Source organism: Ursus maritimus, unplaced genomic scaffold (genome assembly GCF_017311325.1).
Source record: "Ursus maritimus isolate PB19 unplaced genomic scaffold, ASM1731132v1 scaffold_17, whole genome shotgun sequence".
NCBI classification, from domain to species: domain Eukaryota; kingdom Metazoa; phylum Chordata; class Mammalia; order Carnivora; family Ursidae; genus Ursus; species Ursus maritimus.
Genome location: NW_024424119.1, coordinates 52686535 through 52755911, shown reverse-complemented (window position 1 = coordinate 52755911; position 69377 = coordinate 52686535). Strand labels below are relative to the sequence as shown.

The 69377-nt window shown below is 54.9% G+C and overlaps 2 protein-coding genes across 2 annotated transcripts; both read left to right on the top strand.

The window, feature by feature from the left end:
* The first annotated feature begins 29191 nt into the window (after positions 1–29191).
* FAM102A (family with sequence similarity 102 member A) lies at positions 29192–63402 on the top strand. Its single transcript, XM_008698720.2, has 11 exons — positions 29192–29743; positions 51043–51163; positions 51411–51440; positions 53415–53531; positions 55827–55873; positions 55998–56140; positions 58153–58257; positions 58342–58534; positions 58970–59091; positions 59198–59267; positions 60588–63402. Exons 1-11 carry the CDS (start codon positions 29598–29600, stop codon positions 60631–60633), a joined length of 1140 nt encoding a protein of 379 aa, XP_008696942.2. The 5' UTR covers positions 29192–29597; the 3' UTR covers positions 60634–63402.
* A 1817-nt stretch (positions 63403–65219) lies between these two features.
* DPM2 (dolichyl-phosphate mannosyltransferase subunit 2, regulatory) lies at positions 65220–68105 on the top strand. Its single transcript, XM_008698723.2, has 4 exons — positions 65220–65324; positions 65619–65708; positions 66480–66582; positions 67418–68105. The coding sequence occupies exons 1-4, from the start codon at positions 65322–65324 to the stop codon at positions 67474–67476; spliced, it is 255 nt and encodes an 84-aa protein (XP_008696945.1). The 5' UTR covers positions 65220–65321; the 3' UTR covers positions 67477–68105.
* Positions 68106–69377: the final 1272 nt, after the last annotated feature.

The window sequence follows — 69377 nt, the reverse complement described above, 5'->3', positions numbered from 1 at the left end:
TGTTTGGAAGCTGTATTTGCCCAGTGAGCTCACTATTTTACGTAATGATGTCTTTGTTTGGGGCAGCTGGGGCAGAGGGCTGCCAGTTATTATGATAGGGAGGGGAGTAAAGCCTGCCAAGTGGTCCACGGGCTTTGCCTCTCCATGTACAGCGCGTCTCACCACGCCTCCTAACAGAGGCCCAGAGAGGTCAAGCCACGCAGCTGCAGTCACACAGCCAGGAGCCCAGCTGACTCCAGAGCCTGCGCTCTCACACCTCGTTTCTTCCCCAGTGTTTACATCTAATAGCACGAGTCTATCTGGGGCACCAGCCCCTTAAAGGGAAACCCACATCCTGTCTCTGGGTCTGCCTCAAAGAGATGAATTTTCGATAATGGGGCATCAGGAGCTAATCTCTCACATACAACTCTGCCTCCTCTTTCCTTCCTCTCTCCCCAGCCCCCCCCCGCCCATGGCCAAGGCCTGCCTGTGGCTTTTGCAGCATTTCCACACCTCGTGTCTCAGAGCCTCACTTTCCTTTTCTGTCAAACGAGAGGAAGAATAAAGCTGACTTTATAGGGTTCTTTGGAGATCGGATGAGCGGATGTGTGTTCCGTGCTTGGCACTACGCCTAGTGGGAGTCTGGGAGGAGAGCCTGGGAGTCGGGGGCATGGATGTGACCCCGATTCTGCCACTGACCAGCTGTGCAGCTGGAGGCAAGTCCCTGCCACTCTGCACCTCAGTTTTCTCGTCTGCATGATGGGGGCGGTGGACACCCTTTTCATCTTCCTAAAGCAGGGGCCGGGGGAGACTGACCTTACTGCGGTTCACGGTCATCTTCACTGCTCAGCTACGTTGATCCTCTTCTTCCATCAGAAAAGCCCATCTAGAAAGCTCATACCAAGACTTCTCTGTTCCCCAGGATGCCAAGAATCTTCACGGGACCCAGCCAAGGGGCCCCTCTGATCCTCAGTTTCTTCATCTGCAAAATGGGCACCCTCACTGCAGTGCAGTGAGAACTCAGCGAGCGATGCACACCGATTGTCCAGGCAAGCTCATCTGGCAGAAGAGCTCCCTTCCACAAGTGTGCACGGGGAGGTGAGCAAGGATGCTCACTGCAGCAGAATTTGCAAGGGAGGAAAGGGGAAATTGCCTCGTTCCCCTGCAGGCACCCACGGTGGCAGCCCCCAGGGGAGCCCAGTGCTCCTCCACACCTGGTATTCATGGTCTGGGAAGCCCCTCGTACACGTACCAGAGTTGGTCTGAGCGACCAGTGGTGGAGTGGCCTGCCGGTGTGAATGTCACACCTGAGATTGGGTTATGAAACGCTGCCACTTCCATCTTGGGCTCTCTCATTACTCACTCTGGGGAAGCAGCTGTCACATCGCGGGGACACACAGACAGCCTGTGGAGAGGCCCAGGGAACCAGAGTCTGCCACTACAGGCAGCGAGGCACTGAAGCCTGTGACGGTCACAGGAGTGAGCCTGGACGCTGATCGTCCTGCCCCTTCAGAAGACAGCAGCCTTAGCCGACAGCTTTCCGCAACCCCGGAGACCCGGAGCCAGAGCGACCCAGCTCAACCACTCCGGGAGCCTGACCCTCAGAATCTCTCACATGATCAACGTTTGCTGTTCGAAGCTGCTAACTTTCGGGGTGATTTGTTACACAGCAATAAATAACGAATCCAGGGCCCCATGAAATACATTTATACACGTGTTCCCCAATGCCGGACCAATGTTAAAAAGAACTAGGCAGATCCCTCTATCCAAACATGGAACGATGGCCAAGGTATGCTGCTAAGTGAAAGGAGGTCTTGCCGAACAATAGATATCAAATGATGCTTTTTGTATAAAAAGATGCTGTTATGGCACAGCAAAAAAAAAAAAAAAAAAAGTCCGGAAGAATAGATCTAAATTATAAATTGTCGTTATTTCTCCTTGAAGAGCAGGGAGCGGGCACAGGGGACCTTCATTCATTTCTGCGATGTTTGAACTTTTTACCTTGTCTCACTTTGGTAAAACCAGTGGAAAAATACAACAATTTTTAAAAGATTTGCCTAAGATGGGGGGCGCCTGGGTAGCGCAGTCGTTAAGCGTCTGCCTTCGGCACAGGGCGTGATCCTGGCGTTCCGGGATCGAGTCCCACATCAGGCTCCTCGGCTGGGAGCCTGCTTCTTCCTCTCCCTCTCCCCTGCTGTGTTCCCTCTCTCACTGGCTGTCTCTCTGTCACATAAATAAATAAAATCTTTAAAAAATAAATAAATAAATAAAATAAAAGATTTGCCTAAGATGGGCCTGATAGAAAAGCACAGTAAATTGGCTTAAGTAACCAATAGGCCTTGAAATCTCAGTGTTCAACAGATTAGGAGTGAATCTCTTCATCTTGTGAAGTTCGGTCAGCAGCTGAGAGGGAAGGGGGGGAAGGGCTGTCCTCCATGGAGCCATCAAGGGTTCTGGCTGATGGCGACTTTGCTCTTGTCCTGTCTTCATATGGGGCTTCCTGGGTTTATCTAGGCCCTGGGCACAGGAAGACCTCTAGCTGGCAGACGGGGGAAGCAAGAGTGTAGAGGATGAAGTGAAAGATTTTTTGGTGGGACAGGTCTGAAACGGTGCTCAGTCACATTTGCTCACATTCCATTTGGCCAAAATTCTGTCACCCTCTGGTCATGTCTCCTACGTGAGGACCTCAGGACCATCAACCTCTTGCCCACCCGCCACCTCCCCCTCCAGGTTGGCTGTCCATTTTCATTGTGTTCTCCTATCTGAGAGCCCTTCCCCCCACCAAGATTTTATTTTTAAGTCATCTCTACACCCAATGTGGGGCTTGAACTCACAACCCTGAGATCAAGAGTCACACCCTTTACTGACTGAGCCAGCCAGGCGCCCCCTACCAGAGAGCCTTAGCTGCAGGAATATTAAGGCAAGGCCCTCCTGCTCCTGCAGATGCTGCTGGCTGCCCAGAGGAAGGAAGTGCTGATGCAGCACATTCTGGAAGAGTTAACTCTGCTGATGGTGGCTCAGCCTGTCCAGTGTGGTCTGTCAGTCAGGAACACAGCCTTCGACCTGCTGCCCTCCCACCTCCCCCTCCCAAGGGCATGGCGCTGTCACCTAGGGTGGAGCTGTTCAAGAATGAACCCAGGGTCACAGAGCCCCAGGAATTGTTCGCAAACTGCTGTGTGCATCAGCATGAATCTGCAAGCCAGCAGTGCCAAGGTCAAGAAGTAGGATGACCGGTGCTCCCCAAGCTTCTCCCTTCACCAAGCACTGTGCTGACGCCCTGCCCTGTAGGAGTGTGTGGGACCCTCTAAGCTACTCTCTGAGAAGTCTCTAGATGGGGAAACTGAGGCTCTGAGAGGTGACATCATGTACCCAAGGTTACATAACTCCTAAGGAGTAAGTCTGGGAAGAGAGTGTAGGCAGGTCTGCCTGACTGCAAAGCCAGTGTTTCTTTTTTCTTTTTTAAGTAGGTTCTACGCCCAATGTGGGGTTCTAACTCATGATCTTAAGATCAGAAGTCCCCTGTTCTATTAACTGAGCCAGCCAGCCACCCCCAAAGCCAGCGTTTCTAATCCTTACTCCATGTGGGCAATCAGAGTCAGTGTCCAGCAGTTGGTGACATTTGATCTGAGGCCCGAATGATTAGGAGCCAGCAGCAATGGGAAGATGCAGGGACAGACATACCAGGCAGAGAACATGGCATGTGCAAATGCCCTGAGACAGGCACGGGCTTGGACAGGGAGGCTGGAGTGATCAGGGGTCTAGAAAACAAGGAAAAGGGAAAACATGGAAAGTGAGCTCAGAGAGTGGGTGAGGGACACCCTGAGGGCTCTTGCAAGCCACAGTAAGGATTTTGGATTCTATTCAAAGAACAGTGAGACACTCTTGGAGGCTGGAAGCAAGGGAGTGATATTTTCCAAACTGTGGGCCTGAGCGTTTTCAAGTTTTGAACTATCTCAATATTCCAGTAAAATTGCCAGCCTCCATACCGGAACCACGTGGAGCCTGGCCTGTGTTAGCATCCCTGCTTGTGTCCGAGCCAAGTGGGGCTATGTCAAGGACCCAGGCCAGTGAGAAAATAACAAAGAGGGGGCAACTGCGTTCGTTATTTATGGCTAGAATCTATATTTTGCTGTAATCTAGATTATTTGCCATAATCTAACATATTAACCCCCCAAACTCAGCACCATCAAGCAACAAACATTTACCATCCCACAGTTTCTGTGCGTCAGGAACCTTCAGCTTAGGGTCTCTCACAGCACTACAACTGAGGTATCAGCAGGGCCTGGGGACCTATCTCAACGCTCAAATGGGGAAGGATTTGCTTCCAAGCTCACTCACCTGATTGTTGGCAACATCCAGTTCCTCCACGGCTTTGGCCACGAGCCTTCTTCAGTCCCTCACCACGTGGGCCACAGGGCAGCTTACAATGTGGCAGGGGGCTACACCAGAGCCAGCAAGTAAGAAATCCAGAGGGCACAAGCAAGATGGAAGACAGGATCTTTTGTACCTAGTGTCAGAAGTGACATCCCATCACTTTTTTCTTAATAAGCTTAAAAAAAATTTTTGGCATAATGTTATGATTTACAGAAAAATTGCAAAGAGAGTACAAAGGGTTTCTATACTTCCCCATCCCACCCAGTTTTCCCGAACATTATCGTCCTCATTTTCCATGGAACATTTGTCAAGAGAAACCGACTCTGCTACGTAATTATGGGCTAGAGTCCAACATTTATTCGTATTTCACTCATCTCTATACTGATGTCTTCTCTCTGTACCAGGATCCGACTGAGGATACCACATGGCATTCCGTCATGTACCCTTGATTTTTTTCTGGTCTCTGACAGTTTCCCAGTCTTTGCTTCCTCTTCGTGACTTTGAGTTTCGAGGCGCACTGGCCAAGGCTCTTGGAGAATGTCCCTCCGTTTGGGTTTGTCTCTGTTTTTCTCACGATTGTGTTAGGGTTATGGATTTAGGGGTAGGATACTATAGAATTGGACAAAGTGTCCTCCTCATTCCATTATATTGGGGGCGCATGATACCCACGTGACATCACCTATGAGATTAATCTTCACTTTTTTTTTTTTTTTTTACTTTCACCTCTTGATTAAGGTAGTGTGTGATATGTTTCTCCACTGTAAGGTGATAATGTTTTCCTTTCTCTCACTTTGTTCTTTAGAAACAAGTCAGGAAGCCCACCCATAATGAAAGGGGTACAGAATGAAAGTCCACGTCTGGGAGGAGTATCGTAAATTATTTGGATTTCTCCGGTAAGGGCGATCTGTCCCTTCTCGCCCATGTACATGCTTGTTTATGTCGACGTGAACTTGTGTGTCTTTATTAGACACTTTGAGTTATATTGCAAAACTGCATTGCGCACTCTGTTGCTCAGATCATTCCGGCTTTGGCCATTGGGAAATCTTTCAGGGTGGCTCCTGTGTCCTGTTCACCTGCCCCTGCTCTTTTGGTTTTCGAGCATTTCCTTGCTTTTTGGCACGACAACGTGCTCCAGGCTCATATGTCCCCGGTCTTAACCTTGGAATCAGCCATCTCTTGAAGGAGCCCTGATGTCTTTTATTGGGGAATAGTATTTAGGAATCAAGACCTGGGTGCTTTTTTTTTTTTTTAAGATTTTACTTGTTTATTTGACACAGAGAGAGAGAGCGAGAGAGAGAGAGAGCACAAGCAGGGGGAGCAGCAGGCAGAGGAGAGGGAGAAGCAGGCTTCCCACTGAGCAGGGAGCCCGATGCAGGACTCGATCCCAGGCCCCTGGGATCATGACCTGAGCCGAAGGCAGACGTTTAACCGACTGAGCCACTCAGGTGTCCCCATGGATGCTGGGTCTTAGGGGCCTGTTGCTGTTAGACTGTCACCTCTTCTAGGCCCTCTCAACCATCCTGTGACTTCCGCTGGGTCTCTTCATCAAAAGCTGATCCCTGGACCCAGGCCACTCTCTGGGGGGTGGGGATGACAGCGAGGCATGAACACCAGGAGGTGGGCATCCCTGGGGGCCACTTCGAGGCTGCTTCCTGTGGTGATGAATGGCAACACGGGCAACTGCAAAGGTCAGGAGCACCCCTCACGTGCACGGGCAGAGGACAGGCTGGGACACCACGCACGTTCACGCAAGGTGAACAGGAATGAGGAAGCCCTTTCCCTGTCCGTAGGAAGTGATCTCCAAGGTCGTCTGTTAAGTGGAAATAGCAGGGAGCAGAGCCACGGATGTGACGTGAGACTTTGGTCTTTTTAAGGAGAGAACACAGAACATATGCTCTCCGGAGACACAAAAGGAGCTCATAACACTGACTTCTAGGGAAGAAGGGTAGGAAGAGTATGTAGATTTCTCATCTATTTATCTGATTATATCTCTCTATCTAATATTTTTAAAAACTCTGGAACAATGTGAAAGGAGTTTGTGTTCCAAAAATTAAAGTAAAAATGAACAAAGGTGCTGTTATGCTGAGTGACGGACAAAAGCTGATGATTTCCCTGTGGTTTGGAAAGAGAAGAGGAGTTGGCGGGCCGAGGCCCCCTGGGGAACACACGGGCTGAACTCAGCACCGTGCAGGGGGCAACCTCATTTCCGCAAAACATCATCGCCTGTCAACGACAACATCACATGCCGTTTGTTGAGCAGTTTGAATGTTGTTGTTGTAGGTTGGTTTGTGCTTAATTTGTAGTTGTGTGGTGTAGTGGCCAAGCGTATGGGACTCGGGAGCCTGACCGCGTGTGTCTGAATCCCAGCTCTGCCGCTTCCCAGCTGGGTGACTGTGGGCGAACAACTCATCTCTCTGAGCCTCAGTTTCCTCTTCTGTAGAATGGGGACAATAATAGTCCCCAGAGGATTCGGTGAGTTCATGCATGTCAGGTGCACAAAGCGGGGGGTCCATAGATGGGAGCTGCTATGGTTATCAAGTTCAAGTTCATACATATTTAGGAAACAGAAGCATTGAAATAATCTATGTCCCCTCTGGCGCCCTGAGAGATTTTCCCCTTTCAGGTGGGTGTTTTTGTGATTGTAGCTGGAGGAACATTGGGCTCTCCCACCTGCCTACGGCCCATGCCCAGCCCAGCACTGTTCACACGCAGACTGGCGCTTTCCGCCTGCTTCCCAGTTCCTCTCCTCGCCCAATCCGACTGAGATGTGAGCTGGTCAGGGCAGGGAGGGTCTGTTCACTCTGGTATCCCTGCTGTCCAGTTTGGTGCCTGGCATGGACAAGCGTTTCTGTAACCATTTCGTGAACAAATGAATGCACAAAGGCCCGAATGAATGGAAACTCTGGCAGTGCTCATGTGACCGTGTTACTGAACTTCCCCTCAGGTGATCAGGGAAGGCTTCCAGGAGGAAGTGGGGGAGGGGGGTTTGCGGTGAGGGGATGTTCTAGGCAGAGGGGACAGCGTGTACAAAGGTTCAGAGACTAGGCAGCGTTCTAGTCCTTCGGGGAACTGAACCGAAAACAGGTTACTCCAGGTGGAAGTCAGAGGGTGAGGGCAGGAAGTGGCAAGGGAGGGGCGGGTGGGCAGGTGAGCAGGTCCCAGATCACTCACTGTCCTGAGGAGGTCGGTCTTTCCCCTGGGGGGAGGGGTGGAGGGGAGACAGGGCCTGGCAGGGAGCTTGGAGGTGCCACGGGAAGCAAAGGAACCCCTGGCTGAGCGGGTCCTCCTGGGCTGACTATGATTGTGTGGGCCTTGGGCCAGTTGCTCCCTCTTTTTGGGTCTCAGCTCTCTTGTCTGTGAAATGGGTCCTGGGTCCTTAGGCGGGTGGACACCAGGTGGGCCCACACTGTGCCCCTCGAGCGTGCTGGTGGAATGGGGGAGTCCCTCTGTCGGTCAGCAGGATAACCTGGCAGAAGGTATTTCATCCTTCAAATGTTCCTAACCTTCAACTCAGCAGTTCCTTTCCTCAGAACTTGTCCTGAGATAATAACTGAGGACTCGTGACAAAGTTGGCTTGGAAGATGTTCATCAGAACAAGACCCACAAAGGAGAACAACGGGAAGCAGCCTGAATGCCCAGCATCAGGCGAATGAGCGCAGCCCTAACGATAGTCGTGCTGAAAATTGCTAATGACTGCAAAGATTTTCACAGCATAGTCACATATATTTTACTGCAAAATTTATGCAGCTCGCGGCACCTGGGCGTCTCACTTGGTTAAGCAACTGCCTTCAGCTCAGGTCATGGTCTCAGGGTCCTGGGATCAAGGCCCACGATGGGCTCCCTGCTCAGTGGGGAGTCTGCTTCTCCTTCTCCCTCTGCCCCTCCCCATGCTCGTGCTCTCTCTCTCTCAAACAAATAAATAAAATCTTTAAGAAAAAATAATACATCTCGCTTCTAAAATATTCAAATCCTAAAGAAAAGTATAAAGTAAAAACCAAAAGGTCCCCCTTTATCTGCCCATTTCTACGCCTGAAAGTTAAACACTGCTAGCAGTTTCTTAAACTGTCTTTCAACTTTATATCAATGCACGTACGAACATATAGACATACACACATACACCTGTGTATTATCCAACATATACGTGAGATGATATTTTAGTAAGGACACACGTAGTTCTTAATAAAAGATTATCAAATTACACGTATAGTGCTAGATGGTTACTGTGATGGCCCCCAATGCATCTTGCCCCCCAGCATCTATGCCCTGGCATAGGCTCCTCTCACACTGACTTTGGACCTGGCCACGTGACTTGTCTTGGGCAAGCGGAGGTGAGCAAGCGTGATGCAAGCTGGGGCTTGGTAAGTACTTGCACTTGAAAGCTTAGCCTCTTGACATGCTCTTGGGATCCAGCTGCCATGCTGTACGGCCGCTCAAGCTCGACCGCAGAACATGTAGCGGCCCCATGGACAGGCCCTGGTGGATGAGAGGCCATCTTGGAAGCTCCAGCCCGGCCAAGCTCCCAGGTGAATGCCACCGTATGAGTGAGTCCTGCCGATGCTTTGTGTAACTGAAGAATGGCCAGTTTCTGGATGGGTATGTTACTCAGCAATAGATAATGGAAACATAGATTGTTTGGCAACTTAAAAAAATTTTAATATGTACATATACCATGAACATCCTCCTATGTCAGTCCATACAGATGAGTGCATCCTTTTAGTGACTATGTAATTTTCCGTGGGTGGTCCCTGAAGCATAATTTCCTTACCCATCTCCTACTGGTGGAGGTTCTTGGCCACGACGAACAGTGCTACCTGCTTGTGTGAAGATCACTGCCAACTGACATTAGAGTGTCTTTAGGATAAGTTCCCAGAAGTGGAATTGTTGGGTCAAAGGGTACACATTTTAAAAGTTTGCACAGATACTGCTAAAGTCACCCTCCAAAACGGTTGTACCAGTTTCTACTCCAACTGGCAGTGGGTAAGTGGGTCAGGTCTCCAACTCTTGTCCACACCTGGTGTGATCCAGCTGGAAAAGCCAGATAAAGAGCAACACTACACAGAGTGAGTGTGTGAAAGTATTACAGAAATGGCAGGGAGGGGGTGGGGTGGGATGGTGGAGGTCCGGACCATGGGGCAGATCTGCTGTGGCTGCAGGGAGCAGAATCTGGGGCCCCAGCCCCCACCCCCTCCCCCCCCCACCTCCCGCCAGTTCCTTCCTCTTCTGCTGAGGCAGCTGTGCTCAGCACATCCTCTTTCAGTGCTGCCCTTGGAGACGCTTCCCCAGCAGACCTGCCTCATGGTAGGCCCAAGTTCCTCCAGCCTTGACCCCTACTTGTAGTGACCCTTTGGTTCAGATGGGCCCTGGCCCCAGCCTCCGCCTCCTGCAAAGACAGGAGCCTTCCAGGTTCACCTTTTGACTTTGGGTAAACCCTTGATCTTCTCTTGATGAGGCTGATAACCATACCAACCTTTGGGCTCTGTTGTTTATTCCTTCAGCAAATGGTCATTTATTTATTTATTCCTTCAGGAAACAGATATTTCCTTACTCATTCGTTCATTCATCCCTTAAAGCAACACTTACTTATTAATTAGTTCTTTCTTTCCTTCCTTCCACAAACATTTACCATTCTGGCCTCTTGGCTCCCATGGTCTGGGGGGAAATGGGTAACTACAGAGGTATGTATTTTTATGTACTTGTATATGGGGCCATGTCGTCTGAAATCAAGTGCAAGTACACGGGAATCTGATTTAGCTGGAAGGCGGGGCAACGAGACCGCCATCTTGAGATGGGAGGAAGGAGGAGCCAGGGGGCTAGAGAGCAGGATATCTGCATTCCTGGCGGGTGGAATGGCTTGTGCAAAGACCGTGAAGTACAAGGAGCATGTCCCATTCGTTTCTGGGACAGAGAGAAACTGAGTGCACGGTGGAGGGGAGACAAGTCTGAGATGAGGCCCCAGGGCTCAGCAGGACCATGCGTGCAAGGTCTTATGGGTCACAGTAGTGACCTTTAACCTAAGAGCACTGCGGAGTCATTGACAGGATGGTAAGAAGATTAAACGAGATTCATTATGTAAAGTTCTTAAGCTATGGTTAGTGCTCAGTGCATGTTGCTTTATTATTATTATTTTAAACTTTTTCTACCCTCTGGGTATCAGGCCAGAGAATTCCCTTTGATCCGAAGAGGCCCTGACTAGTCCGGGCCAGCTGTGTTCCTTGACTGGGAAGGACTCCAGAAATAGCCCCAGTGTTTTTAGGAAATGGAATCCAAATCTAGAAATCATTAGTAACTTGCCCCCAAGGCCACCTGGGGAGGCAATGCTGGGATTTGAACCAGTTCTCTGACTCCAAGCCCAGTGCTCTTTCACCCCATCCCTACTGCTAAAAGCAAGTTCTCATGATCTCCTTGCCCTGCCTGAAACCCTCAATGGCCCCTCACTGCCTCCACAATACCCACGGCCTGACCTTCAAGGCCTCCAGCCCCGGGTTACCTCTCTCTGTCACCACCAATAATCCACACCAAGGCAAGAAACGTTCGATGTTCCCCAGAGGACACAAAGAAGCCTGCTGCTGCCCACCAAGGAATTCAGGAAGTGGGGCCACTTCACTCCAATCCCTTCTCCAGGTATTCTGCTCCCGATGGAGCCCACCTGTCCTCCTGGATTAGTTTTCTAGGGCTGCCATAACAACTTACCACAAATTTAGGAGCTTAAAACAATACGAACCTTTTAATCTTACAGTTCTGGGGGTTAGAAATCTGAACTGGGTCTCACTGGGCTAAAATCAAGGTGTCCCCAGAACTGCATTCCTCTGGAGGCTCTAGGAAAGAAGCTATTTCCATATCTTTTCCAACTTCTAGAAACTTCCTGCATTCCTTGCTTCATGGCCCCTTCCTCCATCTTCAAAGCTAACCACATAACACGGTTCCCATGCTGCCGTCTGTTTTTTCTTCAGTCTCTTTCACATTGGGGGACCCTTGTGATTACATTGAGCCCACCTAGATAATCCCGGATAATCTCCCTATTTGAAGGTCAGCTGATTAGCAATCTTAATTCCACCTGCTGCCTTAATCCCCTTTGCCACGTAACCTAACACATTCACACTAATCCCTGGATGTGGGTGTGGACACCACTGTGGGGGGAGTCATTCTTCTGCCCACCACACTCCTCCTCCCTCCCTCGCCAGGCCCTGCCCTTCCTCACCAGGCAGCTGTCATTCAGGTAGGAACCCAGGAACCCGGAGGAAGTGTGTGCCGCCCACATTTCTGGAGAGGAAACTAAGGCTCCTCACAACACACCTTGTGGAATGTTTTTGAGTTTGTAACGGGCTTTCACATTCTTGGGGGTTAGTATCATTTGTTTTGCTCCACATCTGAGAAAACTGTGGTTAGAAAGGTCAAGTGGGGGGCGCCTGGGTGGCACAGCGGTTAAGCGTCTGCCTTCGGCTCAGGGCGTGATCCCGGTGTTATGGGATCGAGCCCCACATCAGGCTCTTCTGCTATGAGCCTGCTTCTTCCTCTCCCACTCCCCCTGCTTGTGTTCCCTCTCTCGCTGGCTGTCTCTATCTCTGTCAAATAAATAAATAAAATCTTAAAAAAAAAAAAAAAGGTCAAGTGGCTATCCCAGGGTCACAAGTCAGGAGTGAATATTGCTGGGCTCACACCCAAGCCTGACCCCAGCTTTTCCCCTCCTTCCCAGACCCCCCACAAACAGCCGCCCCTCCCCAGACCATCTTAATGATTTTCCAAGGGCACGCCAAGGGAGTCCTGTGGCCAATCTGCCCTTATTTCTGGCTTCTGGCCAGAAGTCATGGGGTCATACTTGAAAGACTTCCTCAAACCCTGCAAGTCATCGCTCTGGAGGCTTCTGCCTGAATTAGAAGCAGGGACCGTTTCCTCTATGCTGCCAATGGGGCAGGCTGTAATGGGTGTAGGTTTCCAGGGGAGCTATTTATCAATGTGTTTCAAAAGCCTTAAAAGCGTGCATTCCTTTTACCCATCAATGCCACCAGATGGAAATAGACAAATATGCAGAAATGCACATACAAGGTTGTATACCGAGGCGTTACGTGGAACAGCAAAATATCAAAGCCAACCAAGATGTCCACCAGTAGGGTCTTGATGAAATAAGAGGGATCCAATGTGGTAGAACTACACAGTTACTAAGAATAATGTAGATCTCCATTTAGCCATATACAAAGACAGCCTCAAATAAGCACATGAAAGAAGTTCCATTCCATAGTCACCAGAGATGCACAGAATAAAGCCATCATTAGATGTCAGGTGTGTAGTACACACTAATAGGTGTGTAGTACACCTATTAGAATACCTGAAATTAAAGAGTGACCATATTAAATATTGCCAAAGACGTAGAGTCACTGGAAATCACATACAGTGCTTGTGGGGCGGTATAATGATTTTAGACAACAGTATGGTAGCTTCTTACAAAGTTGAACTTTTTTTTTTTTTAAGATTTTATTTATTTATGTGACAGAGAGACAGCCAGCGAGAGAGGGAACACAGCAGGGGGAGTGAGAGAGGAAGAAGCAGGCTCCCAGAGGAGGAGCCCGATGTGGGGCTCGATCCCGGAACGCCAGGATCACGCCCTGAGCCGAACGCAGATGCTTTAACGACTGCGCCACCCAGGCGCCCCATGGTAGTTTCTTACAAAGTTGGACTTTTTAATATGGTTACCCAAGAGAAATAATAGCACAAGTCCATACAAAAACTGATATATAAATGTTTACAGCAGCTTTACGTCTAACAGCCCCAAACTGGAAACCACCCAAAGGTCCATCACCAGGTGGATGGATAAACAAACAGGTATATCCACACAATGGAACCTACTTACGACTAAAAGAGAGGAACTATCAATCCGCACAACATGGATGGATCTCAAAATAAAGAAGCCAGACAAAAAAGAAAACATAGTGTATGATTCCATTTATGTAACATTCTAGAAAATACAAACTAATCTGTAGGACAAAAAAGCGGGATCAGTGGTTGCTGGTGTGTGTGTGTGTGTGTGTGTGTGTGTGTGTGTGTGTGTGTTTGGGGGAGGGGGTGGCAGGAGGGATTCTAAAACGACATAAGGGAACTTTTGAGGGTGAAAGATAAGCTCGTCGTCGTGAATGTGCTGATGGGTTCGTGGGTGTACACACACGCTGAAACTCATACACTTTAAATATGTACAATTTATTGCATGTCAGTCATACTCCAATAAAGCTATATTATAGGAAAGATGGCCTCTTAAAAAAAAAAGAAAAAAAGCAGGTTCCAACTGTATATACAGTCTGATTTCCTTTCCGGGGGAAAAAAAGGTCTTTGTGTGTGTGCTTTTTCTGGGTGACGAATCGGACGTGAAGTAGACTTTTTAAACTCTTCTGTGTTTGCTTACAACCACACGTCTGAATTTATATTTATAATAAATAAAACAATTTCCATTTCGCAAAAGGAAAACCAAACAAGGGCCCTAAGCAAGGCCTAGCTCCTCCCCCTGCCTGGTCCTCTCCAGCCTGAGCGGAGACACGAGTTGACCCAGACTCCGGGGCTTCCTGCGAGCTGGTCCCCACGCACGACGGCCCCCAGGGCAGTGACGAGAGCAGCCCTGCAGATGCTTCCCGGAAGGCCGACGGGTCAGCCTGAGCTAGACCAGAAGGGGCCCCAGGGTTTCCTCCGCAGAGGCAGGGCAAGTGTCGCGGGGAAATGCAAGCTGGGGTGGGTGAAGGAGGGGCGCCCACCCGCGCTTGGCTCTAAGAGGGTAAGGCCTTTAGTAGTATATGGTGAGAGAGGAAGCGGCGCTGCCCCGCTTGCTAGGGACCAGAACGGAGACCTGGGAAACCAGCAGGCCACTCCTGAGTTCTTAGGGCCAAGGGCCACCTGTTCGGTTCCCTGTTTCTTTGGACAGACAACTACACCTTTGCAGGTGGTTCACGTGCCAGCGAAGACTAGTTCTGAGTCAATTTGCCAGGATAGACTCTGATTGGCCCATCTTGCATCACGTGAGTGAGCCAGTCAGCCAATGGGGTGGGATCCCGTATAATAAGGGGCTTTCTGAGGGGTTCACAAGGGCTTCTCAGAGGACAGGCAGGCAGGGGCTGGGCTGCTCCTTCAAAGCTGTGCACGTTGTTCTGCGAGCCAGAAAATGTGGCGGCGTGGTTTAGTCCCCAGACAGCATGATGCCTCCCTACAGTGCAGCTGTCCTGAGGGGCCCAAGCACAAGAAAACCAGCCTGATTCAGGCCCCCTCCCATGGAGTGGTTCCCCATCCTCTACCGTAGCAGGGTCCCTGGTGACAGCTGCTCAGACCCCTGCCCCAGGGCAGCAAAGTTCTGCCCCAACAAGATTGTGGCAAAGGCCTCTGAGGAATCTGAACTAGGTTATGCGGAGGAAGGTCAGGCTTCGTCCGGACTAGCAGGGTGGAGAGATACACACAGAGTGAGCAGAGGAGGCAGAATCTCGGTGACTCCCAGGGGCTTCTCATCACTGTCACCAGAGTGACAGTCCTATGGCTCAACACCGACACAACCACCGCTACAAAAGGCACGACAAAAGGCATGCTTGCAACATGCTACGCAGTTTCCGTGCAGGAGGTTTCTGAGTAGGAGACACTAGTGCCTGCCGCAGATAGAACCTTGGAGAACCTTGTCTAACTGCAAGTGTTCAAGGCGAACATTAACACTGATTTGCATTTTCTACAGACCAGGCATCCAATCCAAGCACCTCACTTACATCTGCTCGTGTAATGGGGTAGATGCTATTATCCCCATCTTACAGATGAGCAAACTAAGGCACAGAGAAGTTCAGGAACTTGCCCTAGTTCACAGAGACAGGGTTCAAACCCGGGCAGCCTGGCTCTGACGGCATGCCTGTAACCACTGCCCACTAGGCATGGATATGCACCTATTCCGGGCACTGGGATGCGGACCAAGACACATACCCTACTTTGTGGGCCCTACTGCCTGGGTGGGGAGAGACATAAATAGCAACGACCCACATAATGAGCGGTCACTGTTGTTTTAAGTGCCACAAAGCTTGAACTCTAAGAGTATCTAGAAAGGGGCCGTCCTTGCCTGGAGGGGTCAGCGAGGTCTTCCTGCCGAAGTGACCCTGATGCTGTGGGCTACAGAGTGACAAGGAGTGGGCCCGGCAAAGCAGTGAGGGCAGAGTGTGTGGCAGGAAGAGGTCCAGGTAAGAGGGAACAGAATGTACAGTGTGCCCCACATTAGGTAAGCGCTTTGCTGAAAGGTACCCCAGGCAAAGGTTACAGGGCATGGTAAAGACCCTGCCCTGGCCTCCAGGTGACTGGCCACTCTCTCTGTGACTCTGCAATCCCAGTGGACTGTCTGTAGCTCTCGGAGGTGGCAGTAGGACAAACCCATGAATATTTTCAGGGGAAATGTTTGCTACCAAGTGGCCCGGAAGGACGCTGATCACTTCAGCACTCAGGTTGTGGGAGTCATGATGATTCAGGGAAAAAAGCCACTAGCTGGATTCTGGAGGGAATTCAGCCAGCCCAGCTGCCCATGCGTGGAGATGCTTATCAGAGGCCAGACTAGGCACCGCTCGCCTCGACAGTGGGGCTCTGGCGGTTTGTGCCGAGCGGCCCTGGCCTCTCTCCAACAGCTTATTTCGGACACTGCTGGCTTTCCTAAATGAGTGAAAAAGCAAACTCTGGGGTTTTTGAGAAGTGCTCCAGTTGCAGCCATCTGATGGATATTCTTGACAGGAATGGCCAGTTTCTGGACCCTGATGGCAGCAACGGGGCCGTCACCACAAGAGGCTGGGTCACTCTCGAGGGTTAGTCTTGGCAAGGCAAGACAGCACTTGGAACTCATACAAGCCAGCTGGGCAAAGACGACAGCAAGGACGGTGAGGGGAGAGGAAACAACTCTCTCCGACTCTCTAGGCAAATCTGGCTTCGCCTTCTAGGAGGGAACGTTAAAAATGTTCTTGTCCTTTGGCCCAGAGTTTCTTCTTCTGGGAATTACTCGCTGAGACGCCTCCCACCAGCACACAGGGGCATTTCCAAGGGTGCTCACTGCAGAGTGGCTGGAAATAGTTAAAAACTGCGAACACCCCAGACGTGTCCTGATGGAACTGGATGAATCTAGTGTGGATGTCCTCAGCCCAGACAACCGTAGCCCCTGAATAGAATGTTCCAGCAAGGCACAGCCTCTACGAGTCACTGTTAGGTACAACAAAACAAAACAAAAAAGTGAGAAAACAATGTGTCTTGTATTATTTCATTTTTGCTTTTTTTTTTTTTTAAAGATAGTATTCCTGCAAGCTTGGAAAAAAAAACTGATCTGAAGCATCTATACCACACTGTTGAACAGAAGTTATCTCTAGGGAGGAGCATTATGGAGGACTTCCATTTTTTTAACTTTCGCTTTCTATAGCATAAAATTATGCAATGCTTGAATTTTTACTTTTGCTTTCAGATCTTTCTTTCTAATGTAAGCATTTGCTGCTATAAACTTCCCTCTTAGTCCCATGTGTGCTGCATCCCAGAGATTCTGGCGTGTCGTGTTTTCGTTTTCGCTTGTCCTCAAGATATTTGCTAAGTTCCCTTGCGATTTATTCCCTGACTCACTGGTTGCTTAAGAGTGTGTTGTATAATTTCCACATACTTGTGAATTTTCCAGTTTTTCTTCTGCTGTTGATTTCTAGTCTCTTCCCACTGTAGGGCACACACTATGTTTTAAGTCAGAGGAGCAGGGGTAAAGAGAGAAGGAGAACGTCTCCAGCACGGTGGGTAGGAGCTCAAGCGTGGGATCCACACTGCCTGGATTTGGAGTCAGCTCCCTCACTGACTGACCACCCACGTGACTCTGGGTGTGCTATCATTGCTCTGTGCCTCGGCTTCCTCACCTGTGAAATGGGACATACATCATGGGGTCTTGTGAGGATTAGAGGAGTTCACATGAAGAAAACCTAAGGTCAGTGAGTGGGGCACACACAGTAAGTGCTCAGGGAGGCATCGCCTATAGTGATGGAGGAGGAGGTCAGGACAGCAGCAACTGCCCAGTCTCCACTGGGCCCAGGGTGGTAGCCACGAGCACATATGTTCGCATGTCCTGCCCTCCAGGACCAAATGGGCCCCTGACCCCTGACCCGTGGAAGGGTTGCTGTCAGCCTGTCCTCTTGTTCATTTGTTCCTTCCCTCCTGCGTTCAGCACTGCTCCCCTCCCGGATGTGCTAGGCCCTGGGGCCGGTGGGGGTGGGGACAGACATAAACTCTGTGAAATGGTGACGATGATTATCTAGGTCAGCTCGGGCGGCTGTAACAAAACAGCACAGACTGGGTGGTTTATAAACAACAGAAATTTATTTCTCACAGTTCTGGAGGCTGGAAGTCCAAGGTCAAGGCGCCAGCAGATTTGGTGTCTGGCAAGAGCCTGCTCCCCGGTTCCCAGGCAGCCATCTTTGGGCGGTGTCCTCACATGGCACGACGTGAGAGGGAACTCCTGGGGTCCCTTCATAAGGCACTGTTCCCATTCATGAAAGCTATGCCCTCATGACCTAATCACCTCTGAGAGGCCCCACACCCTAATACCATCATCGTGGGGGTTAGAATTTCAACACATGAATTTTGGGGGGACACATACTGTCTGTAGCAATGATAGAACCACCTGCTGTAGGCTGCTGGCATTTGAGGGGATCTTAGGAACACAGAGCTTAGCCCAGGGTGTGGGCCCCCAGGGTGAGGTCAATAAACAGAGGGTGTTGTTTAGAGAGAGAAGTGATAGTATCAAGACCCGTTTATCTATCTATCTAGATTTTTAAGATTTTATTTATTTATTTATTTGAGAGAGAGAGAGAGTGGGGAGAGGAGTAGAGGGAAAGGAACAAGCAGACTCCGAGCTCAGCTCGGAACCCTAGGCAGGGCTCAATCCCATGATCCTGAGATCACGACCTGAGCCTAAATCAAGAGTGGGACACTTAACCGGCTAAGCCACATAGGTGCCCCTCTATCTATCTGTTTTTTTTTTGTTTTTTAAGATTTTATTTATTTATTTGACAGAGAGAGAGACAGCCAGCGAGAGAGGGAACACAAGCAGGGGGAGTGGGAGAGGAAGAAGCAGGCTCCTAGCGGAGAAGCCTGATGCGGGGCTCGATCCCAGGACTCTGGGATCACACCTTGAGCTGAAGGCAGATGCTTAACGACTGAGCCACCCAGGCACCCCACTATCTATCTGTTTTTAAAGTGAGCTCTGTGCCCTCTGTGGGGCTCAAAGTCATGACCCCAAGATCAAGCGTTGTATGCTCTATGGACCGAGTCAACCAGGTGCCCCCATCAAGGCCCTTTTTAAGGCCAATCCCCTTGCAGGAAAATGGTCAACACCACCCTTCCTTGGGGCTCATCATTGGCGTTGATTGCTAGCTATCCCCCTCCCTCCAAAATCCTCACTGACGTCAGAACTCGTGTCTGGTTGTGCACACTTGTGTCCCAGTGCTTACATCAGTGCCTGGCACAGTGTGGGCCCTCAGTTTTTGTTCTGGTCAAACAAGCACTATTCTAAGCACTTTACAAATATCTACTCACTCTCTGCTCATAACACTTCTGGGAAATGGGTAATATATTCCCCTTTTAGAGATCAGGAAGTTGAGGCACAGAGAGGTTTCATAACTTGTCCAAGGTCACACAGCCAAAAAGTGGCAGAGTTGGACTGTGAACCCTGGGCGATGGTTGCTAAAGGAAGGAAGGAGAGAGTGAGGCGCAGGCTCTGGTGTCTACAGTTCTGAAATGCAGAATCAGAGAGCAGGGCCTTTAGCAAATATTGATCTCCACCCTCATCCCCCATTGTTCCGTAAGTGGGAAGTGGGGACTAAGGTCTGTGAAGGTGGGACCCCCAATTTTAAACAGGAGGTTAAAATTTGGGATAAAATTTGGGATTCCCAGCTTGCAGCCCTGTGATCCCAGGCAGTCAGGAGTTTGGGATGTGTCAGGAAACCTCAAGTGTTAAATTCCCTATGTCACTGGAGAGAGCTTCATAATGAGTTGAGTAGAAAGGACAGGTTACAAAACACGGTGTGATGTTGGTAGCTAACCCTCGAGGAGCACTTCCCAGGTGCCAGGTAATTTGCAAAGTCCTTTGTGTACATTACTCCCTTGTTGAATCCTCAAAAGAATTCCATGAGGTAAGTATGGTCAGTAAACCCATTTTACAGCTGTTAAAACTGAGGCGAAGAGACTCCAAGCGACTGGCTCCAGCTCATTGAGCTAAGAGGAGGAGGAGTCTAGGACTCATACCCTGGTCTGCTCTCTGGTCCCTGCTGTAGCCCTTGTCCCCCGCTGCTCCTCCAATGCCTCACTGTTAAATGGCACTACTGACGACTTTCACATTTAAAAATCATAGCTGTTGGGATGCCTGGGTGGCTCAGTCATTAAGCGCCTGCCTTCGGCTCAGGTCATGACCGCAGGGTCCTGGGATCGAGTCCCGCATTGGGCTACTTGCTCAGCAGGGAGTCTGCTTCTCCCTCTGCCTGCTGCTACCCCTACTTGTGCTCTCTCTCCCCTCCCCCTTTTTTAAAAGATTTATTCATTTGACAGAGAGAGAGAGAGAGAGTGCGGGGGAGCAGCAGGCAGAGGCAGAAGCAGGCTCCCTGCTGAGCAAGGAGCCCAATGAGGGACTCGATCCCAGGACCCCGCGGTCATGACCTGAGCTGAAGGCAGCTGCTTAACCAAGTGAGAGAGGAGCCCATCTCTCTGACAAATGAATAAATAAAATCTTTACAAAAATAAAATAAAATCTTAGCTGTTGCTGACAATAACATCGGGGACTATACGAATTCTGAAAATAAGCAGAGCTCAGCAAGGGCTGAGGGGCTGTATGTGTGCCTGGGAGGACTGGGAGGTGACCTGGAAACACCTCTTCTCGGTAAACATGGCCCTGATCACTGGGTGAAAGGTGTCGGACTCCTGACCAGTTATGTAAGCTGTGTTCACCTGCCGACTCCTGGCCCACTGGGTGGGGTCTAAGAAAGTCCAGAAGTCTAGCTTCAGGGGGTCGAGGGGTAGTTCTCATTTGAGCTCACCTCCCATACAGTCAGGCTGCCTGGACAAGGCCCCAGTCAACCATACCCTCCACCATGCTTAGGCCCAACAGGGCTACAGAGCCACTTCCCAGAAATGGGACTTCTGCCTGCTCTTTGGGATGCCCCCTCAAGCCCCCTCCACAGCTGTAGTTTGCACAGAAGTAATTCAACTAGACTCTTTTTCCTAACTGACTCTATGCCATGCACTTTCCCCTCGCACTTTACGTAACTGTGCAAAGGGGTCATTATCTCCATTTTATGGGTGAGGACACTGAAGGTGAAAGAGGTTAATAACTTGCTCGAAGCGATAGGGCCAGGGAGTGGCAGGGCTGGCATTTGAACCCAGGTCCCTTCAGGCAGAAGGAAGGTTCTGGGAACTGTGTACTCAAGAAATACCTTGAGATCTAGGGGACAGGCAGAGAAAGGAGAGTGAAGGGAGTTAAATTCCTGACTCTCACAGGGAGACAAAGGCATGTCTCCACAGCACGGTGGGTAGGAGCTCAAGCGTCATCACATCACCCTCTCTCTAACACTTTCCATGGTTCCCCATTGCCTTCAGGATAAAGCACCACATCATCATCACCGTCTACCAGACCCTCCTGTAAGGATGGGGCCTGCCTACTTTTCTAGCCTTTCACAGATTCTGGGCTCTTATATCTTCTCGGCTTAGACTTTCCACCGACTCCCCACTCTCTTAGCTGACTTCTGCCCATTCATCAGGCTTGGCCTTACATGCCATTCCCACTTGGGAAGGCCTGCCCAGGTCACATACACTAGGTCAGGCCCTCTGTGTTCCCACCAGTCCCTGAACTCTCCTTGACCCGCAGGCGTACCCCAGCTCTCATCGCTTGGGCCACACACACCTCCCCAGCAACCCCAGTGCCAGAGCAGATGGTGTGATCGACACCTGTGAATGAAACATGGAGGAATGAAATGTTTGGCAGACCTTGGCAGGCTGGAGACCTTGGAGGCAGGGAGAGCAAGGTGGCGAGGCTGTTGGGCGGCCCTGCATGTTGTACTGAGACAGGACTCTAAGAGCAGGGCCAGTGCTCAGAGCTCGGAACACAGGCTAGAGTTTGGACTTTGTCTAGTTAGTCATTTGGAGTTCTGGGCTTAAGGCATGGAGCCAAAGCCATGGTTTAAGAAGGTGAGGCTGTCCTCAAAGCCATAGGGAAAGACGGGTGGGTCTGGGGAAAGTCACCTGCAGGTCTCTGGACACAATGGACACAATAAAAATGGGGTAGACACGGGGTCATGGATCAGCCTGGGAAATCTGGCCTGATTTCGCGCCCTGTTGGGTCAGGTATTGGGCCTCAGCCTTCACGTACTCACTGATCCAATCTCCTCAACAACCCAGGAGGCAGTGACTGCTGTGGGCCCCACTGCACAGATGGGGAAACTGAGGTTCAGAGAGGTGGAGTGACCTGTCCAAGTCACACCAGACTCTCTATCCCTGCCTTAGCTGTAGCTCTGTATTGTAGCTCGCTCAGTGGTCAGGGGGATCTAGACCCTCTATGCACAGTCCAATAGGGTTGTCATTAGCCACCTGTAGCGGTTTGAATTTTAAATTTAGTTATGTTTATTTTTTTTTAATTTTTTTATATTTTATTTATTTATTTTAGGGAGAGAGAGGATGAGCAAGGGGAGGAGCAAAGGGAGAGGGAGAAGCAGGCTTGCTGCTGAGCAGGGAGCCTGATGTGGGACTCGACCCCAGAACTCCAGGATCATGACCTGAGCTGAAGGCAGACACTTAAACGACTGAGCCACCCAGGGGCCCAATTTTATTTTTTATTTATTTATTTTTTTTAAAGATTTTTTTGTTTGTTTATTTATTAGACAGAGACAGAGACAGCCAGCGAGAGAGGGAACACAAGCAGGGGGAGTGGGAGAGGAAGAAGCAGGCTCATAGCGGAGGAGCCTGATGTGGGGCTCGATCCCATCACGCCGGGATCACGCCCTGAGGCGAAGGCAGACGCTCAACCGCTGTGCCACCCAGGCGCCCCAGGGGCCCAATTTTAAATTTAAATTAAATGGAGTTTAAAATTCAGATCCCAGGACCTTGGGATCACGTCCTGAGCTGAAGGCAGCCGCTTAACCGACTGAGCCACCCGGGCGCCCCAGTCAGAGACCATTTAATTCAATGCTCTTATTTAACAGACAGAGAGATCAGGGACTGGTTCAAAGTCACATAGTGGGTCAGTGATAGAGGTGGAACTCCAAACCTGGGCTCCCAACTCCCAGCCTGGGGTCTCTACACTGAAGGAGGTTGACTCGTGTCTCTTAGGGGGGGGTTCATAAAGGGTTTCTGGGAGGCGAAAAAACAACAACACCATAAGCAAAGTTTAAAGACAATTGATTAAGTGGAAGTAATGCTTGCATGTTGAAGTATAACAGAGGTTACTATCCATAATATATAATAAGCTGCTACAAATAAATAATAAAACGAGGGCTACTCCAATTGATAAAAGGACAAGGACAGGCCAGACAATTGACAGAAGAAATCAAAATTGCCAAGAAGATTCTAGTGAAAGATATGTATAGTTGTATAGTCCCCCCCCCTTTTTTTTTCTGTCAAACAGATTGGTAAATATGGAGAAAATGTGGAATGGGTGCTATCTTACACTCTTGGTGGGAATACAATTGGGTCCAACCTTTTTGGAAGGCCCTTTGGCCACATTTTTCAACAGTAAATGTGTAAATTCTCTTTGAATCAGTAATCCCTGGGCCGGAACCCAAGGCTGCCTGACTTCGGGTCTCGTGTTCTGAACCATGACTACTTTCCATGAGTGATGGGCAGGCTTAGGTTGGAAAGGGCAGAATCACTGGTCAATGGGGAGACTTGTGGACTTGGCTGTGGGAGGTTTAAGCAGGATGGATCCCCGTGGGCGAGTTCTTTGGAGCCTTTATCTTCTTGTGTGACTGGCTCCGATATTAGCGAGGGGCCCAGCACCAATCAATCCGCGCTTGGTCAGCTGCCATGATGGCTCAGCTGCCATTCCAGTTCTGCAAATAATTGGAGCCCAGTCACCGGTGAATCAGCACCGACCGCCCTTGGCAAGCGAGGCTGGGAAGGCGGCTTGGCGTGGCACTCTGGGCTGGGTGTCAGGTGACAGAGAGCAGGCCAGCTGGGTCGCTGCCCTGAGAGTGATTTGGGCAAGTGGCATTCTCCATCCCACCTCAGTTTCCCCTTTCTTTCCCTGTCTCTTTTCCTTTCTTTTCTTTTCTTTCTCTTCTCTCCTCCCTCCCTCCCTCCTGGACTCCTTTCCAGTGAGTGCCAAGTATGCACCAGTTATCATGACAGCAAACAGAAGGCAGAACCCTTGTTTTCTCCGCACACAGATGGCTGGTAACTTGGGGGCACAGAGCAGGGAGTGAGTGTTGTGCCTGACATGGCGGAATGGGGTGGGAGAAGATGCTTGAGCTGAAACTTGACAATTGGTAGGTGTTTCCAGGCGGGCAGGGGACAAGGCCAGAATCTTGGGGCAGGGCTGGAGGCGCCTGAGGGCAGCGGGCAGTGGGAGCTTGAGCTATGGCTTTCAGAGCATCTTGAATGCCAGACTAAGGACCTTTGATTTTATCCAGAGGGTGATGGAGAAAGTGGCAAGGTTTTTGTTTGTAATATCCTTACAATGATATATTACTAAATTACAAAATAAAGTCATCATATTACAAAAACCAATACCCCAAATATCCATGAAAATAAAGTAAAAATTTCCCTCTAAACTCTCTCCTCCGATGGAAGCCTCTGGTAACAGTTTAGGGTGTATTCTTCAAGATTCTTTCCTACGGATACATAAATGTATTCATGCATCTGGACAAAAATAAGCTCACTCTTCACAGACTAGTCTGTGACTTGCTTTGCACAGCAGGCTGGACATTTCCCACCTCGGCACACACACGTCTCCCACAGCCTCTGTCTCTGCAGCCGCGGGGCATCTCATCGATGACACTTGCCTTCATTCGACATACACTGATGAACCCTGTTGTGGACCAGGCACTGTTCTGGGTGCCGAGGATGGAGCAGAGAATAAAACGCAGTTTTGCCCTCAAGGCTTCCTTCTTCCTATTGCCAGACAACAGGCTGCTTCAGTATTTTTGTATAATATATGAGGATGCAGGGACCACCCTGCATATGTATCTTTGCACGCATGTGTGAGTACTGCCATCGGGTAACTTACTTTGAAAGGAATTGTGCTTGGGTGCCTGGGTGGCTCAGTCGGTTAAGCAGCCGACTCTTGATTTTGGCTCAGGTCATGATCTCAGGGTGCTGGGGTGGAGCCCTGCGTCTGGCTCCACGCTCAGCGGGGAGTCTGCTTGAGGATTGTCTCTCCCTCTTCCTCTGCCCTTCCCCTGCTCACCTACCCGTGTGTGTGTGTGTGTGCACGCGCTCTTTCTCTCAAATAAATACATCGTAAAAAAAAAGAATTGTGCACATTGAATTTTGGTAGTTACTGGCAACACTGAGGAGTTTTAGAGTAGGAGGTGATGTGGTTATATCTACAGTTATCCACCACCCGTCCATCCACGCACTTACACGCACTTATATCATGCATGCATCTGGGCATCCGTCCCTTTGGCAGTCATTTGTGGAGTGTCTATCACGTGGTGAGCCCCGAAATGGTCATTCAGACACCACAGATGAGGTGTCTGACCCTGTGAAGCTTGTGCTGGGATGGGGGGCAGAGAGAGGTAAGCAGTATCACAAGAGTTTGTCCAAGGCCAGACAAGGGCGAGGCTTCTCTCAGGCCTCCCATTTTCTGCAGCTGCGATTCTATTCTCAACGCTGCAGTCCCACTAAATTCCTCTGTTCCCTTGATTCCTTCCCCACACCTATTCCATTGCTTATGTCACTTACCCCCCGACTTCAAGAACCAGGTGGCATTTAGTCAAATGCAAAACCCTGGAGATATTCAAAAAGCTCCACTTGAGAAAGGACTGCTGTGGCTCAGGAAGGGAGCCCTCTGCCACGTGTCCCCTCTCCCTTCACCTCTGGCTCCACGCTAGTCTGAGCTACTGGTCTCCTGCCGGCACGGCTGTCTCAGCCTCCTCACCTGTCTGTCTGGCCTTGTTCTTACCCGCTGGTAACCAGTCCGTTCTCCACATAGCCAGAAAGGACTTTGAAAGAGGCATTTTGGATCTTGTCACTAACCTGCTTACATCCTCCGGGGGTGTCCCTTTGGGCTTAGAATAAAATCTAACCTCCTCCCAGGCTCACAGAGTCCATGTCAGCAGGCTCCTGCCTGACCCCATGCCTCTGTCCGCTCCTACCCACTCCCCTCCAGTCACACACAGCTCCCCAAACACGCCAGTCCCGGCCTCTGCCCCCAGTTTCCTGCGCTTGGGTCCTCTTTATTATTATTATTTTTTTATTTAAAGATTTTTTGAAAAATTTATTTATTTGTCAGAGAGAGAGAGAGAGCTCACGTGCACAAGAAGGGGGAGCAGCAAGCAGAAGGAGAGGGAGAAGCAGGCTCCCCGCTGAGCAAGGAGCCCGATGCAGGACTCGATCCCAGGACCCTGAGATCATGGCCTGAGACGAAGGCAGACACTTAACCGACTGAGCCCCCCAGGTGTCCCAAGGGTCCTCCTTATTATGTAGGTCTGGGCTGAGATAATTCCTCACGCAGGCCAGGAGCCCCAATCCAATCATCCTCTCTCACGTTTCCCTGAGTTTCCCTCTCTAGACCACTTGTCAGAATTATCTTGTTAGGTACTGCTTTCCTTATGTCTGCTCAGGGCCTCAGGTACGTAGGACAGGCTATGCTTGGGAGTTTGGGGGTGCTGGAGAAGTGTGAACGTGCTGGCCTGAAGCTCCGTTCTGACCACTTGCTCAGATCTCCACGTCCCTTCAGGCCTAAGCCATTTGCAGGTATGGCCCCTTGAAGTCCTCACAACATTCTGAAAAGGTTCGTATTCTCCCTCCCTCCCTCCCTCCCTCCCTCCCTCCCTCCCTTCCTTCCTTCTTTCTTGTTTTTGTTTTTTTTAATTTTTAAGTAAGGTCTACACCCAACGTGGGGCTTGAACTCATGGCCCTGAGATTAAGAGTTGAATGTTCTACCGACTGAGCCAGCCAGGCGGCCCAGGTTGGTATTCTTATTCCCCTTTCACAGGTGAAAAACTATGACTCAGAGATTTAAAAAAAAAAAAAAAAAGGTTAGGGTGTATCCTTCAAGATTCCTTTCTGTGCATGCAAAAGTACACCCAAAGCTTGTGTGACACAGGTGGTCAGTGTTAAGTCAGCTGGATTTTGAATCCTGCTCTGATGGCTTCAGTGCAAGTGGCCCTAGGCATTTCACACTGAAGCCCCTCTCTATGTGGAGTCCCCAAGCTTCAGTGTCCCAAACTAAGGCCACACTACCAATGTGCAGCAGAGCCAGGATTCTAACACGGGTTTGTCTCACCCCAGTTGGAGCATCCTGAACTGCACCAGGCTCTCTCCCTTCCCCAGGCACCATCTGGGAAATGAGGAAAGGGAACTTCCCGGGCTCCCAGCCCTGAGGCTACAGAGAGATAAATACCCTACCCGAGCTAAGTCTGGCAGCCAGGCCCACCCTACTTCCTGTTAGAGCAGTTTGGGGTTACTCGTGGTCACAGCTAAGGCGCCAGCCAGGCCTTGAGACCTCCTTGGCTGGTCCTCTCCTCTGAAATCCCCTTCTGGGGTCAGGTGGGCACAGGCTCTTCCCCCGTGGAGCAGGCCCAGCCAGGATCAGTGAAGAGAACACACCCCACAGAGTGGGTAGCATAGCCTAGCCCTCTAGTGCCTGTGCTCCAGGGTTAAGACCCCATTCTAATGATTTAAACTCTCCAGGCCTCAACTACCCTGGCTGTACATGGGGTACATAATAGCAGTGGGAGCTGCTCTTACCATTTTTCATCTGTCTGGCTTAATTGTGTTTTCTAAATCGTGGGACCTGCTGGGGAGAAGTACAGGTTGCCACCCCATTTTATGTCTAGGAGGCAGAAAGAAATCATAAATCTGAGCCCTCAGTTACATGTCTGGACCTAACTCAGCCCCAAGTGCAATCAATTTCTGTCTCTCAAATTCATCCTCTCGTTTTCTCTCAGCTTGGAGGTTCTGCCCTCATCATTTCTTGTCTGGATCAACACAAGTCCCCTTAGCCCTGTTTCCCATATTCTCTCCTCCACACCAGGGGATGCCGGAGCCAGCTTCTTACACCAAAAAACAAGTCTGGGTCACTCTCCTGTTCAAAATGTGTGAGTGGCTCCCCTCCTTACTCTGGTCTAAAGACTCTGTAAGATCCAGCCACTACAGGCCTTCCAGCTGTATCGCTTGCCCCCTGCCTCTCTCGAATCTCAATGCAGCCAGATGGAAGTACTCACAGCTTCTGTGGGCACAACGTTTTCTGTCCTCCACGCCTCTAGAGGCTCCCTGTGCATGCCCCTGCCTAACTCAGGGCATGCATCCTGCCTCTACGGAGCTCCTCCAGTCCCAGTTCCACTTCTCATCTACCAGATTTGTTGCTGCCTGTGTCCCAGGCTGCTCCTTCCACCATCTCATCTTGGGCTTAGAGAGGCTGGAGAGGGAGGGCCACCAGGACCTCACTGCTGGGTCCAAGCCTGGTTCCAAGCAGATTGCCGCTTAACATCTGGGGACTGAATGAACGAACTACAAGGTGTTCAGGGTCTGGGAGGTACGAGGCTCTGGAAGCGGTCTCTGTAGCCAGGGCAGTTAATGTAGTCAGAGAGCAGCAATAACTGGCTAAGAAGCTAACCGACAACAAAAGGCTTGGAAAGCAGCTTGGGGGAGAAGCTGGGTCTAGCACCAGTTGCGTGATGAACTGCTCCAAGTCACTTCCTCGGCGAAGCCTTTGCACACACTTTCTTCTCAGTGCTCAGAACTAGAGATTCCTAGGCGAAAGACCTGCTTGGTCTAGTTCTGGCCACCTCTCTGGGTGTTTCTGGAAAAATGGGACTCACTACCTCTGGGCCTGATTTAGCGGCTAACGAGCTCAAGTCTGGGGATACACTGGAGGGCCGTTATAGCCAGTGTTCATATTGTTTCTTCTCTTCATTGTTTCTTCTTTTCTTCTGCTCGAGCCCTCCTCCTCGCCGGACCAGCCGGAGCTTCCCGCCCCGCGACCTCCCACAGCCTTCTCGGGGCCCCTCTCCCTTTCCTTTCTCCCCGCCCCGACCGAGGAGGCGGGTCCAGCCGCGCGGCGCACCAATCCAAGCGTTCTGAGCCGCCTCTGCCTCCCGCGAGTCCCGCCCCACGCCGCCGTCCTCCAATCGCGCTCGCCGTGCCCGCCCCGCCAGGTCGCCCAATTGAGGGCAGGCTGGGCCGCCGGCGCCCCGCCCCTCCCGCGCTCAGCGGCTGCTCCGCGGGCGGCCGCGCTGGGCCTCAGCATTCTCCCAGCGGCGCCGCACAGCGTTGGTTTCGGGTGGCCGCGCCCGGAGCGCAGGGGGCGGCGCTGCTGCTCGCGGGGTGCTGGGCAGAGGCGGCGAGCGAGGCGGGTGCCACCGGCCGGCCGGAAAGGCGCCTCAGCTCCGCCGGGGCCCGCGGCGCGGGACCCAGGACCGAAGAGGAGGCGGCGCCCCGGCTGCCCGGGCCCGGTGCCCGACCGGAGGGGGCCGTGGCCGGCCGTTCCCGGCCCGGGGTATCCCCGCCGCTCTTCCTGGAGAGCCCCCCCAGAGCTCCCGGTCGCCCCCTGGGGGTGCCCTCAGTCACCCGGACTCACCTGCGCGGGCCGCAGGGCGCCCAGGTGCGGGGGCGTGTGCGCGGCGAGGGCACCTCCCCCGGCCGCCAGCGGGGCGGGGGCGGGGCCGCCCGCCGCCCTCGGCCTCACCGGTCCGCCAGCCGCGCCCGGTAGCGCGGCGAGAGCTCCCCGGAGACCGCGGTGCGGGATGCTGCCCGCCAGCGCGGCCGCTCGCGCGCCGCCCGCCACCCCTGCCCCTGCCTTTTGGGCCATGCCTCACTGTTTACATGCCGGTGAAGCCCCCGGCCGCTCCGAGCCGCTCCGAACCCCGGCTCCCAGACGGTGAAGCCAGCCGGCCCGCGAACTGGACTGGTCGCTCAGACCTGGGCCCTCCGGACTTAGATCCCCGCCTGCTCGGCCGCCTTCGCCACCATCTGGGCGGGATCCGGCTCTGATGTTTTGAGGAGGGGGTGTGGTGTAGGGAAAGGAATCCTGGGGATTTCTGGCTTCCCCCCCTTTTTCGGCCTTCGGGGCTTCAGACTCAGGGAACTCGCTCATGGCTTTCTTGATGAAGAAGAAGAAATTCAAATTCCAAACCACTTTCACCCTGGAGGAGCTGACTGCGGTTCCCTTCGTGAACGGAGTCCTCTTCTGCAAGGTCCGGCTGCTGGATGGCGGGGATTTTGTCAGCTTGTCGTCGAGGTAGGAGCTGGGGCAGTCGCGCCTGCAGGGGAGTGGGGGGGATGATGAGCCAGATCTAGCCACTTGGCACGTGGGAGCGCCCCTGTGGGCCCAGAGAGCCTTGGGGATTATGTGTGTCTGGGGCAGGTTTGCACAAGGCAGGGCTGAGTGATCTGGGAGGTCTGGGCCTGAGGAAACTGGCAGGGTGCCTGCACCCGTCTGCAGGTGACCAGCTGGATAGGTGGGAGTTCGTTCTTTCAGCCCCCTCTTGGGGCCCTGCACACAGGCCCATCCCTCAGACTTGCGCAGAGAACCCACCAGGGTTTGTGCCTGGAGGGGCTGAGACGGGGAGGAGTATTCCAGGCCACCTTGCACCCAGCGGGCGCTTGGGCTGTCATATGATTTAGAGCCTGGGCCAGCCACAGGTTCCCAGACACTGCCGGTCTGGCTGGAGGAAGGTGGCTGGATTTTGGCCTGCCCACCCCTCCCCGAGTGTCCGGTCCTCTTCTGGCTGGGGCTGGGCTGCTTTGCATTGCAAATGCCCTTGTCAAGGAGGCTGCCACCCTCTCTGAAAGACGCTAGGTCCAGTTTTGCGTATGTGTTCTTCCCTGTCCTGCAGGTCCAGCTGTCCAGCTCTTTGCCGAGGGTGACTGAGTTCCCGAGCTGCACCCACTGACTGGGCCCACCTGGGGTTACGGAGTTGGGGCTTGCCAGGGGAGAGTGTCTCGGAGTCTGACAGATGGGGGTTCGAGTCCTAGCTCTGTCACTTTCTGGGCCCAATACAGGTCTCTGTCAAAGTTGTGGAGAAGTTTCAGTAGATAGAATGCAGTACAGGGCCTGGCCCGGTGCCTGGGACATGCTGGTTCCTTTCCCTGGTCTGTCCCTTGGCTACTCAGGCCTCCTTGTGGGTCCACTTAGCTGGAGCTGCCTCACAGTTCTGAGCTGGAGAAACTGAGGCCCAGAAAGAGGAAGTAAGTGGCTTTCCAGGGACCTCACAGGAGGCAGTTCTCAACTGAACTTGGCCTATTTGGAGACCTATTGGATGAATCTGGTGGCCTGGGAGGACACGGCAAGGGGGTGGGGATACAGCCTAACCCAGATTTAGGAATCTCCAGTGCGGACAGGGGGGGTGCCTTTTCTCTGCACTTGGGCCCACTCTGGCCTGGAGGCTCCCCAGTCTGCCAGGAACTGCTTATCTGAGGAATTCGGAGAAGGGCTGCCCTTTGCTGTGGGGGCTGGTGGCAGTCCTCCGCTGCCTGGGAAGGCAGTGATCCCGTGGCCACCCACAGAGCAGCCCGAGGTTTTGGGGAAAGGGTTGTACTTGGAGCTGGGGTCTGGTGTTGGCCACTCACTGACTGGGTGACCTTGGGCAAGTTACCTAACCTCTCGGATTCCAAGAACCAGCAATTGCTGGTACTGTGCTCCCCATTTTACTATCACTTCTTCCTTAATTCCTGGACTATGCCATGGAGTGGGGTGGGGGGAGGGGTGGGGAAACGGTAGGATTATTATCCCCATTTTACAGAGGTGAAAACTGAGGCTCAGGAAGGGAGTGATTTGCCTGAGCTATACAGCAGAGCCCAGATTCCTTCAGGGTGTGCTTTTAACCACTATCCTGTTCTACCTTTGAGCCTTCGTTTCCTTGTCTGTGAAATGGGAGAAGTCATACCTGGCCCTAGAGTTGTGAGGATAATGGATAACGGCTGGGCCACGTGTGGCTCAGGCAAATTGTTGCAGCAGTTGTGGTTACTATGGCAGAGGGGTCCAGGCCCCACGCCCCAGCCCTCCCACTTCTTGGAGGGACCAGCCAGAGTCAGCAGAGGGCTCACACATGAGCTAGGGGTGGAACAGGGTCTTAGATCCCACTGAGGGATCCGTATTTAGCCCCAGACTGAGGTCTCCTCTCAGGCACGGGGCCCACTGTCACCCTACCTGTCAGCCTTTCCATTGCCCTAAACCTGCCCCCTCATCTGGGAAAGTCTGGAAAGTTCCAGATTTCAGCCCACAGCGTCTGGATTTTACCTTTGCCTCTCCTTCTTCCCTCCTGGCAAGGGGCCATGGATTCCCTGAACCCAGCTGAGCCCAAACAGCCTTTCCCAGCCTTCATCCTGGTTGAAACCTGACAGGGCTGTGGAGGGAGGAGCTGACATTGAGCCCCCAAGGCTGGGCATTAGTGGGCTCTGGGAACCTGTCAGCTGCCGGGCAGGTGTGGCTCGAGGGAGCAGACGGACATTGGGACCTGAGGCTGCTTTAGAGCTGCTTTGGCTTTTGCCCAGGAGATAGGGGTTCCTGGGCTCCTACCTCCTCCACGCCCATCCCGCCCATCCTGTTCTGCAGCCTGGGAGCCTCGCCTCACAGCCCACCCCTCCAGATGGCCGAGGCCCCGCTGTTTTGTTGGAGTCGGGGTAGGTCAGGGGTGATGACACCTGCTTAGATCTTGGGCCCAGATCCAGTAGTATACTCTTCCCAACCCCAGGGATCCCTGGAATGGCCCAGAGACTGCTGGTGGCCGCATGGGTGTTGTCTGAGTAAAGCAGGCCTGTGGCCCCACCCCTGCAGCACCCGCCTTCCTAGCTGGAGGATTTCCTTCTGTTGGGTGCCATGGCAACAGCCGGGTACACAGCTCCAGCCTGACCCAATTCGAGCAGGTAGAACAGGTGGTATGTCGCGCAGTTCCCCAGCCTCATCTTTCTGAGGCCTCCTTAAAAAACTGTAATCCTCACAGCTACCGTGTTCCAAGGGCCTGCGTTCTGTGCCAGTGTTTTGCAAGTGGTATGTCCATTAATCCTCTTGACCACGGGATTGGGGGGGGGCGCCGAAGTCAAAAGGGAAGCCATATGCCAGAAGTCACCCAGCTGGTAATGTAATTGGGAAGATAACCTTTTTATCATTAGGGTGCAAACTGCGTTGATGTGTGCTTCCTGGATGCTAGGGACCTGCTGAGCACGGATGTGTGATCAGTCAAGCCCTGGAACCACCCCATGATCTGATGAGGGCACCGGGCTCAGGAGAGCTGAAGTGATGGGCCCCTTTCACTCAGCTGGGGAGTGGCAGGGCCGTGATTTGAACTGGGCAGGCCCAGCTCCAAAGTCCTGCCTTGCCTTGATGGCAGAGGGCAGGAAGCAGCTACAGCCCCATGTGATGCCTCAGACCTTTGAAGAAGGTTCTTTTTATTTGGGGTGGTACAGGAAAGTCCAGATTTGGATACTTTCGAGGCATCAAGCTAGATCCTGTGATACCCGAGGACAAGGGGCCCTAGGGCCGTAGGTGGGGGTGAAGCTAAATCACTGCAATGGATTTGGGGCCAGGCATGGGCTGGCCCCAGGGCACAGTGGGCATTTGCCACGGTCCCTGCTTGAAAGCCCACCAGGCAGATGCATCCAAGTGCCATCTGGGAGGCTTTCCCAGGGGTCCTAGGAGGGATGCAGAGGTCCCAGCCAAGTCTGGTGAGTTGGGAGGCGGTAGGCTGGGTGCAGGCTTCCAGCCTTGAGCCAATCGATCCTTCAGACAAGAGGAATCCCAAACATCCCAAGAGGTCTCTGCGCCCAGCTGGCACGGGTCCTGTGGCCTGGCCCATGCACGCGCTGGCGGTTCCAGGGGAGGGAGCAAGAGGGAGGCGTTGATTTACCTTATAGCAAGTCCTCTCAGACAGGCGGAGGGAGCCTCCTCGGCCAGCGCAGTAGGGAGGGACTGGTACAAATGAAGATGGGGGGTGGCCAGGCCTGACCCCCCCTGGCCTCGGGGGCCCAGCTGAGGGGCAGGGGGCAGTGTGGTCTGGTTTGCCCATTAGGACGAGGGCTCTTGGCTGCTGACTGGAGAAGAGGCAAGGGGGCCTGACCAGCACCCCGTAAGGGACAGTTGGAGTTGGCTGGGTGGGTTTTGCCGGCCCGGCTGCACTGTGACAGGCAGAGGGAGAAGAGCGGGCAGCCTGGAGGGAAGGTTGGCAGGCAGAGTGGGCAGGTGGGTTTCCTGGTCCTGAAGCGCCTGGCACCGTACCTAGTGCTTAGTGGCTGGCAGAAGATGGAAGTTCACAGGGCGCATGGTGGCCAAATGTAGCTGGGATTTTGCTGCCCCATACTGTTCTCTAATAGTTTTTGACAGAATAAAAATCTAGACTTCCGGTTTCTTTTAAATTGGGTATCTGGCAACAGTGCCGCGTGGCAGCATTTGGCCCCAGGGGCTTTGCGGCTGCCTTCTCCACGGGACACCTGTTCTAGGCTCCTGACCCCCCTGCACACCTTTGGATCTCCGCTGTAGTCTGCCTCCCTCGTTTTACCAGGTCCTGCCTGGTCCCTGGGGCCCCCGCGGAAGGCCTTCCGTGTGCAGGCTGAGGGGCCTGAGGAGGCAGGCAGCTGTGGAGAACAGTCCTGCTGGCAAGCTGTAGGGGCCACTCCAGGCAGCCAAGGGGGGCACCAGGCCAGCCGCTGGGTCCCTGTAGGGTCAGACTGTGCTGCCGGTGCCCATGGTGAAGCCCGAAGCTGCCCAGCCTGGGCCTGGCCTTGACGTCTGCTCCTTGGACCTGGCCTTTGCTGCCAGCTGGCCACACCTTTGGCAGGTGCCACCCTGGCAGCCCCTGCCCCCTGTCTGCCAGCCTGGCAGCAGCAGAGCCCTGACCTGAGACGATCTGGCTTTGTGGAGCCAAGGCTCTTCCCTGAGGCCTGTTCCTCGCAGTGAGCTCTGTCCTGGGAGCCACTCTGGCCACGGGTTCTCAGCAGCAATGACCTCGTGTGTCTGAGTGCCCTGAGTGCCCTTGAACTCTGCTTGCTCAGTACCTGAAAGTCCCAACTCACATTCGGGAAGTCCTGCTGAGGCTTGTGATGGCCGCTAGTGTGTGTGCTCGTGTGTCTCGGGAGCCTGGGGCCTCTGTGTGCAGTCTGGTGACTGCCATGTGGCGATCCTGTGGTCACTTGTCTGTTGCTGGGGATGGGCAGTAGAACACCCTGGCAGCAGGGGAAGTTTACCTTCATCCTGCCAGACAGCCACGGCGAGGTTTGAGCAGGGGAGAGACATCAGATTTGCTCCGGAAGAGACCCGGGTGGCGGCAGCGGGGTGTGTGTGTCTTCATTATCCACCTTGTCTGGCAAGTGCTTCTGGTCGTGGGCACACCAGACCAGCCCCCACGACTTCACATGTGCTCTGTGACCTGAAGTGTGTTGTCCCCTGGGCCTCTGGCTCTCCAGGAGGTCACACCGTGCCAGTGGTGGCCCTGGCGAGCCCTGAACCTGCCCAGTCTGTGCCTGGTAGTGGTGTCTCTTTAGGGCTGTGCTTGCAAACCCTTGGTCTCTACTCTGAGCTTCTTTTGGCACCTTAGGCTTGGAATAGCTCTCACATGCAGGCTTGGAGCCGCTGGCCCCCAAGCCTGCATGTCAACTGAGAGCGACCAGCCAGCAGCCCCCTCTAGCCAACCTGGTTCAGCAGCTGGGAGGAGGCAGCTCTGATGGAGGACCTTCTGCCTTGTTGGTCAGGCTGGTGCCCTGCCCTGGACTTAGGACTGGGAGGGACGTTCTGTCCTGCGTCTTGTTGCCTGTGTGACCTTGGGCAAGGAACTTAGTCCCTTCGATCCTACCAAGCGGGGCTGGTGGTGCCTGCCTCGCAGTGTTCTGGGGAGGACGCAGTGAGATAATGCCTGTCAAACATCCAGCTTGGCTTCTGGCACCTGCTGGAAGCACAGTACATGCTGCAGTCCATCCTCCCGTCCCTGGGCTGAGTCACAGTGCTGTGCTGGGTGGTGCACCTCCGCTCCCCCCAACCCCCCTACCTGTCCCATGGCAGCTGGCACTTCTTTGTGGTCCAGGACTGACTCTGGGGTGCTGTCTCTCTCTCTTGGGATTCTATGGGGTGATGTGGGGAGAGGACACTTTCCCCATGGAGCTCTCTGCCCTTCAGAGGGGTGGGAATGGACCAGGAGCACACTTACTGTCTAAGGGGACTGTTTTCGCCCTGGAGCACAGGGTCCCCAGTGGGTCTCTGTGCTCCCGCACTGCTTTGAACTTGCCCCACCTTGGTGTGCTTGGCTCTGAGCCAGTGTGATCTAGGGCACTCTCCCCAGGAGGGCCTGGGCTGGGTGGGGGGTGAGGTCCTGCCTGCGGGAAAGGACCCTCTCACAGCCAGCTTTGGGACCCACTCTGACAGGCCGACAACAGCCCGCCACTTGAGGTGGAGGGCCCCAGTGTCAGATTCTGCTGGGGACAGGGGAGTGGGTGAGGAAGCCAGGGGCCCCTCCGTGGGTGGGAGGCCCCTGCCTCTCCCGGCGCTCCCCTTGCTCCCACCACACCTTACTCTTCTAGTTGTTTGCTTCTGCAGTTACTTCGACCTCAAGTTCCCTTCCCCCACTGCTTCACTTGGCTAAACTCCTGCTCAGCCCAAGAGCCACCTCCTCGGAAGCCTTCCTTGGACTCTTGCTTCCTATACCCACTGCGGGCCCTCATCTCAGGACATTACAGTCTCTGTCCCCACCTCTTAGCTCCTTCCCCAGACTGTGGGCAGGAGTGGGCTCCGTTGTGTCTTCGTCCTGGGGCTTCCTGCTGCCGGTTGGTGCTGGCATGGGGCTGCGACTTTTCTCCCTTGGCACTGAACCATTGTGGGCACTGGTGGTGCTGGATCGTTTGCCGGATCGTGTGCCGGCCACCGCCAGCTGCTTGGGTCCTGCCCCTCCCCGCCCTGGGGCCAGAGGTATCAGCCCGTGTCAGGAGCAGCCCTCGCCCGCACACCAGGCAGCTGGGCACCACCGTGGGCTCAGAGGCTGTGATTGAGAGGCAGCTGGGGGCACCGATGGGGTGTGTTGGGTGGACCCTCTATGGGAGGTGGGGCTGCTCCCGGTGGGATGGGGAGGAGGAGGGGGCTGGGGCCCACCCCAGGCTTTGCTGTTGGAACTTGGCAGCTGTGGGTTGGCTCTCTGACAGTGGCCAGAGGCCTTGTCCTCTCAGTCTTGGCTTCTTCCTCCATCAGGTAGTGTGGGGATGCTAATGTGAGGGTGGGAGGGCTACCTGTTCAGCACAGGGCCATGCACCTGGCAACTGAAAGCAGACCAAACTTGCTGAGCAGGGAAAAAGTGCATAGCCCAGTGCTGAGGAGGCCTCTGGGGAAGGCAGGCAGGCCATCCTCTCCTGCCACCGCTTCCTCTCCCGAGAGCAGACATGTGGGGGCAGAGCACACCTGCGGCTCACAGTCCCGCAGGGGACAATTTCCTGAACACCTTCCGTGTGTGGGGCCTGTGGTGGCAAAGCTCTGCTGTCACAGGGCCCCTCCCCAGGAAGTGGTGCTGGGTTTGGTCCCAGTGAGGAGTGGGCAGGTGGCAGGGAGAAGAGCAGCCTGGGGCAGAGGGAGGCCAAGGGCGAGAGTGCTGAGCAGGGAGGAGCCAGCAGCCCAGCCGGGCAGGGTGGGGGGCGCTGGAGTGGCAGGAGGCCATGGGGAGGGGTTTGGACCTTCCCAAGGGGGGAGCCCCAGAAGAGTCAAATTTGTGTTTTAGGACCACCAAGGGTAGCCATGGGGTTGTCCACTTGGGGCTCCAGTTTGCAGAGGGGGAGGTGGCTGTCAGCTGTCATCATGGAGTGGTTCCAGACAAGGCTCGAGCCTCCTCTGCGGTGAGAATGAACAAGCCGCCGCCGCTCACAACCAGGACAGGCGTCACAAACAACGTGGAGGGAAGGAAGCAGACAAGAGCTTGCTGTGTGGTGTTGTTGATAGAAAGTTCAAAAGCAATCTGAGTCAAAAAACCCACCCTAATATGAGTCAGGATGATGATATCTTTGTTGGGGGTGGCAGTCATGTCTGCAGGGGGCTTCTGGGAGCCTGTCCTGCTTCTCGAGGGCTGGTTTCATGCGGCTGTTCTGAGAGTCTGTGAGCTGAGCACTGACAATGTGTGCACACACGTGTGTCAGCAACGGCTGTGAGACATCCTACGCCTCTGGGAGTGCTGGGCACCTCTAGACAAAAACGAGGCTCTTTCTTGGCTGCCTAGCAGTCTGGAGGAGGTCCTGTCTTTCCAGGGTCTTGCTGGTGGGGCAATCTGAACCGTCCTGACCTGATAAACATCGCTCCTGTTTACGAGGCTGTAACTCATCTTGGCAGCTGCCAACGGTCTTCTCTGGCTGCAGGTTTTCCTTCTGCTGCTTGCGAAAACCCCAGCAGGGGCTGCTGGCCTGTGGGGGCTTGGCAGTTCAGAGGGAGGATGGGCTCCTGCGGCTGCCAGACCGCGGGATCTCTCTGAGCCTCGCTTTCCTCATCTGTGAAATGGGGTGGTAAGCTGGTGTCTGGGTTAAATGGATTAACACCGGTTATCTACCCAGCATAGCCCCTGGCACAGAGTAAGTGCTCAATGAAGGCTGGCAATGATTGGTATTTTTTTTTTTTTAAGATTTTATTTATTTATTTGACAGAGAGAGAGACAGCCAGCGAGAGAGGGAGCACAAGCAGGGGGAGTGGGAGAGGAAGAAGCAGGCTCATAGTGGAAGAGCCCGATGTGGGGCTCGATCCCATAACGCCGGGACCACGCCCTGAGCCGAAGGCAGACGCTTAACCGCTGTGCCACCCAGGCGCCCCTGGCAATGATTGGTATTAATCCAGGGCAGTTATTGGAGGGGACCCAAGGCCAGGAGCAGAAGGGAAAGGTCCATGTTCCTCTGTCCCTCCTTTTAATTGTTTCTCTTCTCTTTTCCTGCGGTTCACCCAGTCAGCAAACATTTGTGATTAGGGCCAGGCTACCGCCCTGGCCTTGCACTGGGCACTGGGCCCAGCACTGACCAAGACAGCCGTGGTCCCTGACCTGGGGCCCATGAGCCGGGGGAGACCATTAGCTGCATCCGCTCTCAGAGGAGTTCTGAGCACCATGGGGGAGGGGAGGTGTTGGCTTCTCCTGGCTGCTCTGGCCCTGACCCCTCTCTTTCGGAATGACTGACTGAGTACTCTCCCTGAATGCCAAGAGAAGGGTCCAGCACCTCCTAAAGGTTTTGAGTTGGCTAAAGAGAAATCACGTGGACCTGAATGAGAATGGCCACATGCATTTTGGATGCAGACAAGACTGAGGCCCAGGCTTATTCTGGATGTTTCTTCAGGGTCCTCCTCAGGCCTGGCTCGGTGCAGTAAATGCTCAGTTAATGTGTGTGGCATGACTGAATGACGGAGGCAGTGACTGGCCCAGGGTCTGCATGAGTCTGTAGGAGAATCGGGTGTCAAGGAGGAGGTAGAGATTGGTGAGTCAGGGCCTCATGGTCCCACCTGACCCTGAGCCCTGTGTCCTGTGGTTGGAATCTTGGGGAGCTGCTGAAGATGGCTGGAAAAACACGCCTGAGTCTGTGAGGAGACGTAACTCTGAATGAGTGGTCTCTGAGTATCCCTCAGTCGCCTCAGAAGACCAGGGAGCCATGTGTCAGGGAATGGGAACACCTGGGGACAGATCCAGATTGGCAGTAACCCTTGACCCCTTGGACTCTACAGAGAGCCCGAGGACATGGCCCAACCACAGCTGGAAGGCCCCTTTCCTGGAGGGGGAAGGAGCACTGTAAGAAGGCCTGTGGCAGCCCTTGCTGGGAGCAGGGCTGTGAAGGTCACAAATTTAGTCATCAGACACTTCCTGAGTACCTACTGTGTGCCAAGTGCCGTCCTCAGGACTCAGAAGCAGCAGTGAGTGAGACAAGGGCCCTGCCTCCAGGAGCTCCATGCTCTGAGACACGGGAGGCTTGTTCTGTTTTCACCATACCTAAGACCCAGGCCCAGAAGAGGAAGTGATTTGTCTGCCTGCAGTAGTTGGGGGAAGGGTGCTTTTTGGAAAGGCCTCATGGGGTTGGGTGGGGGCTCAGAGGATAAGGACATCCTCCTGACTCGCTTAAGACCAGCCATTCAAGGAACAGGGCTCTGAGGATGGGATTCCCTCCCGCCTGTCTCTTTCCTTCCTTGGATGATTCAAACGTCACCCAGATGTGAGTCAGCCAGGAGCGGCCTGGACAATGCCTGCCTGGGCCACCTGCCAGTCTGCCTCCTGGGATATCTCAGCCAGGTTCGAGGCTGGGAGAAACATCCAGATATATGGTCTTGGGATGGGGAAGGGAGGCTCTGTTAGGGGCCTGGTGTGCCTGGCTTCCTGCTGGACCTTACTTCTGACTTACTTCTGATGGTTGCAGCCACATCCCCCATTCAACGTGAGTGTCCTCTGGGGGCGGGCTCCTGAGGTAGGGCTTGGGAGGACAGATCAGCACCTCCTGTGTGACCAGCGGACTTCGTGAGAGTCTGCTCCTCTGTGGAGTAGGTGGTAGTCATGCCTACAGAGAGTTGATGCCTGCCATATGGGCCAGGATGCCTAGGAAACAGGAGTCCCGCTGGGCCACACTGGGAGCTGGGGACACTTTTGTCCAGGTGCGTGGGATTGGACGAGCACTTGGTCAAAGCTAGAAGGTTACTTTGGATCCTTTCAATGGCCTGCTCTCCTCTCTGGCTGTAAGAGCGAGAGGGAGCGGCCCATTGTTGTCAGCGGAGAAGAGCATCCACAGGGCCCCCTGAGTGGTGGGGCTGCTGCCTCTGTGGCCTGACCGGGTACGGAAGGCCGAGCAGGGAGACTGTGTGCCTGTGTCTGTCAAATGGGGAAGCTGGCACCTGCCTACTGTGGGGCTTTTGATCCAGCTCAACTTCGGGCTGGTGAGTGGCAGGATTCAAACTCAGGTGCGTGACTCCAGAATCCTTTCTCCTGACCCTCATGCTTCCCCACCAAGCCCGAGTGATTGGCTGGCCCCCTACTCCTTTTTCAATCTGGAGTTGCTGCAGCCCCCAGCAGCTGTCCACTCTGTATTCCCACGGGTCACTTGCTGATGCCAGCCTCTACTCCTGGGCCAGGAGCAGGGCTCCTATTGGCCGGGGAGCAGAGAAGCGGTCTTGAGGTGGCTGGTGACAACCCCCCCACCATGCCGGTTTTAGCACAGAGTGGCTGGCTTCTAGGAACTGACTGCTGCCTCAGCCTGTTGCGGGAGGAGCGGCTGCCTGTGTCAGGGCTGCAGCAAGACGCTTCCCTTGCGCGCGGCCCTGAATTCCTGGCAGGAGCCAGATGCTGCTGGGCTGCCACGTTGGCCACGTCGCTGGGATGGAAGCTCTGCCGCCCCACGGCCTCTGGATGGACGCCTTGGCTGGTCCCTGGGGTGGGCCCCTCCCCAGGCGGCTGTACTCTTTTCTCTTCGGGGAAGCACGGGCAGATGTTGTCGATTTAAATTGTTTCCTTATTAGACTCTTGCCTCTCCCGGCCTGGGCTGGGTTTCATCAGCCCGGAACCTTGGCTGCATCACCGCGACCGACGGCTCACTCAGCCAGGACCCCAGCCAAGGACTGGAGATCGTGGAGTGGGCGTGGCTGAGGAGGCGCTGGCTGGGCTCTGGGACAGCCCCCCTGCTCCCCGCCCTGCCCCGGGTCTGCTGGACCAGCTGGGAGGGACTTAGGGGATGCAGCTTCTCTCTGCTCACCTGTCATTGTAGGGGCCGGATGGGAAGAATCCAGGGACCAGCCTTCTCAGGAACCCAGGAGCACAGCTGGGGCTGGGAGGTCCCTGGGGTCCCCCTCAGTGCTCCTGGGTAGGCCCCTCTTTTAGCTGGGGGCCCACCTCCTGCATCAGAGTCCCAGGTGAGCTTGTTTAACAAGTTCGGCCCATGGGGCGCCTGGGTGGCTCTGTCGGGTAAGCATCTGACTCTTGGTTTCGGGTCAGGTCGTGATCTCAGGGTCAGGAGATTGAGCCCCATGTCGGGTTTGGCCCCAGGCCTGCAGCAGTGATTCTTAATGTGGGGGACAGTTGGCAATATCTGAAGACATTTTGGGTGTTACAGCTGGCCTTATATACTGGTAGGCTGTTGCTAAATACCCGCAGTGCACAGAATGCCCCAGAACCCCCAGAATGTCCGTCTTCAAATGTCAGGACGCGAAGGTGGCGAGAGATGCCCTGCCCTGTAGCGTAGTTCTGGCAGGGCCTGGGAATCTGTAACAAGCCAGGGGTTTTTCAGTGTTCCCTCGAGTGTGAGCAGCCCGGTTCTCCTGGGCCTCGCTTGTGGCCATGACTGAGCTGCTCCCTGCTAATGAGACAGACATGCAGATGAGGCTGTGTGGCAGAGGGTGAGTTGCTGATGGGGGGGCGTGGGTGGAGCCCATACCGGGGGCTGCCCCACTGATATCCCGGCTTCCCTTCTCCTTTCTGTTCCTCTGGTGACTGTGGGCCATGCTGCGTCTTCGCTCTGACTCCAGGGAGAGGCACCAAATGGCCTCTTTGGTCCCTGTCTGCAAGGACCCTGTGGGTGTGGCAGCCCGTGGCCAGGAGGTGGCTCCCACTTGCACTGACCCCTTGTCACCTGAGTGATGGAGACCCTGGGGCTGCCAAGGCTCTGGGATCTTGTTGCACTTTCTGGGTGGTGATGCCGGCCTGGGCCGGGTGCTGGGGATGTGGCAGTGGGCTGACCTTGGGGAACCATGGAGCCTGGACTCTGGGGTGGCTCCTGTTGGGAATCCCGAATTTCTGACCAGCCTCTGAGAGGCTGAGAATGGTGGCTCACGTCACCCTGACCTGCCACCCTTCACAGCCTTCGAGGCTCTTCGGTTGCTGGGGCCCGGGAAGAAGCATTTCCCTCTGGGGAACTGACATGGGGAAGAAGTGAAGATGTGGCCTTGGTGTCAGGCCACCTCAGGTCAGCATCCAACCCTGTTCTGTGACTTGGGGCCTATCCTGTCTTCTCTAGATCTCAGTTTCTTCATTTTTATTTTATTTTATTTTATTTTTTTAAGATTTTATTTATTTATTTAACAGAGATAGAGACAGCCAGCGAGAGAGGGAACAGAGCAGGGGGAGTGGGAGAGGAAGAAGCAGGCTCATAGTGGAGGAGCCTGATGTGGGGCTCGATCCCACAACGCCAGGATCACGCCCTGAGCCGAAGGCAGACGCTTAACCACTGTGCCACCCAGGCGCCACAGTTTCTTCATTTTTAAATTGGGAATGATAATGGCACTCACCTCATAGGATTGCAGTAGAGTGCAGTTGGTCATATATATGAAACATGTATCCTGTAGCACGAGCTCGAACAGGACCTGCTTTTACTATTGGTTAATTAAAGATGAGCCTGAGGGGCCAGGAAGGTGGTCTAGAGTGAGAGCCCCACTCTGCAGCTCTGTCCTGGGCTCTGGGGAAATAACGGTGACAGAGGAGATGCGGTCTTCATCTGTGTGGGTCCCCAGTGGTGGCCAGCTGCCTTCCTTGGTCTCTGACACATGGCGAAGCAGGGACTAGGAAGACGTGGCCACAACACTGTGTTGGCAGAATTCTCTGTGTTCGCCATCCAGTTGAGCAGGAGGAAGAAACCAGACACGGCACTGCGGAGTTATCCTGACAGCCTCAGGTGTTGGGCAGAGATGAAGAAGTCAGGGCTCCCTGACCTCCCTGGGGTCACTCACTGGCCTGATCCTCCCCCCTGGCCTTCTCTCACCTCTTCCTGGGAGCCACCTCCTTCCCTCGGGGTCTTCTTGGGCTGTTTCCATTGCCTGGGACATGACATCTCATCTCATTGTCACCTGGCCAGGCTCACCTTGAGGTCCCAGCACTGGTGTCACTGTCCTAGACCAGGTCAGGCCCCTGTCTGCACTCTTGGGGACTGGTGGCAGCTGTCAGTCACTTGTGAAGTGTATGTCTCCTCCACTCGACTGGGGCCTCCTCCGGAAGGTCTGCCGCTGCTCTATCCCCACACCCTCCCGGGCCCCACGCCAAGCCAGCACCCACAGTAAGTCTCTGTGGGTGCGTAATAGAGGCCTGGTTGGGATTTGGGGCCAGGGGCGCTCCGAGGGACTTCTGCTGGCCTGAGGACAGCAGCCTCCTGCAGTGCTCTGCCCTATTTTAGGACAACCCAGAAATAACTGAATTCTGCCACTGGGCTGGCCACAGTGGGCTGCGGTGGGTGGAGGGCTCACCCCGCCTCTCTGGGATTCAGATGTCTAATTGTATATCTTAAAGCTAAAAACAAAACTCCCCTGAAAACGCAGTCTCTGTAATTACCTGTCCCCGGCAGCGTGGAGCTGGGGACTCGTGCCTGAAACCCCAGGCTGGGGTGCGCTGGGGTCCTCATCACATTTCCTGGGGGTGGCGCCTGGTCCTGTGGAAGGGCGAGTCTGGGCCCAGACCTTGAGTCAGGGAGATGAGGGGGTCACACCCCCTTTGGCTTTTGACTAGCCCTTCTAACCTCACACCCTTTACTCATTTTTCAATTTAAAATTCAATCACAGAAATGATTCGTGGACAGAAATGAAGAAGGTGTCCCTGGTGTCCCTCATCCCACCCTAGCCAGACCTGCTGTGAGCTCCCTCCTTCCTTTGACCATTGTCCCCTCATGAACAGGGAGACGTGAACAAGCCCCTCGCCTGGGAGTTTGGGGTCCACGGTTCTGGGTGGCCTCCCCTCTGGGCTTGGCTGTGTCATCTTTACAGTTCTGTTTTCCAGCCCGTCCTGAGGCACACCGGCAGAGCGAGCAGTGCGGACTCCGAGTGCTGTGTTTTTTTAACAAACGTCTTATTTATGATTTTTCTGCATAGTTGCTCATTGGTTTTAATTCCTTCCCACTCCCCCTCTTTCTGAGACAGGCGCTCACTGTGCCTCCTGTCCTTGCAGATGGACGTGGAGGCCGAGGGTGCCCAGGCAGGCCGGGTCCCTGTCCCCTGGGCTCACAGTCCACCGAGGTCACAGTGGTGTGAGGTGGCACTCGGCTTTCACAGTCCTAGTCACCCTTCAGGGATCTTGCACGGGGCCACTGCTGTTCCTGGGGATCATTCCCCACAGTGACTTTGTGGCCTCGGACCTCATGGCAACGCTGAGCCCTCCCAGAGGAGTTCATTTCTCCCCCAGTCATGCTTTTAAAAGAAGCCACATTGATAGTTCCAGTTCAAAAGCGGAAAAAAAGGACAGCGTCCCCCTCTCCTCATTTCTTCTGTGCTTCCCTACCTACTTGTGCGCACGTGGGTGCCCGTGAGTGCTGGCACCTCTCCATGATTTGGAGGCTTGGGGCCAGGATCCCCTCTCCTGCCTCCCTCCCAGCACCCCCCTCGCTTGCTCTGCTCCAGCCACCAGCCACGCTGTCCTCCTTGCACTGTGGTCAACCAGTCAGGCACGCTCCCACCTCCCGGCCTCTGGGGAGGCTGGCCCTCCTGCCTGGGCTGCTGCTCCCCCAGGGCCTAGGTCCCTGCCTCACCCGCTTTGCTCTTTCCTCAGATGTCACCTTCCCTGGTCACCTTCCCTCGCGCTCTCCCCACCGGGGCCCTGCCTGCCACCTCACCTGGTTCCTTTTTCCTCCGTACAACTTACCTCCTTGTGGTGTGTGCCTTGTTTTGTCGGTCTCCTACCCGCTGCCAGGCTAAGCCCCTCGCGGGCAGGAATTTCTGTTTGGTTCACTGTTTATATCCCCAGGGCCTTAGCAGTACCGGCACCTACTGAGTGCTTAATAAAAGGTTCACAAGTGAATCAAGTTCCTGAGGTTTCCACAAACTTGGCCTGGCCAGCTCCTACTTGGGCTCCTGGCCTCCTGCTTGGCATCCTTATTCCTGCACTTTTTATGAACACCCCACCCCTGCCCCCAAGCCTGTGTTCCTGTCCCTCCATTGTCCCTGTCCTGAGCCTGGGAATCCCTCTCTCCAGAGGCAGCTGTAGGGCCACCTCCTGGCTGTGAAGTCTCTGGTTCTGTGACATGGGCTCTAGTCCTAGATGCGCTCGGGGTCCAGACTGGCCTCTGCTCCTCACAGCTCTGCGGCCGTGGGTGAGGTACTCGGCCTTGCTGAGCCTCGCCTTCGTCACCTGTGAAGTACGCATGGTAACAGCCACCTTTCAGTGTTGAAGAGTGCCATGTGGCACACAGTAGGCCTTTGCGAAAGAGGTGCTGATGGGGTGTTTGTCTTACCCTTGCCATGACCTCCTGGGCTGGGCCGGGATGGGGCTGTGAGCCTCTTCCCGAGGGAGTGGTGGCATTTAATAGTGTGTGTTTAGAGCCCTGTGGAAACAACGGGGAGGCCCAGTGCTGATCCCGTGAGCCCTGCCCCAGCCCATCTTCCTGTGGAGGGAGAGGAAGGCGCCTGTTACCTGAGCCTGGGAGGGCACCGCGAGGCCCGGCCTGGCAGGCTCACAGGAACCCCGAGAGGGCCTCAGGCTTCCTGGCCTGTGTTCCCAGGGCAGACTCACAAAGGGGAAGGGAGAGAGCCTACGATCCGATATATCGGCTTTTGTTCCCAGACACTAATCCTAATTCCTCTGGGTGTTCCGACACGCCCAACACTGTGAGCTTCCTCCTCAGGTCTCCAGCAGCTGCTTCCAATTCCTGGGCTGAGCTGAGTGGAGGGGGTGGGTGGAGATCTGAGGGTTCTTGTGGGAGCCATGGCCACCCCACAGGTCCCCCATTTAGGCTTGGGCCTCTGGCTGCTCGGGAAATGTTTCTGCTCTTTTTGCCCTTCCACCCACCTACTCTGGGGTTGCTCTCTGCCTCCGCCTCAAGCCATTGTGGCAAGACAGAGTCACCATCAGAGTACGATTCAAAGACCTCACCATGGCCCTTGATGTCCCACGTGACACCTAACCCCCTGCCCCCTCCGCAACCACATCCCCTCTGCTTTCCTCCCCAGTCCCATTCAGCCACTTGCCTCCAGGCCACTTTTCCATTTGCCAAGCATGTTTCTACCTCAGGGCCTTTGCATTTGCTGTTCATGCATCTGGCCAGCTCTCCCCAGTCAATATGACTTTGCTCAGCACACTGGCCCTACCCACATGTCCCGGCCTTTGGGCTTTCCCCAGCCATCCGCCTGAAATAGCAGCTTTTACCTTGTTATCTTTTCTCAGCAGTCCTGATCCACCTTCCCCTTTGTTTTCTCCATGTTCCTCTCTTTATCCAACCTACCATGTTGTTGGTGTTCACCTCTTTAAAGCATACCGTTCGGTGGTTTTTAGTCTATGCACAGAGTTATGCAGCCGCCGGCACCGTCCATTTTAGAACATTCTCATCACCGCAAAGAGACCCCATACCCATTAGCAGTCACTCCGCATTTCCTCCCAACTCCCCCCGCCCCCGGCAGTCACCAACCAGTCTTTCTGTCTCTTAGGGATCTGCCCATTCTGGACGTTTCATGTACGGGGGACCATACAATATGCAGTTCTTTGTGACTGGGTTCTCTCACTTAGCGCTTTTCAAGGTTGAGCCACATTTTAGCGGCAGTCAGGTCTTCGTTTCTTTTGGCTGCCGAATCCTACCGCGTCCTATGGATAGACCACACTGTATGGAGACATTCACTGGTTGATGGACATTCAGGTTGCTTTCACTTTCTGGCTATTACGAAGACTGTGGACATACGTTTCATTTCTCTCGGACATACACCTAGGAGGAGCACGGCGGAGTCCTCAGGTAGCTCTGTGTTTAACCTTCCTGGGGAGTGCCCAGATGATTTCCTCAAGGGCCACACCCCCGTACGCTCCCACCGGCGACCAGCAGTGTGTGAGGGCTCCAGTTTCTCCTCCCAGCTCTTGTTATGATCGGTCTTGATTATAGCCTTCCTAGTGCGTGTGAAATGGTCACTCATTACGGTTTTGATTTGTGGCTAATGACACTGGGCATCTTCTCCTGTGCTTACTGGCCACTTGTGTATCTTCCTGGGAGAAATGTGTGTTCAGATCATTTGCCCGTTTTTAAATTGGACTGTCTTTTACTGGTCGGTTCTTTTTTTTTTTTTTTTTTTTAAGATTTTATTTATTTATTTATTTGACAGAGAGAGACAGCCAGCAAGAGAGGGAACACAAGCAGGGGGAGTGGGAGACGAAGAAGCAGGCTCCCATCAGAGAAGCCTGATGTGGGGCTCGATCCCAGAACGCGGGGATCATGCCCTGAGCCAAAGGCAGACGCTTAACGACTGAGCCACCCAGGCGCCCCTACTGGTCAATTCTAAGTGCCCCTTATAAATTGTTAGCGACAAGTCCCTTGTTAAACATAGGGTCTGCAGATATTTTCCTTCATTCTGTAGGCTGTCTTCTCCCTCTCTTGATGGTGTTCTGTGAGTCATGAAAAAGGTTAATTTTGATAAAGTTCGGTGTTTCTGTTTTTTCTTTTGTCACCTGTTCTTTTGGCATCGTATCTGAGAAACTGTTGCCTAATCCCAGAGCACAAAGAGTTATCCTGTATTTTTTTCTAAGAATTTTGTAGTTTTAGCTCTTACACTTAGGTCTTTGATCCTGTTGAGGTAGTTACTGTATACTGTATGAGAAATGGGTCCTACTTCATTCTTTGGCATGTGAATATCTCATTGTCCTAGCAACTTTTGTTAAAAAGACCCCCCCTTTTCAAAAATCAATTGACCATAAATGTGAAGGTTTATTTATGAACTCTTAATTCCATTCCAATGATCTATGTGTCTGTCCTTATGCCAGAACCATACTTCCTTGATTATGGTAGCTTTGTAGAAGTTTTGTAGTCAAAGACATGTGACTCCTTTAATTATGTCCTCTTCTACTTTTTCTAGATGCTTTGACTATTCTGGACCCTTAAATTTGCAAGGTTTGGGATCAATGTGTCAAATTTCTGCAAGGAAGCCAGCTGAGACTGGGTTGAATGTTTAGATCATTTTGGGAGTGTTGCCCTACCAGCATTAGACCTTTGGAAACATGACTGTGGGATGTCTTTCCATTTACTTAGATCTTCTTGAATTTCTTTCAGTAATGTTTCCTAGTTTTCCAGAATATATATTTTGTACTTCTTCGTTAAATGTAATCCCGTTTATTTTATTCTTTTTGGTGCTGTTGTGAATGGAATTATTTCCTTCATTTCATTGTGGATGTTCATGAGGACATAGAAATAATTGATTTTTGTATATTGCTCTTCTATCCTGAAACCTTGCCAAACTCTTGTATTCTGATAGTTTTTAGTGGATTCTTTATGATTTTCTACATACAAGATCAGAGTATTGGCCAGGAGAGAGAATTCTAGTTCTCTTCCCTTCTACTACGTTTTCTTGTTTGCTTGACCTAATTTTTCTCCTCCCACCACAGCATAAGTTGGTCACTGCTGTGGTCCCGGTGCACAGAACAGTGACTGGCACATGTTTGAATGAATGGATGGAGCCAGCATGATTGGGTCAGGTGAGCCTCCCAGCCCAGGGCTGCGGCTTCTCCTGTGACACCTGCTTCTGGCAGGGTCCCTGTCCGTGTCTGCTGGGGGTCTTCTTCCTCCCCTCATCTCTAGCCCTCACATTTTCTGCTTGTCTCACAGACCTCCCCAGGCTGGCCCTTCGCGGGGCTTGCCGATGCTCCCAGGTGCCCACAAATGAGTGCGTGGCGTTCCTGTTTTACCCATGAGGGTGGAGAGGTCAAGCCCTGGCTGAGTCATTCAGTGATGTGAGGGCTGTGAGCCCAGGTCTGCTTGACTCGAGTCTTGGTGCCCCTTGTCACGGCCCGGGCAGGATGTGGGAGAAGCGTCGTGTGGAGCCAGGAGGGGGCTCCTCAGAGAGGCCCGGCGCAGGGGAGGCGAGGCCAAGGAAACCAAAAGTGTATTTGTTCCTCACTCATGCTGTTTCCTCTGCCTGGAACTGTCTCCCCCACTGGCTACACCCTTCTCTTCATTCCCGTTTGAGCTTGAATGTCACCTCCCTGTGGCCAGTCACCTACTCTGACTCACCCTTTCCCTCCACCCTCTCCTGGTGACACTGAGTCATCACTGGGGTAACTGTCAGTGTTGATCTGTGAATAAAGTCCCTTGCAGAGCTCCGTGCCTGGCTCGAACTTGGCACTCGGAGACATGGGTGCGTGTCTCAGGTACATGGCAGGGCACTGCTGGCCTGGAAACCGTGATAGGTTCTGCCTGCCAGGCATTTCCAGGCTCTGTGGCCCGTGAACCAAGGTGGTGGCTGAATGCTTTGACTGTAGTTGGACAGTCCTGGGTTCAATCCTGCTTTGTCAGTCACTGGGGATGTGATCTGGGGCAGTCTCTTGGAGGCTCAGTGCCCTCCCCTGTGGAAGAGGGTGGCGTAGAGCCTATCGTCTGAGGTTGTGTGAGAACCAAACACGCCCACGTCCAGATGATGCCCCACTCGTGCTGACCCTCTACCCTCAGGCCCCAGTCTGGCAGTTAACCTGTGATCCTGGGGTCCCCGGGGTGTGGAGTGGTCACTTCCTCAGCTGTCCAACGCGGCCGTTCCTGTTAGATGGGATGATGGGGCAGGAGATAACGTCTCTCAAGCTGTCCCTTCCCTTCCGTGACCACCCCTTCCTGAGCACGGGCTCTGCCAGGCGGGCTGTGGGGGGACGGGGAGCTGTGCAGGGCTGTGGAGCTTGTCACTGCCACCCCAGATCCTGCTGAGCAGCTGGGAGAGGCTGGCTGCAAGCTCCCTGAGGCCCCACTCCTTCCCAGGGCACAAAGCATTTCCCTGTTAAGGCGGTGCTGAATTTTTCAGTGTGGTAATCCGCACCCCCCCCCCCCGCCCGGTGCAGAAGGAACTTGGACTGAAGACCAGCTCCCACTTAGTGTCAGGGAAGCTGAGGACCCCAAGTTGGTGTCTCAGGCTGGTGTGGTGAGAGTGAAGCATGCGGCACCGGGAGCCCGCGGCTCGGGTTCAAGTCCCTGTTCTGCCGTGCACGCGGTGGGCCTCGGGCCGGGGTCTTAGCCCCCAGCTCCTGGTGTCTGTGAATGTGGGATTGGCCTGATGGTAGTAGCTGTCCCAGACAGTTGGCTGGAGGGTTGGCGTGATCGTGGGTCTCTGGCCCTTGAACGGCATCACTGAAGTGCCTGGTGAGTGCTGCCTGGCATGGGGGAAGCGCGATACGAGCCTTAGATGCCATTATTGTTACTATTAACGTTGTTTTTGTTAGTGGTAAAGAAGGGGTCTCTGCAGCCAGACAGCGCTGAGCGGAAGGCCAGCTGTTTCCTATCTGGGTGACACTGGGCAGTTTACCTCGCTTTTCATCTGTAAAATGGGCTCTGGGGCCAGTTCGGGAAGACTGTTGTGAGAGTCGATTGAATGGCCAGGGGTCAGGAAGGTAATGGCAGAGGAAGGACCCCCCCCTCCCCTTTAGGCCACAGAACAAGGGGAGGGGGCAGCGTTGGAAGCAGGGGCAAGGAGTAGCCTCCCCCCGCCGCCTGACCTCACCCCTACCTTGTGTTTTTTTCCTTTTTTATTACTTATTTTTTTGTTTTTACAACACTTACACAAGCATGTCCTTTTTATGAAAATACAGTCACTTTGTGATACAAAGTAAAAAGCGAGAGCCCCCTCCTCCTCCTCCTATCCCCTCCCGAAAGGCCGGTCCTGTCCCTGATACCTGTATTGACCCGCATGCTCGTGTTCACCTGTCTGCCCTGCAGGGAGGAGGTGCAGGAGAACTGCGTGCGGTGGCGGAAGAGGTTCACCTTCGTGTGTAAGATGAGCGCCAACCCGGCCACCGGCCTGCTGGACCCCTGCATCTTCCGCGTGTCGGTGCGCAAGGTGAGGCTGGGCTTCAGGGCTGGGGCTGGGGGCTGAGGGCCCAACAGAGGGAGTGTGAGGCCACTGATCCAGCGGCTTTAGCCCCATCCCCGACCTGTCCCCGCCAGAGGGCAAGGAGTGAGTCACTCTGCTCCTTGGCTTGACTTACCCCCAGCAGTCAGATTCGGTGGGACGGGTGGGGAGGGGAGATGCATGAGGTCCCTAGGATTCCCTAGTCACGCTGCTGCTTCTGTTTGTCTCTCTGCAGGAGCTGAAAGGCGGGAAGGCTTATTCCAAGGTGAGTGGGGCTCTGAAGGGATAGTGGGATGGAATAGGCGTGAGAGAAGAACTTCCAGCCCCCTCTCTGCACCAAACAGGAGACACTCAGCTCTGCATGAGATGTGTTCTTTCTTGGAAATATCTTTACTGATAGTCTTTGCACTTAATACAAAGCTACCGTACGCTTGTTGTAACACAAATGGTACAGAAGTTCAGAGTGAGAAGGGCAATTTCCACCCCTTCCTCTGCAGTCTTCCTCCCCAGACCCCATCCTTGGATTCATTAGGGTCTTCCCAGACCTCTTAAGAAAAAGAAAATTACGAAAGGTACACACAGAGCAGCGAGTCAAACCCATGCACATGGGGTTTAGAGGAACGGAAAATGAGCTCCCCGTGTGTGGACTCGGGTGCACACAGACAGTAGGATTTTTACACACACAAAAGGGACTTGTTCTAAACAGATTCTGCAGCGTGGTTTTCACTTGCCAGCACGCCGTGGGCATGTTTTCACAGACTCCTTTTGCTTTCTAACTGTCACAGCCCCCGTGCGTGGCTGGGTGGTGGGCACCCAGCCGGTCTCCTGCTGTGGCCCATCTGTGTTGTTGCCGTCTGCACGGCACCCGTGGGGACCAGCGGGAAAGGTGGCTCTGCAGGGGTTACGTCTGGCTTTGACTAAGCCTCCTCTTCCCTAGACCCCCTTCTTGGTGGGCACTCACAGCCCACCCTCCGTGGCCCCTGGGAGGCTGCCTGGCAGTAGGCGGTGGGCTCAGTCCGTCCGGAGGGGAAATGCCTTTGCCTCACCTCGCCCTGCGTGGAAGGCGTGTCCCTTCCCACTGACCGGAGCTCAGGAAGCTCCGTGTTCTGGGCCGTCCGCTCTGCCCCGGTCCGGGCGCTGGTGGCCCTCTCCAGAAACAGAGGGCTGGGGTGGCTAGAATTGGGCTGTGGAAGGTGCTGCCAGAGTGGAAATTTCTCCTCCCATGAAGTCACATGGGCACGGACGGCTGCGCCCTCCCACCTCCACCCGGCAGGCACTTACCAGGCGCATGGCACGTGTCTGACCTGCAGGCCCTTCCCTCCTGTCCTGTGATCAAATGCCCTTGACAGGCCCTGTTCCCATTCTCCAGGGAAGGAAGCTGGGGCCCAGAGGGGCGGCTAGACTGGACGCTAGTTGGGCCTGGTCTTGGGCTTGACTCTGCTGCCTGGGCTGTGTGGGGCCCTGGGCAAGTCACTTAGTTTTCTTAGTTTTCTTAGAACCTTAGTTTTCTTCCCTGCCAAATGAGGGCCCCTCTGACTTGATGGCAGGGCTGGGATTTGAACCCGTCAAGTCTCTGATTCTGGCTTGTGTGCCCCTAAACTCTGCAGTAGAGACTTGCATGTAGTAGGTGCTCAATAAATGCCACCTGTGGGTTTGGTTGTTCCCCAAGACCCTAATCCTAGCACCCCCCACCTTAACTGAGTTTCCTCCCCCAGGTCTGGAGACCTGGCTTCTTGCAAAGGCTTTCCCAGCTCCTATACCCTGTTCTCGAATGTGCTCCCACTTCCCTCCACATCTCTGGTGCCTCACTCTGCGTCCCAGGAGCAGCCAGGTGTTCCTGCCAGCCCCTCACTCCAACCTCCATGAGGGACTCCTGCCTGCCCCCACCCCCATACCAAGTTCCCACGGGCCTTCCCTCCCCCCTGCCCGCTGGCACGGCGGCTCCCACAGCACAGCCTTGTTTCCCAGGGAACAATGCCTCTGTGTCACAGACAACAATGTCCTTTCATCTCAGGCGCTGCCCCAGTGCACGCTGGGATGTGGCACAAAGGGCGCTTTGTACGCCTCAGAGTTGTGAGCTCCAGACCAGCCTCTGTCCTTGGGTGCCATTATGCAACACTCAGTCTGGGCTGTGGGGCGGGCCCAGGGGATCTGCCTGCCCCCACCCCAAGTTAACCCTTGTGCCGCCCGCTGTGCACGCACACCCCGTGCAGCCTCCCACACTCTCTTCTGTCCCCAGCTGGGCTTCGCCGACTTGAACCTGGCTGAATTCGCGGGCTCAGGCTCCACAGTGCGCTGCTGCCTGCTGGAGGGATATGACACGAAGAATACTCGTCAGGACAACTCCATCCTCAAGGTACCAGGGCCCTGCCGCCTCTTCTGCCCCCCTCCCACCAAGGGACGGGGGCCAACTTGCTCCTCATCAGAGTCCCCTGGAGGGTTGTTAAAAAATACAGGTTCCCATCCCAGACACTGGGAAGATGTGGTCCCGGGGTCAGGAAACCACCCTCAGAAGCCTGGCTCTGCCACTGGCCTCAGTTTCCCCATCTTTTTTTTTTTTTTTTTAAGATTTTATTTATTTATGTGACAGAGAGACAGCCAGCGAGAGAGGGAACACAGCAGGGGGAGTGGGAGAGGAAGAAGCAGGCTCCCAGCGGAGGAGCCTGATGTGGGACTCGATCCCGGAACGCCAGGATCACGCCCTGAGCCGAAGGCAGACGCTTTAACGACTGCGCTACCCAGGCGCCCCTCAGTTTCCCCATCTTTAATCCGGGATCGGGGCAGATCCCAGCAGTCTCTTTAAGGGTTTGATGAAATGAGCAACCCTGAGCGCTCGCCACCTCTCATCTCGTGATGCCTGACAACAGCCCCAGGGGGCGTGGTGTCTGTTCTTGTCCCAGTTTTGCATAGGAGGGGTTGAGGCACAGAGGTTAGCTAGATCGTTTGCCTGGGGTCACAGGCAGAGCTGACACTTGACCCCCAGCTGTTCAGCTCCACGGTCCAGCTCCCAGGCGTTGGCCCATGTGACAGGAGGCTGCCGGAGCTCGCCGTGGAGGCTCAGTGAGTATGAGAACCTGCCGTCCCTTGACCCGGGCAGGCTGCTCCTAGAGCCCAGCTGCATGCAGCCTTCCTGCAGCGGGGGCAGCTCCGTCCCTCCAGGCAGCTGGCTGTCAGGCCTCTCCAGACGGAGATATCTGGGCATCCGCTGCTGCCAGCACACCTCTCTTCCTTGTCCCCCACCCTTCCACCTGGCTGAGAAAACAGTCTTGTCCTAACCACACCTCTACGAGCTGACCCAGTGGGAGCGTGTCGTGCCTGAAGCAGAGGCAGGCAGCAGGTGGTGGACGGGGGCTCTGCAGCCTCCTGGACCCTCCCCAGAGGGAACCAGAGGCACCCAAAAAGGTCCAGGCTAGTTTTAGTGGGGGCTAGGGCTTTTTGGTCTCGCCCCAGGGGCCCTGTGCACCCTTAGGCAAATCGGGGCATGATGGGGGTGCAGGTGGTCTCAGCTGCAAGGTCAGCTTCCCCACGTCCTGTCTTCAGGGCTGTGGGCCGTCCCTTGCTTGAGTCTCTGTCTGAGTGCTGCTTCCCTGTCTACAGCCTGGGGCCGTCATCTCCTTGTGGGCTGCTGTCACAGTCAAATGAAATAATTCATTTAAAAAAAAGCCTCAGGGGGTGCCTGGCTGCTCAGTCGTTGGAACCCGCGACTCTCGATCTCATGGTCATGAACTCAAGCTCCACGTTGGACGGAGAGTTCACTTCCAGAAAGGGGCGGAGGGCGCCTGGGGGGCTCAGTCGGTTAAGCGTCACACTCTTGGTTTCGGCTCAGGTCAGGATCTCAGGGTTGTGGGATCGAGTCCCATGTCAGGCTCCGCGGTGGGAGTGGAGTCTGCCTGAGTTTCTCTCTCCCTCTGCCCCTCCCTTGCTCCTGCACATTCTCTCTCTCTCGCTCTTTCTCTTTAAAAAAAAATCTTAAAAAAAAAAAAAAAGTCTCAGCCCAATGATCTCCATTTCTGTCAGTGGTGGCACTGGGGTATGGGCACGCATTTCCTGTCCCATCACCCATTTCCTGTCGCTCCATCTCAGCGCAGACTTGGGGACCCAGCCCTGCCTTGAATGGGCCATTGCCAAACTCCCTGCCCAAGTGGATGTTGAATTTCTGACGGCTTCTTGCTTTACTTTACTCAGTAAACTTTCACCATGCCCCCGCCCTCCGTTTAGACTCTGCGAACCCCATTTCCCACCCCTGCCCCCCGTGTTATACCTGGTGAACCCCCTCCCTACCAGGTGGGCTTTGTGAGCCTCCCTCCTGCCTGCCTGCCGTGTGGAGCTCGTGTGCCCTCGCTCACTCTGAGGCTGGGAGCAGGGCAGTAGCTAACTTTTTCTGCTTGCACTGTGTGCCGGGCGCTGACCCATGCAAAGCCTCCCATTTCCTGGTCCTCTCCACTACCCTAGGAGGCAGATGTCAGGATTGGTCCTGTCATCTACCCAAGGAAACAGGGGCTCAGTGCATTTCGATGGCTTCATCAGGTCCAGCAAGGGGCAGAGACAGGATCAGAGTCCAGCCCGTCACGGGAAGCCAGAGCAGAGGGGCCACAGGGAGGCACCTGGGCCGCAGGTGGGTGTGGTATGGCTGATTCCTCCCTCTGTGCAGGTCACCATTGGAATGCTCCTGCTCTCCGGAGACCCCTGCTTTAAGACGTGAGTGTGGGCACAGGCTGGGACGGGCTACACCAGGACTCTTCCCCTCCTCCAGGCTCTTGGGCTCCCCTGTCTTTGACCCTGAATGTGGGGCACTGTAGTCACAGCCCTCTGTCCTCCCAAGGCCACCGTCCACCGCCAAGTCCATCTCCATTCCGGGTCAGGACTCCTCCCTGCAGCTGACGCGCAAGGGCGGTGGGACCGGCAGCAGTGGCAGTGGCGGTGGCACCCGGCCCCCCAAGGCGAGGCCCACCATCCTCAGCTCAGGTACCATTCCCCTCCTGCCCTCCCTGCTCCTCTCCGTGGCCCAGGGCTCATCTCCATATCCCCAGGTCCCAAGGGGGATGCTTGCTGAGAAGACAGGTGGTGGGATGGTGTTGACACCCGTCCATGCTTCCACTAGGCCCATGTCTGAGCCCTTCCCACGTGCTGGGCGCCGTGCTAGGCTCCAGGATCACAGCAATGCCCTCACCTTGGGGCTGAGTCTTGCAGGAGAGACAGGAAAGTCCACGTCCCCTACAGGTGTGACAGGAGCAGTGACAGGCACTGGAAGCATCTCTCTGGGAACAACCAGGGCCGCCCTCCCTGAAGAGGTGGCACTGGAGCTGCATCTGAGCTGTGGGGGGCAGTGCTGATGGCAGAGGAATGTGCCGGGAGCCCTCTCTCACCCACTTGCTGCGCTGCCAGGACTGGCCATTTTGCCTGTCCAGTCTCAGCATCCTCCCCGACTAAGGGGGCAGCAGCAGTAACCACAGCCTGGGCTGCTGTGGGGGTGAGCTGAGCGCACCTTGCCTGGCATACAGTATGTGCTCTATGTATTTCCCGGCGCTGGGTTTCTACTAAATTGTCATTATTACTAACGTCATACAAAATGCAAACGTCCGAACCTCCAGAGGAGACAGCAGGAGATTAGGTTGAGGAAGATTAGGCTCCAGCCTCCCCCGCTACCCCGGGTCCAGTGCTGTGCCCGGCGAGGTGGGGCCCCCGTGCTCCGTCCCTGGGGGTGAGCTTGGCGCCGGAGGCAGACTGCCCCTGAGCTGATGAGTGAGCAGGGCGGCACGTGCCACCCTAATTTGCACCATGAGAGCAATTAGATAGGGCGTGGGGCCTCGGGCGGCTCAGCGGATGTTTGCGGAGTGATTCTGCCCCCGGGATGGCTGGGAGCAGTGAGGGCCCTGACCTCAAGGGCCAGCTTTCTTCCACTCCCATTTTTTCTGTAGCTCAGGCAGGTGAGGCCTGGAGCTGAAAGCTGGGGTTCACGTCTGCCTCAGCCTGGTGACTGCTCGCAAAAACAAGGGCTTCCCAACACCATTGCTCTCTCCAGTTTCTGGGGGTAGGGGGTACACCAGGCCACCCCAGCATAGATGGTACCTTTTGTGCCGAGTCGAAGAGGTACCTTTCCCAGGCAGGGTGGGGTTTGAGTCCCCACATGCCTCTGTGGCTGGTTTTCTACCCCTCTCCTGCAAGCCCCCATCTGCAGAGCACCTATCTTGAGAACCCTGTGCTTTGGGTGGGGACACAGGCAGGTTGGAGTCCAGCCTGTGGCCTGCTGTGTTCTTCTCTGAGGAGGGGGATGGATGAGATGAGTTCTTCCTATGACCAGAACTGGTGGGCAGGCTCTCGTGGAGCCCAGAGTACATCCGCCTGGGTCCCTTGCGCCTCCTGCTGGCGAGTGCTGGAAAGTTTGTTTACTGTTTACGGGTGACTTGGGACAGGACTGTTGGCCACTCCCCATTCCCCTTATTTGTTCCACTCCAGCCGCACTGACCTAAGCTCATTCAAGCCTCGGGGCCTTTGCTTCTGCTGTTCCTCTGGTTGGAAGGCCCTTTTCCTGATGCCTTCTGTGGCTTGTTCCCTTCCATGCCTCCTGAAGGCCTCCCATTAAGGCCACATCCTCAGAGAAGTCTTCCCTGGTACCGGACTGGGTCAAACCCCCATCCACACTGCTCCCTGCTCTGTACCACTCACCTCAGTTGTGGTTAATTGTGGGTCATTTTTTGTTCAACATTCTCCCTTCCCGCTGGCCTGTGACACCCCATCTGCTATTTACAGCACCTGTGCAGAGGACGTCCTCACAGAAATTTGTGGAATGAGCAAGTTTGGGCTCCGGGGGTCGACTGTGGTGGGAGCAGGGCCTCAGTTCTTGTCTGTTAAATGGGAAACGCATAGCACACCCTCCTCTGCCCCCCACCTCCCACCCCCACCGCCTCTGTGAGAGAACACGCATGGATGGCCAGGGCTGGCTCCACTGCTAAGCCTGCCCTCTCCCCGCTCTCCAGGGGTGCCAGAGGAGCCCGAACAGAACCTGTCCAGCCCCGAGGAGGTGTTCCACTCTGGCCACTCCCGCAACTCCAGCTATGCCAGCCAGCAGTCCAAGATCTCTGGTGAGTGCCCGCCTGGCCCCATGCCCTTGGCTTTCCGCATTCCTGGCCGGCCCCGCGTAACGAGCCTCCCCGAATGCCCACCAGGCTACAGCACGGAACACTCACGCTCCTCCAGCCTCTCAGACTTGACGCACCGCCGCAACACGTCCACCAGCAGCAGCGCCTCTGGTGGCCTCAGCATGACTGTGGAGGGCCCCGAAGGCAGCGAGCGCGAGCACCGGCCGCCTGAGAAGCCCCCGCGGCCGCCGCGGCCCCATCTGTCTGACCGTTCGCTCCGGTGAGCACCGCTGCCCAATGCTCCTGGAGAACAGACCCTTCCTGGGGCCCCCCTGAACCTCTGCTTCTTTACCGGTACCATGGGGACAGCAGGGTCCCCCCCTCAGAGGGCTGGATGGACATGAAGGGCACAGCCTGGGCCTGGCAGGCACACGCTGTTGTGTGTGGCTTAGTGACCTAGGTCCCCCCTTTTCACACCACACGGCCTCTCAGAGGCTAAGGCTAGGTAACCTCTCGGGACCTCCAGGCCGTCATCCATAAAACCAGGTCATGGCACCTGCCCTGGGGACTGAGGTGAGGGTTAAAGGAGCACGACTGGGACTAGGTTCTCACGCGTGCTCAGAGCCACCTGAGTGCCATAGGTGCTCACCACTGTCGTCCTTGCACCTGTCACTGGCCGGACTGCTGTGACTCTGCTCTGCCCCGCCCCTCCCAGGCGGAAGAAGGACTCCGTGGAGAGCCACCCAACCTGGGTGGATGATACTCGGATCGACGCAGACGACATCGTGGAGAAGATCATGCAAAGCCAGGACTTTACGGACGGCAGCAACACTGAGGGTGAGCTGCCCGAGTGGGGAGGCCTGGGGGACGGGGCTGCCTGCTCCGGGGCCGCCCCGGCTGCCCCTGCCCCACTCAGCCTCCATCCTCCCCTGTGTCCCCACAGACAGCAATCTCCGGCTGTTCGTGAGCCGGGATGGCTCCACCACGCTGAGTGGCATCCAGCTGGCCAACAGGTAGGGTCGCGGTTTGGGGATGGGTCACTAGGGTGGCCATGGGGCACAGTGCTGAGAGCACGGTCTCCATGGACACTGACCTCGCCTTGAATAACAGTTCTTCCCACCACAGTGTCACCTCGGACCACTCACTTCTCTCCCAAACCTCAGTTTCCCTGTCCGTCAAATGGCATGGACCACACCGTCTGCCCTAGAAACCTGGGACAGCAGCCTGGACTTGGTTCTGAGGGTTCCGAGGGTAGCTGGGAAAGCGCCTGGCACAGGGCTTGCACACGGCGGGGCTTTATCCATCTTTATTTCGGACCCTGCTTTTCCCTTCCTTCTGGATCTGGGAACCCCTAAAAATGATGATGATTCGTATTGTTTATTGCATAAATATTTATTGAGCACCAGCCACACCAAGCACTGAGCTGGGTGCCAGGGATACAGCAGTGAGCAACACAGATTGGTGCCTGCGTGATGTTTACACACGAGGGTGTGGTAGGCCGGACCTGGTGCTTCAGCTCTCCAGTTTGTAGCATGTTTACTGGCTCACTGAAGGAGCCAGCAAATGAGTAGAGGAGCTCCCCCTGTGCAGGGCTGTGCTGAAGCCTTTCCCTCTGTTCCCCTGGGCCGGCCAGGAAAGTGCACATTTAACATCTAAGGTGGGGGGTGGGGGTGGATGGAGACCTTCCCTCTGGTGCTGCTATGCTGACACCTGCTGGCTAAGGCTCAAAATTGCAGCCGCCGTCTCCCTGTGGCTTCCTGGGCTGTCCCCAGGGGAGGTAGGCAAGAGGAAAACAGGGCACCTCCTCGGAAGTTTACACACCCCTCCCTAGCCCCCTATGACAGTGAGGAAATGGGTTCAGGGGATGGAACGAACCAGTTTAATCAGGAGCAAGGTCTTAGCAGAGCTGCATGCCAAGCCCTGAATGTCCATGACCCTGTTTGTGGGTCTGGCTTCAGCGGAGAGAAGAGCTCCCCAACCTTCTGTCTTCTTGGTAAGCTTCATCATCCCTCTGTGCCTCAGTTTCTTCATCTGTCAAATGGGGCAGGATGCAGTCTTTCGCTGCCAGGGTTGCCATGAGGGTAGGTGCAGCACACCTCTATGTGCAGCCACTGGTGCTCAGGAAGGGCTCAGGCATGGCTCGCACCAGCTCTGAGATCCCACAGGCTTCAGTACTTGACATCTGTGTTGCCCTGGGCAAGTGACTCTACTTCTCAACTCCTCAGTTTACCCCTCTGTGAAACAGGGCCAACTTGTGACGTCGTTCCCAGGCCTGCCCCAGAAGAGCACCTAGGAGGACAGGCTGACCTGTTTCTTTCCTCCTCTCCCCGCAGGGTCTCCTCTGGGGTCTATGAGCCTGTTGTGATTGAAAGCCATTGAGGAGCGGGTGTCCAGGCTGGAGAAGGGCCCTGCCTCTGCAGACATGCAAGCCCGCATCATTCCACGAGGGACCTTCCCCTTCAGATCGCCATCCGTGCCACCTCTCATCTGTGCCTCCTCCATGCACTCCAGCCCCACTCCTGCCCCAAAGCATCATTCCATTGTCCTCCCATCCATCCCGGGACCCTCCTGGCCTGCCAGGCCCTGAGCACCACTGTGAATATTCTCCTCTGAACCACTAGGGGGCAGGACGTGCAGGTCTGTGAAGCAGGTGGACAAGACAAAGATGGCCAGGCCTGCCTGCTGGAGACCAGTCTGGCCCCTCGGCCAGGACATGAGGCAGCACCTACATGCAGGGATGCTTGTGGCCGAGGGGCCTCTTGCCCTGTGTCCCTGCTCGCTCCAGGAGCATAGGCTCAGCCATGCCCTAGCAGGGCCTTGCTCCACTGCCCCCTCGCCCTTGGGAGGGCCAGTCCACCCCCAGAATCCTGCCATGATGCCCCTCTGACTGCTTAGTGCTTCAGCTGTTCCTTCCCTGTGTCCCAGGGGACCCGCTGGCGGCCTTCTCCTGGGAACCAAGACCTCAGACCCATCCACACTCCAGATCGAGACCCGCTTCCCCAACGAATGTTCTCCTGCTGCCCTGGCAGCCTGCACTTTGCACATGCTTGCCTCCAGCACAGTCCCACTGGCCCTTGTCTGCCTTTCCCTTGAGCCCTTCACAAGGGTTTCTGGGCGCTGCCTGCTGTGCGGTCAGCGCCTGCCTCTAGCAGCCCGGCTGGAACGTGGCACTGCCTCTCCCCCAGTTAGCTCCAGCTCAGGCCTGACACCCATGCTGAGAAAGGTCTGAGCATTGATGGTGGCTCTCCTCTGCTCGGGGCTGGATCCTGAGCAGCTGGTTTCCCGTAGGAAGCCAGGGAAGGTGCCTCCCAAACCCTTGGAGGTCGGCATTCGGGCTGGGCTTGGCAAGCAAAGGCCCCTCTCTGTCCCTGCAGAGTCAGCTAGCCCAGGCTGGGGCTGATGCTGGAGAGGCAGGTGGGCTGTGACTGGACTAGCCTGGAGCTGGCTTCCTGGCCAGAAAAGCCTCAGCCCTCCTCTGGAAGCATCCCTCTCTCTGGGCGAGGGAGAGGTGGGGAGCAGTCTGGCCCTGCCCCGGCCCCTCGCTAAAGCCTCTGCTGTCTGCCCACCTCCCCCACCCCCCCACCCCCACTCCCTGTCTTCCTTACTTGCTTGAAGGTGGGTTCTGGCTGCCCACCAGTCCCTGGACAGACTTCCCTGCCACTCTGAAATTTCACTCATTTTGTGTGAACCCAGCAGGCTGGTGTTTACTTAGTCCTGTACCTTTTTCTTTTTTTAAAATTTCTCCTTTTCTTTTCTTTCCTTTTTTTTTTTTTTTTAATTTGAATTTCACAGTTTGGTATTTTCTCCTCCCCCAGGTGAGGGGAGGTGGTTCTGTTCTCTGCCCTACCTGCTGGCTGGGTCCCAGCAGGGCTGGGGATCTGGATGGGGGGCCAGGATACTGGCTCTCCCTGGTAGGGGTGCGGGTGCCGGTGGGGTGTCCTCCCCAGGCTGGGAGGGCTCCCTGCCCTTATGCTCCAGCTGGCAAGAGTTGGAGCCTTTGTCCTGGAACCTCCTGGCCTCGGGAGCAGAGCATTTCTAGGATTCTTTGTTGTGGTTTTAATCCCCTAACTCTTAGAAACCGACTGTGAGGAGCTGCCTGCTGAGACAGGACAGAGCATTTGCTCCAGCTGGAGAAGGCTCTGGTTAGCCCTGCAGGTCCCTTCTGCCCCGCAGACACCTGGCACTTTAAAAGGGAGCTGGCTGTGCTGTCTCCAGATGAAGCGACCCCCAGAAGATAGGAGAGCACTGTCCTCCGCTCCTGGAGCTGCCTGACCTCAGCCCGGGGGGTGGGGGTGGGGCGCATTCAGGGTGTATTTGGGATCTGGCTCAAAGCTCTGGCCTTCAGGCAGAAAAGAACTAGCTCCGGTGCTGTTGGGGAGTCCCCCAAACCAGGAAACCCAGCCCCACCCAAGGCGAGGTCTGGGCTTGACAGTCACCCCAGAAGGACACAGAGCCTGCCACAGCCTCCCCTGCCAGGCCCTGGGCCGCGGTAATTGGACTGAGAATTTGGCCACATCCAAATTAACACTAGCTGGAGCCAGAGGCCTAGAGCCCCAGCCTGATCCCCACGTGGGAGCCCTTTCTTCGACCTCTGGGTACCCTCAAGCTCAGTGAATTCCCGCCAGGCACACACAGCTCCTGGACTTAGAGTTCTATATAGAGAAAGATAGACTATATTAGAGATATTTTTGGAAAGGAATCAGTCTATGCAATGCCAGTTTGGAATCTTCCTTGAAAGCCAGTTTAACGTTTTTACTAGAAAATTTAAAGAAAATAAAAGTCTACACTATTTTTAGGTTACTTTTTTTTTCTGGTCACCCCAAACTGACCACACGGTGTGATCTGCTGGGATGGAGATCTGCTGTGTTCTCCTCTCTCTTGAGCTGGGAAATGGGTGGGGGTGGGTTTTGTTTTGGTTTTTGGGGGGTTGGTTTTTTTGGGGTTTTTTTTTTTTTTGGTCTTAAAAAAAAAAAATTCCCCTCCTTTCTAACAGAATGTTGCTGCCACCACCATCCCTTATTCAGAGGGCTGTGTTTGTATCTGTGTCCCGGCTTCTGTTGTAGAAAATCACATTGTAAGGGGAAATCAACCTAGTGTCAGTGTCTTGGTTTGGGGGAAAAAATTAAATGTTGCAGTTTTTGTTTGTTATGGCATGTTGGGTTTTGTTTGTCTTTCCGCGTGGTCAGCATTGGAAGAAAGCCAGATGTGTAGGTTGATATCGGCGAATGGGGAAGGATGTAGGTGGCCAGGGTCCTCCCTGTCCTGGCTGCTGTCACATCATTACCACCTTTATTACTCCAGTGTCCCGGGGAGGGAACTGAGGCCCAGGAGGGCAATTTCTTGCCACTCTCGCACCCAGTTAAGTAGGAGCTCTGGTCTCAGTGCAAGTTCTAACCGCCGCACCTTCCCAGCAGTCAGCCTGAGACAGATCACTGTCTGGGCCTCAGTTTCCTCAGCTGTAAATGGGTCTGTGGTTGAAAGACAAAAGGCTGTACAGTCTGACACAAGAGGTGCTGAGTGAGTTCCCAACTTCTGTCAAGTCCCAGACCACCACTGTCTGCAGGCCTAAGCCCTTCATTTCCTGCCCCCCAACACTCTCAAGTTACAGGGGATCCAGCAACTTAGCCAAGCTCTTTGAGAAAGGCAAGTCAGCCTGGCCTTTAATTAGCTCAGAAGTAATAGGAGCCCTCAGTGGCTGTGGACTGGCCAGAAGGGACCAGACCACCAGGCGTCCTCCCTGCTGCAGCTTGGCATTGTCTGCGCCCCTTCTTAGGGCCGACACCCACTCATGGCCCCTTTAAACCCTGGAGGCTGATTTTGAGTCTTCCCCTCTTCTGCACGACACACCTGGGGAGGGGATGTTGGCCCCTGGCTGAGCCCAAAGTCCTGAGATGGAGAGAAAAGGCATTAGGCTGTAGGCCAAGAATTGTTCCTATCAGCTTTGAAGAGTGCAGTCCCCGCGGAGACGGGCTCAGGTGACCCAAAGAGACCTGCTGCCAGCAGGAGCAAACCATGCCTGGTTCAGAGGCATCTCTGCAAGTGTGTCCACCCCTCCACCACTCGCCATTCTGGGCACTAGGGATACAGCCAAGACCACAGACCCTATCCCCACGGAGCTCACAGGCCAGATCAGCAAGGAAATGCGCCAACTAAAACAATGACAAGCGTTACCGTGGGGCACACTGGGGGCTGTGGAGCCCGGAGGAGGGAGCCCCTGCCCGGCTGTGGATTGTGGCATCCCAGTGAGACCTGATGGGTGAGGAGCAGCCAGCCCGGCAAGCTGTGGGAAGACAGTGTTCCAGACTGGGGAGGGACCTGCACGAGGGGGCCGGTCAGCCGATCCGTCTGTGCTGCTGCCTGGGCTGCAGCGACACCCAGAGCCCAAAAGGCAGATGGTGAGGAAAGGGAGGGTCACCCTGACCTCATCCCTGCAGGGAAGAGAGGACACCTAGGAAGGGTCGCCTAGGAAGCCAGGCGATAGTAAGGGGGCGCTCCCCCCACAGCCAGTGGGAAATCCGCGCATCCCTGGGGACCTGGGCCACCCCCTCCTTCTCCCACTCCAGGTGGGGCAACACTCTGCACCCCTCTCGACAGACAAGTTGGGGCCTCGGTACTAGGAAGTAGGGCCCCCAGGTTCCGTTCTCCGCTTCACCACTGACTCGAATTGTGATCTGCAAGTCTTCGCCCCTCTCTGAGCGTCATTTTCCCCATAGGAAACCTGGGACCTCTGACCTCCCACGGCATCCCGCTCTGGCTTTGGGATCCTGGGATATTTTAGAGATGGACTTTTGCTTCTGGGGCGAGTTCGGCAAGACTGACGGCAAGTCTGGGTCCCCCATTGGATTCCATTCCCTAAGGAGAGTTGGGGAACAGAGTGACCCACAATACCCTTGGAAACTACATTTCCCGGCATGCAAAGAGGGAGGTGGCGCCCTCCTGTCTAGGGACACGTAGCCCGGGCCCGCCTGAAGACTACGACTCCCGGCGTGCCCTGCGGCCCAGGGCCTGAAGGGCCCGGATCCGGATCTAGAGGTGGCTTGCGGCTCGGGTGAGGGAGCGCGGGGGAGATGGTGAGCTCGGGGCCGAGTGCTGGGGGCGGGGTGGGGGGCGTCTGGGGGTGGGGTCTGCCCGAGAGCCGGGGCTTAGGCACTCGCAGCCCGGATTGCTGTCCCGCGGGCCCACTGTACGAATGAGAGCGCCGCGGCCCGGCACTCTCCGAGCCTAGAAAGTGATACCTGGTCAGGCCCGTGTGCGTCTGTTGAGTGAATGGGAAGCTAAGAGCGGAATCAGGCCGCGACGCCACCCGGCCAGTAGTGCACCTGAATGGGGAGTTCCTTCGTCAGTTGAGCCCTTCTTTCCTCCAGGCCACGGGGACAGACCAGGTGGTGGGACTCGGCCTCGTCGCCGTTAGCCTGGTCATCTTCACCTACTACACCGCCTGGGTGATTCTCTTGGTATGTGTGCTTCCCCCGCCCTCGGCTCACCTTCACCCCTGGGTCTTGAAGCTGACCCCTAGCAGCATTTAAGCAGCTGCTAGGTACCAGGCACCGTGCTAGGTGCTTTTCCTGCCTATCTCCTGAAATCTCCAGAACAGCACTATGAGGACGATGCCAGAGGTGTCCCAGTTTATAGATGAGGACGCTAAAGCTCAGGAAGAAGGGTCGGGCTCTTAAGGCTACACTGTAAAGCCCGTTACTGATTCGCCTTTGATTGGAGTTCTAGTCCTTCTAGGTTATCCTGCTGGCTCACGGGCATGATGAGTGCCCGTAGATTTTGTGAGGGCTTTTAGGATTTTTTTTTTCTCTTGGGAAAATTTGGGGGTTACTGCTTAAGAAGTGCAGCGTGTTTGGAGGGCACAAACTTGCAGAACTTTGGAGGAAAATGTTAGTAAAGAAGACCTTGGAGCCCACTTGAGGATTCCGCCTGTACCTTTGCCCCTGTAGGGCTCTGAGTGCCTTAGGGCAAGTCCCACGTCTTTTGTTCATCCCCGGGTCCCCAGCACCGCCTTAGGGCAGGCATCACGCAAGTGTGCAGTGAACAACTATTCAGTAAGGGAATGAAGGAAACAAACCTGAACACCCCAGATACCATCATCTTAGACAAAGCATGTGCTGTCCCAGTGCTTTGACTGGAGTTAGCCCCTGAGATGGAGGAAGGGCGGTGTTTGGCCTTGAGGGGCTGGGCAAGGCAAGGAGCACTCACCAGAGCTCTGTCCTCGATACCAGCCGTTCATCGACAGCCAGCATGTCATCCACAAGTACTTCTTGCCCCGAGCCTATGCTGTCGCCATCCCCCTGGCCGCTGGCCTCCTGCTGCTCCTGTTTGTGGGTAAGTCATCACTCCCTCCACGCTGAGCAGCGTGTCTGGGAATGCCTTCAACCCTCTCCCATCCGTGAACATGCTTCCACACTTTACCACTTGCTGTACACCTGCTTGAGGCCCCTGGCCCCCAACTTACCCCGTCCCCCGGGGTTTTCCTGTTCATCCTTCCAGGCTGCCAGTCTGTAGCCCTTCTGGTCTTCCCCATGCCTCAGGCTCGTTGGTCCTAAATGGGATGGCCCTGATGGAGTGTCTCCCTTTTTCCTGCTCCTTCTGCCACCACCATCAACACTCTGCTCACACCTCGGTCACTTTTCACCTCCTCGTCACCCACTGGCTCGTGATCCTGCCCTTCTCCTTCTCCCAGTGTTCATGTGCGGGCTTCCTTGGGGCGGGGACTGTATCTTCATCATTATTATTGTGTCCTCAGCTCCTGGCACAGGCTGTGGCACCGAGTTGGTACCCAGGACAGTGGTTTGGATGAGTCACCTGGATGGCTGGGGTGGTGGGGTGGGTGGTGGATGTGAGTAGGCGGGTGGGTGGGTGGGTGGGCAGGTGGTCGACTGGGTGGGTCGGTGGATAACTGAGTGGGTCTTGTGCCCTGTGGAATCTACAACACTAAGCGTGGCCATTTGCCTGTGCAGGCACTCTGCTGGTGTTTGTGGAACACGCAGGGGCGCATGTGTGGCTTGCTGAATGACCAGGGAGCTGATGCTGGCCTGCAGGGTAGTTGGGCAGGTGCTTGGCCCCGTGTGTGGGTCGCTCCACCACGCTGTGCACTGCTTTGGCCTCCCAGCAGCCCAAGCCCAGCTCTTACTTGGCCTTTCTGGTCTGTGTATTCCAGGAGTGTTCATCACCTACGTGATGCTGAAGAACCAGAAGGTGACCAAAAAGGCTCAGTGAAGGCCCAGCGGGGCTGAGGCTGCCAGACCTTCCTCTGCCTTCCCTCGGAAGGTGGGGGTGCATAGGACCCATCCAGGCCCTGCAGCCCCCTCCAGCCCGGCCGCCCTGCAGACATCCCCGTGGGTTGGAGCTGTGCAGGACCTACCACACAGGCCTGCTCGTTCCTTGCTCAACCTTCCAGAAGCCAGGAGGGAGGATTACCCGGAAGCTTCCCCCCCACCCCTTTGTGACTCAGGACCTGAAAGATGCTGGTCGTCCCCACCTCACCTTCAGACTCCCTGTCACCTTTTCCCCTGGGTTCACTCCTCTTGTTGCAGTTTCCCTCCTGTCACCTGCTGATGTCGGCCTTGGTAGGTTCCGAGGCATCATGCGACCTTTCCCCCCATGTCCTGCTCCTCCTCGGAGGCAGCTTTCCCAGGTCTGACATAGCCGCAGGCCCCACAAGGACTTCTGGACCTAGGAAGCCTAAGGGGAGGACTGACAGGCCCTGGGGTTACCACCAGGCCTCAGGGCACATTAGGGTGGCCACAGTGGGCCCTCAGACCAACTGCTTCTCATAGAGGCCCAGCCCCCCAGCGCTAGCGTTGGCCTGTTGGGGAGAGTGGAACAATAAACGCACTTGATGTGTTTGTCCCTGTGCCGTCCCTGACCGGGCGAGCCGGGCTGCTCGGGGCCTGGAGAGGGGCTGGCCTCAGCTCAGGAGACTCCGGTTCGGGCAGGGAGGGTGCCTCAGGTGCCTCCCAGATTGTCCCCGTGCTGGAGCCAGGATGAAGTGGGGACTGAAACAGACGTGGCTCCAGCCTGGTGCAGCTCACGGACGGGGAGTTGGCCAAGGCACAGCCACGCGCCACACGCCACGGCAGCCTCTCCTCTGCCTCCCCTGCGCCAGCCCAGCTAGTGTGCACTAGTATTTTAGGGAGCCTCGGGCCAGTCCCCCAAAAGCCCAAGTCCATCGCCCATCTCTTGTACCCAGCAGCCCAACCTAGCACGGCTCTGAGCAGTGAGAGCTAGGGGAGCCAGAGCCGGGCTCTGGTCAGGCTGACCGATCTGGCCCCGGCCCCGGTCTGTGTCCCCAGCAATCCCACCACACCCTCCGCCCCTCGCAGCTGGGTCTCCCGTCTGCAGTACCTAGTTCAAGCCTCTGTCACACCTTGGGTGACGTTCACTGCAGTCAGCAGAGACGTCTCCCTCATCCGAGAACAGAGGCCAACTGCAGGCACACCTGCCCTGCCCTCACCTGTCCCATCCTGTCCCCCTCCTAAAGCAGGAATATCCTGTCTCTGACGGTCACTCCTGTCATGGGACAGCCTCTCCCTCTCCTGGTGTTTCATGAGCATGCCTCAAGCCCCCACTTAAAAGACCCTCCATCAAGCCGGTAATTCCCTCCAGGTCTCTCCCCCTGTCCCATAAATGGCCAAATTCCCAAAAGGGTGTCCACACCCACTGCCTGCCGTTCCTGACCTTCACTGTGCTCGGCATCACTCCCGGAGGGCTGTACCCACTCAGACCACCGGCGACCCCACGTTGTTCTGTGACATGCCCCGGAAGCACCTCGGATGCTCTCGGTGTCCATGAGGATTCTCATACCTTGGGTCTCCCACGCTTCACTTCCGCCATGAGACGGTGGACTCCTCGGGACTTGGTCACAAGCCTTCTCACCCCACACTTGTCCTTACCCAGGCTCACCTCCTGAGCCCCGACGTATTGCCCACGCACCAGGTAACTGCCATCAGATGTCAGAGTGGCACCTCAAATTCATCCCGTCATGATCTGAATTCTCAGACTCCCTCTCCCCAACTTCCCTTCCCCCACTTCCATGACTGGCATCATCCTGTGCCCCTAACCCAAGCCAGAAGCCTGGCAGACATCACTGACCTTGGCTTCCTCCTCCTAGCCCCCGT

Coding starts and splice junctions, on each gene's coding strand:
- DPM2 (XM_008698723.2), top strand. Junction 65,709..66,479: donor CCGCCTGGGTGATTCTCTTG/GTATGTGTGCTT, acceptor CCTCGATACCAG/CCGTTCATCGACAGCCAGCA. Junction 66,583..67,417: donor CCTGCTGCTCCTGTTTGTGG/GTAAGTCATCAC, acceptor TGTGTATTCCAG/GAGTGTTCATCACCTACGTG.
- FAM102A (XM_008698720.2), top strand. CDS start 29,598: ATGGCTTTCTTGATGAAGAAGAAGAAATTCAAATTCCAAACCACTTTC. Junction 53,532..55,826: donor AGGACAACTCCATCCTCAAG/GTACCAGGGCCC, acceptor CCCTCTGTGCAG/GTCACCATTGGAATGCTCCT. Junction 56,141..58,152: donor GCCCACCATCCTCAGCTCAG/GTACCATTCCCC, acceptor CCCGCTCTCCAG/GGGTGCCAGAGGAGCCCGAA.